Source organism: Babylonia areolata, chromosome 5, assembly GCF_041734735.1.
Source record: "Babylonia areolata isolate BAREFJ2019XMU chromosome 5, ASM4173473v1, whole genome shotgun sequence".
Lineage (NCBI taxonomy): Eukaryota > Metazoa > Mollusca > Gastropoda > Neogastropoda > Buccinidae > Babylonia > Babylonia areolata.
Window position 1 is genome coordinate 55,615,154 of NC_134880.1, and position 72,089 is coordinate 55,687,242.

The 72,089-nt window shown below is 40.6% G+C and overlaps 2 protein-coding genes across 4 annotated transcripts; both read right to left on the reverse strand.

Moving 5' to 3' along the window:
- Positions 1–1,009: 1,009 nt before the first annotated feature.
- LOC143282192 (E3 ubiquitin-protein ligase arih1-like) lies at positions 1,010–33,865 on the reverse strand. The gene is made up of 14 exons (XM_076587776.1): positions 33,460–33,865; positions 30,174–30,241; positions 29,166–29,244; positions 27,843–27,914; positions 26,578–26,726; positions 24,242–24,308; positions 23,609–23,715; positions 22,453–22,567; positions 21,724–21,854; positions 21,052–21,109; positions 19,461–19,544; positions 9,874–10,050; positions 8,447–8,559; positions 1,010–7,623 (listed from the first exon to the last, which is right to left on the reverse strand). Exons 1-14 carry the CDS (start codon positions 33,670–33,672, stop codon positions 7,533–7,535), a joined length of 1,524 nt encoding a protein of 507 aa, XP_076443891.1. The 5' UTR covers positions 33,673–33,865; the 3' UTR covers positions 1,010–7,532.
- Positions 33,866–39,238: 5,373 nt separating this feature from the next.
- On the reverse strand, positions 39,239–59,206 carry LOC143282544 (long-chain fatty acid transport protein 2-like). Of its 3 annotated transcripts, XM_076588223.1 has the most exons (12): positions 59,144–59,206; positions 54,192–54,404; positions 52,580–52,835; positions 52,195–52,305; positions 51,185–51,400; positions 48,950–49,108; positions 48,518–48,642; positions 46,036–46,227; positions 44,623–44,722; positions 42,969–43,179; positions 42,642–42,739; positions 39,239–42,371 (listed from the first exon to the last, which is right to left on the reverse strand). In XM_076588223.1, exons 2-12 carry the CDS (start codon positions 54,309–54,311, stop codon positions 42,061–42,063), a joined length of 1,899 nt encoding a protein of 632 aa, XP_076444338.1. In that variant the 5' UTR covers positions 54,312–54,404; positions 59,144–59,206; the 3' UTR covers positions 39,239–42,060. The 3 variants fall into 3 exon arrangements, with proteins under 3 accessions (XP_076444338.1, XP_076444339.1, XP_076444340.1); XM_076588224.1 differs by lacking the exon at positions 48,950–49,108; XM_076588225.1 differs by lacking the exon at positions 42,642–42,739 and having other exon boundaries at positions 42,174–42,371.
- Between the last annotated feature and the right edge of the window lie 12,883 nt (positions 59,207–72,089).

Below are 72,089 nucleotides of genomic sequence, written 5' to 3' on the forward strand. Positions count from 1 at the left end.
TTTTCAATGTTCAGCAACAAAGTCAGCCCCCTCAAAATCATGAAAGGACATTTCCAATAATTTCAAAAAACCTATGGTGACATGTTCAGTCTTCTATTGAATGTTAATACTTTCTTTGCATATGAAAAAGATTTTGGAACTGACATACTACAAAACTGGACTGAAGAATTGTCTATTCTTTTCCTGCTTTTCTCACTCAGATTCCAGCCTCAGTCAGACCAAGATCATAGAACTAACTCATAGTTCACCAGTCTCATTCGTTAAAGAGCTCCAAGGAACTGAGAGACTCACTGTCAGACAGAAATTTTACTGTATATGGCTGATTTCATTACCGATAATGGATGTTCTCCTTGCCTGTCATACTACCAGAACTGGATGGTGAGCAATGAATGACCAACTGACATTTTTTCAATAAAATTCCCCACCCCCACACAACCTCCCCACCCACCACTCCCACCATTATCCCAGTATGTATGCAGTTACGGTGATGGAGATAGAGATACAGAGAGAATGAGAAACAGGGAAAGACACATAGAAAAGGAGAAAAAGAGAAAGAATGTGAGAAAATGAGTGAGACAGGAAATGGACTCAGAAGAAGACAAACTGAGAAGACACATCAAGAGAAAATGAGAAAAGGCAAAAGAAAAAAGATCAAATGAGCAAGAAACAAAAGGAATGTACCAAATCTTTATCTCTTCCTGCCACAAAACTTCATTTTGATACATCCCTTGATCCATGTTTCTTTAAGTCTACAACAGATCCAACTTGTATATATCACACAACCACCAACCAACACGAATAAAAGGATGCACTCACACTTGTCTGCAGTGACTACACAATTGTTTATTGTAAAGTAACATCAAACATTCAACAACTTCAAGAGAAATCAAGAAAACAAAAAAAGCATGTACAAAAAATTATAAATAAATAAACCAAAGTGTTTGCAAAGCAAAAGGGATTATGCACATGCGCACACTCAAGCACCCCACAATCACATACACACAATAACAAGAGATTATAAGTTCTTTATTCAGAAGTGAAACAATTTGCAAAACCAAGTCAAGCCCATCCCACAGGTAACTAACCAGCACACAAATACACACACAAGCAGTAATATTAACATATACATACAGCACAAACAAGCCCTTCTGTTGCAGACATAAAGAGAATTACTCCGGAAGTACACACAAAAAATATGGATGGGATAAAAAAGAAGGATCCTTGAATAGCGTCCAGACATTTGAGTGGGGGAGAGAGTGGAGGAAAAGTGGGCTTCGGAGAAAACTATTAACTGAAGTATTTTCTAAACAAAACTAAACTGTCCATTTCATTTTCATTATCAGCTGTCAGTTAGAATTGTCTATTTAAGTACTGTGTAAACGAAACGGTCCATTTCATTCTCAGTTTCCAATCAATCAGTTGTCAAAGTACACTTCAACACTTTCTAGAAACACAATTTTTATTATGACTTTCATTCGTTTGTTTGTTCTTTAGTTTCAGGTATTTTCACAATAATTTGTATGTCATATTAGACAAATGTGCATGTCTGTCTCTGTATGTATGTGTATATTTCGTCTTTATACAAGCAATTCATCTATGTGTATGCATGTGCCTGTGTGGGTCTGTGTCTGTGAATGTGTGAGCAAACTCACATTATTGCCATAAAACATGAATCCTGATTTCAGAATAAAGGTACATCTTTACATACAATTTTTAAGTCTTTTTAGTTTACAAATATTTTTCTTTGCTTCTTTTCCTTGGTAATATTGACAGAGATGTAAGCATTTACTTGTGAAAATGTGCAGATAATTCTCCATGCATTTTGCATTTCAATCAATGGACACTGTCTGCCAATAATCTGCAACAATTTGCTGAAAATATTCACATCATCCACATCACTCAGATGGAAGTGATGTTACCTCAGTATCAGTAAGTTTGGTCTGTTTTGAATGCATGACTAAGGATGATAAATCAAAACAAAAATTGTAATTTAACACCAGTATAAATGATCACCAATTCTTCAATTTTGATGACTTCTGATGTAGCATCGACCAAGCACCACTGATTGAGTATACATGTGTGTGTGTGTGTGTGTGTGTGTGTATGTGTGTGTGCGTGCGCGTGCGCCCATGTGTGCATTTGTGTGTGTTTATGTGTAGCGCATGTGTGCATTTGCATGTGTGTGTGTGTGTGTTTCTGTGTGAATGCTCATGCACTTTTGAGCACAAAGACACATGTACATTCACACCTATGGACAGTGGACAGTTATGCCAAATACATATCACAATCCACACATGTGAATACTACACATTCTACAACGTAATGGAGCGAAATATGTATGGATTTTTTTAAAGTTTAATAAATGAAGTTTATTCTTCTTGTGAATTAACCAACTAAAATTTTTAGTTATAAGAGAAATCAAATTAATATAAAAAATTTTGGCAGTGAGGATCCTAACAGTCATCCAGGAACATGAACTCAATTTGGGAGAGACAAGCAAATAAATGTTCTAAAAACATTTCACATTGAATCAATTCCAGCCACATACATGTGACAAATCATTCACTCCAAACTAAAATCTCACACGATTATTTGCCGATGAAGGATGGTACTCATATTCAAGGATTTAACTGCTATCAAGGAAAAAAAAATTAAAAAGAGCTAAATTTACACATCAGAAATGAGCAACGGGGCTACAAAGTTAAAAGAAAATAAAAAGATATAAAAGAAGAGGATGCCCAACAAAAAGTATTCAGTCTCTGTTCCGGTCTCTCTCAAAACAAATGACATCACATTTGTTTACAATCATACTTCTGCTGTACCACTTTTCATTCTTCATCTGAATAGGAACAACACATACAGTAACAAATAAAAGTTATTCCACCCACTCTCCCTACCCCGCTACACCTACTCTCACAACTTTGGCTTTCCATTCACAACAAAGTATTTGATCCTGAACAATTCATCTCCACCTGTGCTGTCTTTCTTTACACACACACACACACACACACACAAAGCACCCTTGCACACACATACACAAGCATGCACACACACAAGCATGCACACACACTAGCACACATGTAAGTGCTTACACTGTAACACACACACACAAACCAATCTCACAGCAATTATCCAACTACAAATGATGCTGGTTCTGTCTGCCATGGCATTACTACATAAAGCACTTCGAACTTGGTATCTGACTGAGGATAGGCGCTATATATAAACTTGTGTCCAGATATCCATTTTCATGCCTGGAAAATAAAGAAAAAAAAAAGAAAGAAAGAAAAGCAGTCTTCCATATCAACACACAAAAAAAGATTGTGATCCTTTTTTTTTCCTTTTTTTTTTTTTTTTTGTGGGGGGAGAGGGACGGGGGATTGGTTTGTTTGCAATGTTGATCATTTGTGTAATTTCCAAGTAACTACATTAAATTGCAAACGACAGGTCATTAAATACCCTAGCTTCTTTTATTTATAAATACATTCAGAATAACAAACTGAAAAAACTCACCCAAAGCAAAATCTTATTCTTATAGTTCAATGAAATGTGGTGACGTCTTTTTTTTTTTTTTTTTTTTTTTTGCAATAAGAAGATACCAGTCGGTCAAGAATTCCTACAGCCTCAGGTAACCACTTTCTAAAATCTTCACAAATTTTCAAATATGAAATTTCTAGGACCCACACAGAAAATTGTTTTCGCAACTTTGGTATGTTATGTTTCAGAAATCTAATCCACAGGTTCAAGTGAATGAAAATGACAAACAATTTCCTAAAAATAGTCAAATGTCTTGAGATTTTATTCTCATAGCAACGAAAGAAAACCCTTGCAGCACTTTTCATAATTACAGGAATGTGTACACATGCATGCGAGATCATGCCGAGACAGTGACACTCAGAAAATAAATTACATACTTATACCATATTTTCAGGACACGAAAGTCAGTCTTCAGTTTCAAATTTTGGTGTTCTGGCAATGATTCTTTTTCATTTGTTGATTTGCCAGGATATTCCATCAAGTCAATATATTACTTAAGTCCAGCACTCCAGTGAAAGGCTTCCCAGATCAGATTATAACATAACAAACTAAAATAATATGAAACAAAGTGTTTAAAAAATCAAATAAAAGTTATTTAAAAAAAAAAAAAAATTTTTAAAAACCTTTTTCAACTTCCAGAACAGTACACAAACTCAGATTATTCTGCCAACTACAAATCAGTGCAACAGATGCTTTGAGGATTGGTTTACATATCAGTCAGTCAGTTTGAAAACTATGTTAAAATTACAGCTTGTTTAATGAGTAACCCAATATTATAAACCACTAAATATATCATTTAAAGTAACTCAGTTCCTTCAGTAGGGATGGGGTTGGTTAAGGAGAAAAGTTATTTGTTTTTTTGTTTACAAGACTATGGTATAAAAAAATTAAAAATTAAAAATTAAAAAAAAAAACCACACACACACAAGCAAATCAACTGAGAAAAAGAGAGAAAAGAAAGAAAGGAATATATCAATGGTGCATCAAGTTTTCACAGAAAAATTACAGCAGACCACTTCTACATTCCCAGACCACAAATTCATTGATGTGCAAATGCACAATCTGCAAGCAAAAGAAAGGTTCTCAAAATCAAAAGCACAGATTATGGTAACCAAAGTTGACACAAGACAAAAAATATAAATATATAACAACAAAAAACAAAGGAAATAACAAAACCAAAATCATCTGTGCAAATCATAAATCCTTAAACCTATTGGCCAAGTATTGCCATCATATGCTTCTGTTAGTTTTTAATAAGTAAAATGCATATCAGCTCATATGCAAACACACATACACACATACTAACACACACACATAACACACTAACACACACACAACACACACATGCAAACAGCAGCAAACACTACCACAAATGATTACATAAATTATCCACACATCTTCTGGAAAGATTTTTTTTCTGAGACTGCATCACTCCCTTTCCCTTTCACTCTCTCAGGACACAAATATAACAAGGAAATGTCTCCCCTAAAATGATACATTTAAAAACCAAACTGTGCCTCAATGGTTTCTTCCTGCAGTTAGAAAATGTACTGCTCGTACTGCTCGGCTGTTGTACCAATGAACCATCGTTTGGTATGCGTCATAAAAATTTCTTTTACCATTTTTCACTGCATGATTCCATAGAGGAAATGTCAGTATGTGCAAACAAATATCTATCACATTTAAAATATGATGCAATACACTTATGCACATCTATCTCCTCACACACTCTCTCTTTCAAACACACATACTCACAAACATGCGTACAAAGCACAAGAATATGTTAATACACATTAAGGAAAATACAAAAAAATCATTTTTCAAGGCATTTTTTTAAGACTGAAAAAAAAAAAATAGGGGTTTGGGGGGCATGGGAGGTGGGGGTGGGGACAGCTGGAAGAGGAATATTTTTCTTGGAAACCGCTGTGAAATCAAAACTTCTAATCAAACATTTTTTCCCCCTTAATCAAGAATGGGTGAAAAAGATAACATTATCAGATGCTGGTCTCTCTCTCTCTCTCTCTCTCTCTCAGATCTCTCTCTCTGTGATTTCCTTCAAAGATCAGCTATCAGCTTAATTTAAAAGTTCATTTTACAATAATTGTTGTAATGTATGCACTATCATTTACTTCAGTCACTTTTGTAGTGACAAATCAATGAAGCCATCAAGTTGATCCCCACGGAATTTGTACCGTGGCTCTGGATAACAGTGGCACTGTTCTACATCCATCCATCCACAATCTACTCTTAACTACCAATAAAACATCCAATACCTTCTGCTCTTTACTTTAACTACCACCTATATATCCAGTGCCTGTGTAACAGGCTGAAATCTTTAAATCTACATTAATCAACATTGTTATGCTATCACCGAATGCTGAATGGGGGTCACTTCTGCCTCACTAAACCACCACCAATCTCAAGACCTGGACTTGAGGCATGGCAAATTTGGGGAGGGGAGGTAGGTGGTACCTCTGATGGACTAATCTGTAATCTTTTTGTGTAGTTATGCTCACAGATCTGCCTGCAGCATAAAAGCAATCTGGAATTCACATCTTCCACTTATTTTCACTTCAAATGCACATCATGGCCTTCAGGAATATTTCTCCCTTTTTTTCAACTGATATTAAATATGAAATACTTAACATTAGAAAACAAAGTATATAAACAAAAGAGTTCACAGAACTCTTGACAAGTAACAAGTTCAGTGCATCTGCTTTCCAAGTTCTATCATCCGCTATCCACAATCCTCTTCTTTTCACACAAAACTTACTGGAGAAGGACAAAGAAATGAAACAAATACAGAAAGAAACAAAAACAAAGAAAACTCATTTTTGACACACATTCCCTGCCTTCACAGTAAGCTCAATGATGACTGAGAGAGGACAGGACTGACAACAGTTCTAATATTTGTAAGGGCACAATCACCTCATATGATACCCATCTCCATCTACTCGACATGGAGCCAAACCAACTGACCAACGCACACCAAATGACAAGCGCAAAGTTGAATTCAAGTGCTGGTTTTCACTTGTGTTTAAAACAACAGATCTAAACTATCACAAAGTAGGTCAGTCCCTCTCTCCACTGCATTAACTTTGCAAAAAAATAATAATAAAAAATCTATTGCTGCACATCTACAAGCTTCCTTCAATTTCTTTGGATGAAATGCAAGAATGATCACTTAATCAACATACTGTAACATTTGTAGAAATTGAATTTATCAGCTAGAGATGCACAACAAATGAGTAGCTCAGACACAAACAAGTGTGTTTTTATCACACAGACCTGAGAGCCATGGATACTTTCATCACTAGGATAATGCACAGGCATTTCCACACACTGTGAACAGATCAAGTTTCTGAAGAAAAAAAAAAGTCTTCTGCTTAACTTCAGTTTGACTTCTGATGAATTCTGAAGGACATCGGATTTGCTTTTCTGATGACACAGTCTGATGAGTGATAATAAAGATCCAGTAATCTGTATTTTCACTCATGTTGGAAGTCACTTTCAAACTGCGAAATTAAAATTTTGTTTAATAAGTCATCAATACTGTTTCCTTACTCATTCCTCGAAAGGGGAAAAAAAAAAAAAAAAGAACATCTGCTTTCCACAAAACAGGAAACAAATGTTTATGTTGGGTTCTAAAAAAATAAAATTAAAAAAACACTTGATTTTTCTTCAGCAAGGAAGGTGAAATAGAGGGTGAATAAATAGTAAAAGCCTCTGTCCCTTCCTCACACTGATGATGGAAGTGATGCAAGGGGGAAAACGTACACAACATGCCGGTGCACTCCAGGACGGGCGGACCGCGACAGAAAAGGAAATCGTTTCTCTCCGAGGTCAATCAAAAGGTTACAGCTTGGTCAGTGATTACTCAAAAAACAGGACAAATGACAGAAGGGGCCAACAGATTCGCTCGCCACGATGGTAACATCTCCAACAGACCGGTTGGCTGACACACACGCGCACACGCACAATCGTCGCCAGCACCACTAGCACAGTAAATCCTGGTATTCCCACAGTTCTTTCTCGTACCCTTCATGGACATGGTCTAGCAAGACCTTGCGACGGCTCTCACAGTACCTGGAACAACAATTCACACTATCAGCAATTTGGGTCATACTCATATCTACCTTTCTCGCCTTTCATGAAGAAAATCTAACATGCAGGGACTCTGCCTTAACTCACTGGCTTATGCACTCGTAACTTGTTAAGAATCACTATCAAACTGTCATAATGAGAGGGTGCTGTGTGCAAGCTTGTGGGCATTTGTGGTACGCATGCACAAGCATGTATGGGAAGAGCACAGACACATGCATGCTTCCATGTGTATGCATGCATGTGTGTGTGGGCACAAACATGTATACATGCATGTTTGTATGCAATCCGTTTTAATTTTGTACTGCTCATGATTTTCTGTGACATGTTTTTGTGTTTCTCGTGTAGTGATATATATATAACATGAATGTCATGAAGAAATAGGAAGATGAAGTAAAGAGAAAGACAAAGAGAACAAATAGATAAGTAAAAAGCATTAAAATCTCTCTCCCCTCATATCTGTCTCACACACACACACACACGCTCAAACACACAGATGCTCAAACACACATACTCTCTCTCTCACTTATTGAAACACAGCATCTACACAAGAACGCACACACACTCACATAATGTGCACACATGAACACACACACACACACACACACACACACACACACGAATCTCCAACTGTGATACAAGACACAGAGGACATAAACTCCACAGTTTCAAACTAAAGCAACAGTACTGAACTGTGAAGTAGCAAATATGAGCAATGAAAGCACCCTGTTTTACATTGGTAACCTGGGGAGGGGCACAATGGTAACCAGGGAAGGGGAAAACGGCAGTAGCGGAAATGAAGACTTACCTGTATTTGTCCTGCACTTTCTGCTTGATGTCCTGGAGCATGTCAGAGGAGATGTCCCTCTCCAAGTACTCCGACAGCTGCTCCGTGGCATTCTCCAAGTCCTTCTGGTTGTCCTGCGCCACAAACATCAACCTCAGGTCAAGCAACAGCAACTGTTTCCTGGTCTATTCAAGTTAACAAGAGAGGCAAAGCCTTCATGGAATTTTCAAAGGCGAGACTATCAGCTGTAGCTTTTCCACCTTCACCTTCATCTGTCCCCTAACCAAGTGGAGGGTTTTGGGGGCAATGCAAATGATCTCTGGACTAGTCCTCTCCATCGGTTCCTGTCTCTCATAGCTCTCTGGACTCTGGTCTGTCCATTCTTTGATGTTGTCCTGCCACATTTTCTTTTGCCTACCTCTGTTCCTACTGCCTGGTACAGTGCCCTGCAGAATGGTCTTTGCAAGCCTGTTTGATCTTGTGACATGTCCATACCATTTAAACTTCTTGCTCATGATGGTGGTAAGGGGGCTCATCATGGGGTCTGATGGTTTGGGTGATCTTCTGGTGGGCCACAGTGTTCATGACGTGCTCAATATAGAGATGCCTAGTAGCCTTCGGAAGCATCTCATTTCCATGGCCTGGATCAGTAGCTGTCCATGTTTCGCAAGCACAGAAAAGCACTGATTAAACCAGTGAGCGCGTAAGTTTAACTTTTGATTTGAGTGTGATGTTTTTCTCTCTCCAAATGGACTTCAGTCAACTGAGCGCTGCTGTAGTCTGCCAGGACATGACAACTGAACCTATGTACTTTAACTAGGATATACAGGTTCTAAAGACTGCTCACTGATGTTGATATTAGTGCTAATGCCATTGGTGTTATTTGTCATGGCCTTTGTCTTTTCTGCACAGATTTCCAAGCTTTTTACCATGTGTCAAAAAGCACACAGACACAGAAAGTATCAGTTTTTAAAACATATGCTTACTGTCAGAATCTCTGTCAACCTGAAATTTGTGTGCTGGGAAGGAAATGTTTCCCACATTTAAAACACACAGACAACGAAAAAAGACCAATTTGATGCATTCTTTCACGTCAATCAATAAAAAAAAAGAAAGACAGGTGGGTTTATCATTTACTCTATCCAAGAAAACCTGTTCAGTTTTTTTTCCACTGCAGGCAAAACAAAACAAAAAATCCAGTTTCTGTTCTTAATTAGCAATGAGGAATGTAAACATCTGGTGTTTGACACCTTATGCTCAACTTGCCTTCTTCTGTCCTGAAAGACTAAGACTACCATGTTAAAAAAAAAAACATTCAGCAAAGCAACCTGAACCAATATCCAATCTATTAAATCAGTGGGTTACTTCCAGAGGTTTTCTATCACCAACACAGAGCGCATATCAAGTAGAATCGTAACACACATGCATAAACACAAACACACACAAACCTCAAAGATGATCGACTGGTTGTTTTTGCAGAGGTAGAAGGCGAAGACATAGGTGTACATCAGGGTCTGGCGGCAAAGACAAAGCACATCCACAGCCTTCTTCAGGAATTGCACCTCAATCCACGACATGTTGTGCTGCTGCATCTCCTCCATCTTGCCACGCACCGCAGTGTACAGCTGGGAACACACACACACACACATACACATACACAATAACATACCAATGCAGATAACCAACACCATCTTACAGTTTCAGTTTTTCAGTTTGTTTCAAGATGGTGTCAGAACATGCAGACAGACCCATATATGCCACACCACATCTGCTGATTAAAGAAGAAGAAAAAAAAGTAGCAGTAGCAAAGTCAGAAGTAGTATGTGCATACAGACATGAAGTGTTATTGCCTTCAGATGTGCGCAATGTTGCTTGGTCTGAATGTTGACAACAACATGAACTTCCAGAACAGCAAGAACACTGCGTACCTGTGTACATATACTAGTTATTACTACATTCCTGCTGCTACTTTTCTTTCTGCTGCTCCTTCTACTACTAGTGACAGGTTTCTCACAGATGTGACCAAACAAAATTCCAAACTTTTTCCAGACCAGACTAAAAGGGCAAACTGATTTTAAAAATGCATCTGCTGCAATGGTGGATACGATAACCTAAAATCCGTGTTGACTTTTGTCCACTTTTTTTTTTTTTTTTTTTTTTAAATGCATTAAACTCTTTGTTGAGCTTCCAGTCAAGAGTTTTATTAATCTATTGTGTGGTGTACATGACTTGATTAAAAATTAGGTAAATCACAAGCACTATTGCTCTAAAAAAATTTTTTTTTAAATAAAAAAGTCTAAGGGCTAAAACCTGCAATGAAAAACCAAAAGCACAAAAGATAATATCTAATGTTTAAAAGTATCAAAGATATAAGATATGTTACTTGAACTATTTCTTATATATTCATAATTTCTTTTGTTAAGCTTGAGCAAAAACTACCATAATTTCTGGCCTACAAGGCACTGCAGTATGTAAGGCTGAATTGAGAGAAAAAAGTTGTTGTGAACATGTTAAAGGCCACTGGTCTAAAAATAGCTGGATAGTGCATGCCTTCTTTGAGCCCCTTTGCTAACTGAAGCCAGCGGAAGTGTTCAATCACCCATTTTGCTACTCGTGTCAGAACAGCGCAAAGCGTTAACCTCATATCTGTAGCCGAGCGCTCAGCTGGCTATGATGACTGCTTTACGGCAAGGTTTGACTTGCTCATGGTGTCAATTAAGCTGACATTCCTGTGTGTGCCTCCACAGCAAGTCTGCACTTTGTGTCACTGCACTGTTTTCCTGTAATAACTTTGGTAAATAAAACATTTGCCAGATATCAATCAAGACACAACACTTGGCATGTCATGGGGGCAAGCATAACATGATTTCATTGAAGATACACGGTTACAGTTCAGAAACTACCACCAGTTTGCAGACGACTACTCAACGGACCGACAGCTGGATACGAGTATCAGTATGGCGTCCAGTTGGCTTCAGCTTTCCTGGCCAATGAGCTATCCATCAATTTTTAGACCAGGCCATACTGAGGACACCAGCCATTCCACTTAATTTATCATCCCCATATTACAAAAAAAAAAATCATAAAAAAGAAAAAAAAAAAATTCTTCAAAGCCAAACAAAAAATACATAAAAAAGACCATTCAGGCAAATAACACTGCAGAATGGACAGCTAGTGCCCATCCCACTGTTAACATCTCACTACCTAATCGCCAGAGCAAAACAGCACAGATAGTACGTCATAGACTGCAGAAAAGAGAAAAAAAGTGTCATGGCTTGCTTGAAAAAAGAAAAAGGAATGGACTGGGAAGGCAGAAAAAGGAGACAACAGTGAAGAAAGAAAAAAGGCAGAAACAAAGAGATAGATAGAAAAGAGGAAATTTCGAGCACAGAATTTCCAGACGGTAGGGGATGCTATCTATACTGACAGACCCCCGGCATCCCCACTGGCAGAACAAATAATTCCAGCACGCAAACTACAGCAAGAAAGTATACAAAACCCATACTTCTCTGGAAGGAAAATGAACAGGCTATCAATTTCTGATAGAAGTTTATTCAACACAATGATTGTAATTATTATTATATATATATATATATATATATATATATATATATATATATCCTTCAATAGCAACTCCTGCCTGTGCCATGCCCACTCACTTTATGACAGTATCAAAGACTTAACAATGACCCAGTTGACCCACAGTGCAGAGTGAAAGGGGGGTGAGCACTTTCAATTACTCTGCCTGCAGATGACAGCTGTTTGAACAATGCGGGCGTGCTTTTCTAAAACCATGCTGTATAGGTCATTCACGACTCACACAAAACTGTTGAACCCCCTTCATCACTCTCTCCCTCCCTACCCTGGATAAGTGGATGGTTTGTATTTTGAGGTCAACTCTAGGTCAGCCACAGAGCTAAAGTCGATCCCCTGCTCCACTTTCTCTCCTTTTCTGGCAACATCTAGCTCTTCAAATACCCCCACCCCTCCTCCTCTCGTCAAATCGTCATTATTACTTTCAGTCAAGTGAATTACCCAACATGATTTTGCTACACCCAGCACTCAATTCATCATTGTCAACAACTAGAAAAGCCTCTGCAATATCTCAGATGGCAAAATCTCAATTGTTTTGCTATAACAAACTGTCACTAAGGTTGTGGTTCATCATCAGCTATTTTGAAAGCATCATGAGAGGGGGCGTGGGAGGAGGGGAATTGACAATAACATCCAGAAATTAACATATTGTGTGACAGGCCGTTGCTTCTCGTGGAAAATTAAAGACATATCAAACTTTCTGACCGGTGGCTATGGGACACATCAACGTTTTAAAAAAATAGAACTGTGAAAAATCCTGAAATAATGCTGACATAAATGTACGTCAAGGGGCACTGAAGAGGTTTAATACTACAGAGTTACTATTTTGTTTTTAACTCACTTGTGTAAAAAATGTGGGTCTAAATAATAACCTGCTGTGTGTGTGTGTGTGTGTGTGTGTGTGTGTGTGTGTGTGTGTGTGTGTGTGTGTGTCCATGGTAAACTTTAACAATATCATTTTCTCTGGAAATGCTTTGTCTGTCAATACCAAAACTGGACTGAAAATAGAGGGGGGAAAAATCTTCACAGTCACAACAGTAATTGATTGTTAGTCTTCCAGATTCAGCTGTATTTCCAGATCAAATAATCAGTAGTCTTACGGATGAAGCTGTATTTCCAGATCATGAAAGGTTTCTTTCGTTGAGGATCCAGAAAATGGTTGGGTTTGAAAACAGCATGACCTCATTTTTTCTTGTTCACAATTAAAAGGAAAAAAAATTCTGGACAGAACACATACAGTGACACGAACTACGTCATCGACATTTATTGGAAATGAATATTTCAAAATGGAAACTGAATGAACTAGAATGAACATAAAAGAGCAATTTAATGAACCATGTCATAGTTTGCAAGTGTAACAAAGCCTGCTAACACGAATCTCCAGATTTAGAGAAATCGGCTACATGTTGCGGTGTGCTCCAGACGATGGCAACATCTCCTTTACCGCAGATTTTAAAGAATTTCTTAAATGCCCAAGATATACCAAAATAACATGATTTTAACAGTGTTATCACCTCAAATACTGTAACTTACGACACACAGAAAAAGAGTTTAAATGTTAATTTTTGAATGTCATTGGTAGATGTGCAATAACGCTGTTAACTTTTGACCCAAACATGTTTGGATCGAATCCCCTTTTATGTCTTTTTTTTTTTTTTTTTTTTTTTTAATAATCTTAACCTTAAAATAAAATACAGAAAACACTTTAACGGATTTTTTTTTCCCTATCTAAAAGGAAATTTTCTATCTAAAATTACATTTAAATAACATACTTACCATGACCCAACTAGTGCAGACTCCGGCAGAGGTCTGACATTCCTGTCCTGTGCAAACTACTATCCGCCTATGCGGAGAAAACGAAAGTACTACGGAAGTAGGTAAACTCCCCTTTGTCCCGCTGGCTAGCACCCTCTTTTGACGGCAATATGCCATCACCAGCGCAGCGAGTAGGGAGAACAGGAAGCTGGGAGGACGGGAGGGTCTTAAATTTTGGTCAAGGTAAGTATGTTATTTAAACGTAATTTTAGATAGAAAATTTCCTTTTAATTACACATATTTAACCGTGACCCAACTAGTGCAGAATAGCGCGACAAGGTGGAGGGCTCGCCTGTTCTACTGTCTATGTGCTGTGATGGCCTGTTGTGCAACTACCACAGAAGCGATGCCTCTTCAGCCATCATCCCGCAGGTGTGCGACGTCTCTCAGGTAGAAGTCGATGAAGGTCGCAGGGTTTTTCCAGTAGGCAGCATCCATGACGTCTTGCCACTGCAGAGGCAACGCCTCTTAAGCCATCGTCCCTAAAGCGTTAGACGTCCCTCAAGTAGAATTCGATGAAAGTAGAGTGTACTGTGTCACCTAAGGAAATTGGTGCGGATAAAGAAGACAGAGGTCCGCAGCTGTATTGTGGGAGAGGTCTGTGGACCACAGCTGTGCTGATAAATGTAGTGCAAAGAAAATCGGGTCGGTGTGTTGAATCCACACATTACTGAGAGCCCTTCGAATCAAAGGAAGGGAAGGAAACAAGTACCCTTATAGGGTTGTCTCATTTGAGCTCGGTTGAGTGTCAATGCAAGGAGGTGCACATGTGGTTTGATCTGAGGATTCCACATCAGTTGTGGGCCGATAGTGGAAGTGACATATGTGTTTGAAGGAAACTGTGGCAAGAGACAGAGGTAGGCCACCATGTTGGGCTTGCCTTTGGTGTGACAGCCAGATCTGTAGAGCTCCTCCATGCGAGCTGACAGGCGATGGGCACTCCCCCCGCCACTTTTTTGTCGTTGCCAAAAAATGACGGCACTGGTATGTTGCCTACGCATAGAATGGCAGACATCTGGCAACAAAAGACTTGAGGTCCCTGGTGTCTCTGGGACAGGGCTGTGTAATTGCCCTGGTAGGTACCATCACGAAGGGGCAAACGGAAGGCTTGGTGGCTTCTCTACCCGAGTGTGGCATGTTGGAGCAACCTGCAGAAAGTTGTCGGCAGTCAATGGCTGGGTTGGATCAGGCTGTGGGAGTGCACTTCATGTGCCCGCGGGTCACTGAGTCTCATTCTGTGGTGGAATTCCTAATGGAAGAGGGTTTCCATGGGGAAAATTTTTGCTGAAGGTTCTTTAGTGAGAAAGGGGACCGGATCCATGACAGGCCTCTGGCTGTGTGTGGTGCGCACTAAGTCTGGTATGGAGCAGGGCGGGGGCAGGGAGGAAAGTGGCTCTTGATGTGTTGTACTGGCCATTCACATCAAATCACTGATCTGACATGCATTTTCAGTATGGCCAACAGTAAAGTGAGAGCTGTATTATCAGTGGTTTCTGAATTGCAAAGGGAAATCATTTGCATCTTAGTCTTTCATGAAGGACTATGTCTCTCAGACTAGAAGTCAAATTGCACTGGGACTTGGTGCGGAAGCCTTGACTATGTCTCCTAGACTAGGGGGCTAACTAGCCTTTGGGATCCATCCTTATGGTGAGTCCTAAGGCCCTCTTGATGTGTGTCCAGCGTGGCACCTCTAAGTCGGACTGCCTCATCCCTCCTTGTACAAGGTTAGGGCATCTCTAGCCCTGTGTATGATTGTTGTAGGCAAATGAGTTGGGCTGCCTTGTCCCTCCATGCACCAAGAGAGGGCATCCTCAGCCCTGTGGGTGGGAAGGGAGTGTGTATGGGTCCCTAAGGACCAGCCACTACTGATATGTGAAGGAGCATACATTCAGGTGTGAATGAGGCAGTTTTGTCTGTGAGTGCAGTCGTCCTCCGAAAGCAAGGTAGGGATGAATTTATGAAAATGAATACATATATGTGCAATGGGATTATAAACTTCCATCAACTCAAGTGATGGTGTCAGGAATATGCCAATGACATGACAAGAGATTTAGTCACGAGAAATAAGCGGCTGTATAAGCAAACGTGTAGCATGCACAGATATACCCAAGTAAATGGGTAAGTGTGCATAATCCGTAATGGGAAGGAATCTGTCTATGCACCTATATATAAGAGATGTACATACGCACATGAATAAAGTGCCAGTGTGTAGACACAGAGAGATCTGGGCACGTGAACAGAATGACGAAATTGCAAGTGTGTCTATATTGCTATGTAGGGAATCTCAATGAATAGATGTCAATGAATAGAGATAGAAATAAAATTGTACATGTTAATATGAAAGTCATATGAACCTATCCCGTAAGCGCACACACATGTGTATACTGAGGGATAAGCATACATCTATAAGTGTAAATAGAAATGTGTATAAATGTAGCAAGATATTGTATATATACATATATATATATATATATATATATACAATTTTTTTGTTTGTTTTTTGGTTTTTGGTTTTTTTGTTGTTGTTTTTTTGTTTTGATAATAAATCAAACAGAATAGAAGGGGAAATATTGTGATTTATTTCCTGTTATTGTGTATAACCAGAAGAGAACGGTAATACGGATGGTTGCCTGCAGAGGATTGTGTGCAAGTGTGAGGGGATGAAGAACCCCAAAGTTCAGTGGCCAATAGCCTGAGGAACAGCAAGAAAGGTGCAGTTGCTATGCAAAGTTGTGTAAAGTCCATGAATGGGCATCAGGACCCAATGAGAAACCGTAAAAACATCGTTGGTGGACAGCACAGGGGGCAGGAGTGACGTGCTGTGTGGGCGAAAGTAACTTCAGCATCAACCGCCTAGGTTACAAATGCGGAGTTGCCTCCCTTGGCGCCGACAATCCTCGAAAAGGTTGGTGTCTTTAGAGCACATATCCCCTGGCGCGACGTGTCCTCGCTGTAGAGGGAGGAGTGTCATGCTGCGTGTGAGAGTCCGTGGTTCGATGCCACTGTAACCGACACAGGTGAAAACGGCCGTAAGGGGAATAATTATAATGTCCCTTAGTGCCGTGGGCATCCCAACCCGAATCGGTCACCATCGGACGCCAGACAGTCGGGGCATGTGGCATGACGGTGCCGTAATCCAGTGTTATGGGCGTCGTGGACAAGGGGGTGACAAGTCCGTCAACTTGCCGTGGGATGTGCATCCCCCTGTAGCTGAACGGTGGTCCAACCTCGCGAATAGCTCCTGTGAGAGGACTGACGTTCAGCTGTTGTGTGTTGATGGATAAAGGGATAGACAAGATCGGCCCGAGCACTGCCCAGAGGCAGGATCGAGTATCAAGAGGCACTCCAGCGTGGAAGTGCCGATATTAGTCTGGGTAACAGCAGAGTTAGGCGATGGGGCAGAAGAATCCAGCACTGCCAAAGTTCAATGGGCCGTGCACGTACATGCTCTGTAGGCAAGGGGTGGTGCAGGCGCAAGGTGTGGCACGGGGAAGCAGAGTGGTGCATAATTGCTGCAACAAGTTAGCGATGAGTTGCTGATCGTTTGGTTGAGCAACTCGCTGAGATGCCATTAGTGGATGGGAAATAGCAGCAATCGGCGGTGTGGCAGATGGGGTCATCACCGCATAGCTTGGTGGGACCGTGCACGCACCTGCACTGTAGGCGAGGAGCCGTGCCGGTGCAAGGGAAATAACTGTGGTGGTCACCGGCAAGGATGCCGAAGCAGGGGTTGCCTCCCTTGGATCGGGCGCCCTGGACGAGGAGGGGGTGCATGCGTATGGGCGAGCGTATCCCCTAGTGGTTCACCTTCCTCCCTACACCAGGGGAGGGCATCCCTACGCGCCTCGGTTGCCGTTGGATCCAAGACGGTCGAGGCAAGCCGCGTGGGGGGTCGCGTGATCCGATGTCACGGCCGCCACCATGGATGCATCGCCCATAGGGCCCAGTCTAGCGTGTGGATCCAAAACGAGCATTTTTTTTTTTTTTAATTTTTATGGTGTCGTTTCCATAAAGGAATTGTGGCACATTCCATTGGTGCAACTGTGGGTATGGGTAAAGAGATAGAGGAGGTCGACTCGTACACTGCCGACTGGCAGGGCCAAGAAAACGCGGATCGCGTCGAGTGCGTTTGCGGATCGATAAAAATGACATTAAAGGCAACACTGACCTGAGTGTGTGGCAACAAACCTCTAGAAGTCACAAGAGGAGGTGTAGGAGGTGGTGGAGGTCTGGAGTAGACCGGAGCTTGCCTCTCTTGTTCTTTCAATTATGAATCAGATTCCCTGCTGGAGTCTGCACTAGTGGGTCAAGGTGAAGTATGTGCAGTTAAAAATTCATTTAATAAATTTGAATATCATTACTACTGAACGTCTGTAAGTCTATCATAATGTAACGTTTGATTTTAAATTGTTTGGAAAAACTGAGTCTTCTTAAAATTCCAAGACATTTCCAGGCCTTGACAGGCAAAACACATTTTTCAAGACTTTTCCAACTCTGAAAATGGTTATTTTCCCCAAAAACTTTCCCAGACTTCCATCATTGTACAAACCCTGTATTACTACTGTTATTACTACTACTTGTACCACCACCAGAATAATATAAAAATATAAGCACACATAAAAAAGCACATGCACGTGCATTAAAACTGGTTAAAAAATATATCAAATTCAAAATATTAAAATCATTGCTGAAACATTTCTCAAAATGCATGACTTTCACCCATAAGCAGCATCTTCACGAAGGTGATAGCTGAACACATTTTATGATATATATACTACCCTGCCCTGTTTGGTTTTTCTACCACTTACGGTGACTGAAAAAATATGTTAAATTTACTACAGATACAGACATACAGACGGACAAAGGACAACAAGAACATGGTTTGTACACAGACTCATGTTATGTACAGATGCAAGTCAAAAATTCAACTATATTCTTCAAAATTATATTCACTGTACCTTCCTGTTACGTAGCTTTTCATTAGCCTGCAGCAAACAAATAGCAAAGCACTAGATAATACACATCAAAGCTTTCTTTGAAGCAAACAAATACCACAGCTGAAAAAAAAAGAGTGTTTTGCAGCAAACAAATTAAGTACCAGGAAACACAACTCAAGCAAGCTTCCAACTTCTCTGCAGTGAGCAAATAGCAAGATACTTTTTGTTTAAATTAACAACCATGGTTTTGCAGCAAACAAAAATCCACTAAATGATACACAACCCAAACCATATCTGCAGCAAATAGCAAAGCAAACAAAATATAAATGAATGAAAGAATTCTTTTTTTAAAGAGTTGGGAACAAACACATGAGAAACCACTATATAACACAAACCCAAGTGTTCTCTCCAGTAAACGAAGTAAGCAAAGCAACAAATTCTGAAGAAGAAAAAAATGATGGGTTTGCAAGCAAATGACAAACCACAAGACAATACACACTTCCACATGAATACAACTTTTGAGAAGAGAACCACAACCCAGAAAACCAGTGTCCATGCTGTTTGCTGTCAAATCACTCCAAAGAAACAACCATTCATCATGGTGGGTTATTTCTTGTGAGGTTGCCCAGTCGCTCATTTTCCTTCCTCCCAAACACAAAATCATCTGTTTCATACTGTCCGAGTCTCACCTTGTGCTCAAACTTGAGACTCTGCATGTGATTCATGTAGCGGTTACAGTAGAACAAGTAGCGCTGCAATGCTGCACGTGATTTCTGAAACAAAATATAACACAATTGTTTAAGGTTAAAGATCCCATAGCCTTTTACGGCCATCAAGGCGTTGGAATTCATATCCACTGTGTCTAGGGCTCTGCACATGAAGGCTGGGCCCCATCTTCTCCATTTGCCGTTTAAACCTTCCCGAACCGATGTCAGGTACCCATCCACACCTTGGTGGAGTGAAGAAAATTGGAGAAAATGCCTTCCCCAAGGATAAAAAAATTGGGGGCAGGAGGTTCATTTGACTGATTTTCCTTAAATTTGGAAAAAATTAAAAAGTGTAGGAACCATATATGAGCCATAGAAGCTTTGTTTCTGTGGTTAAGTTATATCTCATGATGAAATCTAAATATGTCATGATGTTTTGGGGTGAGTTGTTGTTTTTTTCTAGTTATTTTTATATGGGCAGTCTGTATTGAATTCTACAGTACTTTCATGTCTGAAAATCTGTCTCATGAAGAAAGTTTCATGAAAAGTGAGAATATAACTGGCAGCATGAGCAGGCTTCTTGTCTTTATCAAGATCATGAGTTTGCAATTTTCAGATAAGACTGAGAGGGGTGTGGGGTAGAGGAGTGGTGGGGGGGGGAGGGGGGGGGGAGAAGAAGCAAGTAGATAACCTGTCACAAAAACTCTACAATATGGTTGCAAGGTTGGTAATCTCCAGATTTAGAGTTATGTATTGTCATTATTCTGATGTGATATTTTAAGAAAAAAAGAAGATAAAACAAAAGAGACAAGGCCTTCAAGACTTTCTCCAGTAAACAAAAAAACAAACAAAAAAAAAACCCTGTTAAAATGTGTTCTGTATCCAATAGTATTAAGCACCAGAGGGTGTAGGGGGAAGGGGACGGGGGGTATATTAGCTGGTTCAAACCAAGCACATTCAGTCTGAGAATAAGTAGACTTAATTTGCACACACTGACGACTTGTAAACGAATCCAGGAAAGCAAACAAAGTTTGCAACAGATTGAATTCAGAACGTTATATAGCCCCGATAGGGCCTGTTCACCTAATTCTGTTGTCTGCCTTGTGACTAAGAAGAAACTGGGTCAGACACCACTGTTGACATGCACTGTTCACATGAACCAGTCACCCAGAAAACAACTCTTACTTGCCAGCACAGCAACACACTCTGCATGTATTTGTTGCATTGGAGAGTGGAAAGGGCAGTTAAGATACATTCTTAGCTTATAAAGTCATTATGCAAAATGGTCACTGAAACATGTATTGCTTCCTGTGTTCTACCCAGCAGTGCACTGGTCTTCAACCAGACTGTGTAGAAAGAACATCTGTTCTATTTTTAAGCCAAAATTCAATGTGGGTAAAGTACTTCAAGAGAAAACAATATTGTTCAAGTCTGCCACAGAGCACAAACATTCTACACATATACATAGAGAGAGAGATACAAGCATACAGACAACCAAAAACAAGGTTGTGACAGAACTCATTCTTTTAACTCCCATAAGAGTCGATAAGTTTGAAATGTTCATATTACATACCTCTTGGTTGTCTCTGGCCTTCTTGGCATCATCCTCATTGTAACGATTACAATTGTACCTGGAAATGTAAGAGCAAAACATTATGCAATGTAGTCATAAAAAAACAGGTATCATTTTCACCTGATTTGATTCAGTAAATCCTTAAATTTCCCTAACAAATATTGTGAAAGAAAAAAAACAGGATTTTCTACTTTTGGATACAAAGATGACAGGTACCGATGTATGGATGCACACACACACACACACCCACTTGGGTAAGCAATCATTTCCACCATAAAACAAGACAAAAACCATGTTTCCTTCCCAGCCTTCATTTTTCAAGGTAACTCAGGGTTTGAAAATACATGGTGAAAAAAACCCACATGTGTGCTGTTATGTAGAACATAAATGTAAACACTTGCCAATCATCTCTTTCCGTGTTGATGAAAAGTTCATGCTGCATAAAATTGATGAATAAAAAAAACTTTTTGAGAGATCACCAATCACAAAAGGAAACATGACACAAAGCTGAACAGGAAATAAATATATTACTAAAGGAAGAAAACGGCTCTCTTTTCACAGGAACTTGGATATAAGCCATCAAACACAAAGTAAATGATGAGAACTGATACGGTGGTTACACGAACACAGGGTGAACAATCATGACAGGGAAACGCTTTGTGTGACACATACCAGGAGGATCCGTGGGGCTCCCAGGGGCCCAGACACACCCAGCAGAAATCAGCCTTGCAGTTCTGGTTTTTGCACACCATGTGGTTGCAGCCGCCATCCTTCTCTATTGTCACATGACACTTTGGGCACTCCTGTTCAAAACACAAGTTTCAGGCAAAATGCAAGAGAAAACTTCAATGATTATTCAAATCAATATTAGTAAGGCCTAAACTCACGCAGATGTTTACTGGATTTCTGTATCAAGTTTCCCAAACAGTATATGCAGAACACACAGCACAAAAAAAACTGGAGTGTTACCAATGTAGTTACACAAGAAAAGATGCCAACCAAGTTACACAAGAAAAGATGCCAACCAAAGGTAGGTAGGTAGGTAGGTTGGGATGTGTGCATGCGTGTGGGGGGTGGGTGAGTAAGTGTGCATATGTGTGTATGTGTCAGTGTGTATATATGTGTGCGCAGGTTCGCACTCTTGTGTGTGCATGCAGTGTGCTTTTGGAAGTTTTAGAGCAAACCCTATTTCACACTGAAAAGCTGAAGATTTTATCATCTTATTTTGACCTTTTTTTTCCCACTTTTTACTTTGAGTGTTTTCCTCACCCCACGCCTTCCTAGATATGACAAACTATTGCACTACTGTGAGTAAACAAATAAACTGAGACGTGATTACTTGATAACAGACCCTGTATGAACAAATCTCCAAACACAAACAGAAATCTTCCACCGACTCACTTTGGTGTTAGCAGCTATCCAGTTGGAGGTTTCGCTGTCATCATCACACTTCTTGATCCACCTCCTCAGCCAGACACATTTGACAGGGTCATGCCAGTTCTCACTGCAGGCAAAGCTGCAAAAAACGTTTTAATAATATATAACTGCTGTATAAAGGTTGCAACAGAACAAATCCACATATGAATCTAAACTTTTAAAGTTAAAAACTGACGGGCGCAATAGCCGAATGGTTAAAGCATTGGACTTTCAATCTGAGGTCCAAGGTTCGAATCTCGGTAACGGCACCTGGTGGGTAAAGGGTGGAGATTTTTCTGATCTCCCAGGTAAACATATGTGCAGACCTGCTTAGCCTGAACCCCCTTCGTGTGTATATGCAAGCAGAAGATCAAATACGCATGTTAAAGATCCTGTAATCCATGTCAGCGTTCAGTGGGTTATGGAAACAAGAACATACCCTGCATGCATATCCCCAAAAATGGAGTATGGCTGCCTACATGGCCGGGTAAAAACAGCCGTACACGTAAAAGCCCACTCATATACATACACATGAACGTGGGATTTGCAGCCCATTAACAAACAAAAAGAAGAACGATTAAAAACAAAAACATTTTTAGATGAAACGCAAGTGATGCATCCATTGGTCAAAGCCACACTGTCAACACTAATCCATCAATCTGTCCCAGAAAAGTAAATTATTTTCCTAAAATTACTTTTCATTACACATACTGTCCCATGACCCACTGCTGCAGACTACAGCATGGGTCTGATTCCTGTCAGGAGCAAACTACTAGTACGCCCACACTTTAGGCCCCAATCTCACCATCACTTGATTCTCCTCCTCCTCCATCACACACCCAACCAAACTCCCATGTTCACTCATTTCTCAAATGGGCTTTTTTGTGCAATGCCACCATTTCTATCCTGTCATTCAGGCATCCACATTTCCATTTTAAATAGCAGTGCATGATCAGTATTTCCATGGAACACACAAAATTGGACTTGGGCAGTAGCAGGCTCTCACTCTCAGCACATGCTGACACATTTCAGATAATTTTTTTTTTTTAATCTTCACCCATACATGAAAGGAATTACTTTGTTTATGATTTATGCCTGTATTCCAATGAAAATAAAAACAAATGAGAGGATGATGACTAACCAAAAGGTATGACCACAGACACAGGTGACAGGTTTGGCATCGTAGTAGTTCACCTTGACGGCATGCCCACAGTCAGGTGCTGGACACCAACGTAACAACCTGTTACACTGAAAGCAAAGTAAGTCACACTTCAAGTGTCTGAGGATGCACAGCAATAATTTCAGGCACACTGTGATGCAATGTTCCATGAACAAACACAGATGCTTGCCACTGAAACCATCAAGACATACCTATGTACACACACATCATTTCTTAACCATGTACTGGTTCACTCTCATTCAGAGCTTTTTTCGCCTCAACCCAAGTTCCCCATTGTGGTGATTACTTCTCAAGTTAGAAATCCATTTCGAAATTAACAGTTTCATGTTGTGAAGAGTTTTCATTATCACAGTGCAAACCAAAATGTGAGGATACTTGACTGAATGACTGAAGAGGAATGGGAAGAAGGTACGGAAGGGGCAAGAAGCAGACAGAGAGACTCCGAAGACACAGACGCCTCAAATAATACACCATGACAACTGCTCTTCTTCCAACAATAACTTTTAAGATCTAAACAATAATTTAATCAAAAGATGATGTGCCACTGTCACAGTTAAACTTTGAAAACATCAACTCCAAGAAGAATTTTCTCACCTCCACAAAACTGTTGGTAATCAGCTGCTGATACTTCAGCTTCACCTTGGGATCCCTTATTAGAGTCCTGAAACAACACAATACACACATGTATCACTGATAACATCATTTTCATTTCCAGCACATTAACCAATGTATCTGACACTGTCATGAAAAATTGCACATATCATCCCCCATATAATGATGCCAGAAAATAAAATTATATTCTATTTTCATAGAATGCAAATGCAACAATCAGTCAATTGTGATGCAAGTTATTGTTGTAATACTTGTACACACTTGTTTAGGAAGCCATATCTTTTTAGAGATGACACATCCTGGGTACACTCTTGTTCCAATACCTCACCAAATACTCAATATATATAGCCATAATCTCTGACTTCCATCCTGATTTTCCACATGCATGTACACTCAAACAGGGTTACAACACTAGCCAGCAGAATTGCTTGTGATATTTGTGACGTTTATCCAAATTCCTCAGGCTCAAATCACAGCTTAACACTTGTGTACAGATCCTTGAAGCTCCTTTCAAACTTTTCAAAATTTCCACTTCTAGTATAGCAAGCATTTTTCGACAACGCATTGAATTAAAATAAATAGCGCACTCTGAAATATAAATTTTGTTGTGGGTCTGCATTAACCAGTAGAGTGCCTATAAGATGTCAGCTGATGTCCTACAAAAAATATTGCCATAGTGCCTGTAAGAGGTCCACTGACGTCCTGCATATGTTCTGATTTTTCCTTCATTAGAGTTTGGTTCAATTCACATAAACAGACTCTGAACAGTTAGTCTGATGTGTCTGGATTATAAAAATACTATTTAAATGAACTTACATCAGGTAGAAGACCTCTTTCTACTCGATAATAATTTGCTAACTGACTACAAGATATGCACATGGGAAAGGGGGTTAAATACTATTTAAATGAACTTATATCAGGTAGAAGACCTCTTTCTACTCGATAATAATTTGCTAACTGACCACGTGATACGTGCATGGAAAAGGGGGTTGCGTCATGTGCAAACAAATCTATTGAAAACTGTGTGCAGTAAAGCAAATAGTCACAGTCAGCAGATTTACACAATTCTGAAAGCTCTGCTTGTGATTATGGACAGCTTTCATGATGGAGAAGGATCTCTCTTGTCTGATGATTGGTTTGAAAACGAAGGTGATCGACAACGACACATCTGAAACTGACAGCCCATTTTATGGTAATTCAGTCTGTCCATCCAATCAGAGAGCGTTTTTGAACAACTGGGTATGACTGACAGAATTTGTGCAGCCGGTGTTGGAAGAAGGGAAGGAGAGGGAAAGAAGTGATGTAAGACGATAGGTCGAATGCCAGCCAGAGGTCATCAAGGGGGTATGGCTTTTGGGAAGAGTGAACTCACATTTCAAAGCAGACAGAAGGCAACTGACAACCACAAATACCCCACGATTTTCACGAAACGCAGTGCTGAACCTGCACTGGCCGTGAAACACATGCTTTTTGTTTTTAACGCTTTTTTCTTCGCTGAATCAGAGGGATGACTTGTTTGAAGAGGTGGCAAGCCGGATGCACAGCAAACAATTTAATCGGCCCACATGGAACTTGAAAGGAGTGAACATCATCAAAGAACTTCACCCTAGCACTCCCGAATGCTCTTAGCTGTCAAAAAGCTTGCCAGTTCAGTTTCTGGGACTGTGATTGACCTTTTACGCTGACTTACTCTCTTTTGTCATTATTGGGACAGTGATTTACTTACATGTCTGCAAGAGCTGTGATTTGTTTTCATGACCTTATAGCCTGTTTTAATTTCTTCTACAGGTATAATCTGACAATAGGCTTGCTATTTCTAGCTGTATTTTGTTTCTTTTCTTTATGGATGTCATTATGTAGAGGTGGAAATAAGACTTTTTTGTTGCACAAAAATTATTATCTTGACTTTACATGCCTGAACAGTTATCTACTATCAACCTTATTGGGAAAAAAAACACAGAAGCAGAATCTACACTCATTTTCCTTCACAAAAATGTTTGCTTTCTTTCTGTATCGCCCATAGCTTTTGTGCTAGATTTTTTTGTTATTTACTACGCCCAAATCCTCAAAACTCCCTGGCAAGGGGAGAGCACTTTTTAACAAAATTCTCTGGCACTGAATTGGTTAAGCATCTGCCTGCATACAAAATATAATTCACAAGTTGATGTGTATGAACAATGCAAATGAATGTGCATGTACATCTTTTCTCGCAGGACTATAGATGTCAAGATGGTAAAACAATTCCTGAATAATAGTTGTATTTGTTCCCAACAGTGTGCAACTACTGATAAAATGAGGCTAAAATCTGTGCTACTCACATGACAGTGGTGTCATCCACCAGTATATCACAACCGAAAGCGGCACAGGAGATAGTCTGCCCCATGCCTTCATCGATGATTTTGGAAGTCAGGTAGTCTGCCCAGCACTTGGAGCAAAACTTATGGCCACACTCCAAACCTGTCATCTCCTGTTGACACCACAACACAATGCAAAACTTGTTGGGATGATGTCACATAGGAATGCACCCACATGCCCACGCACACGCATGCACATACCCACACACACACACACACACACACACACAGTAAGCATAAACCATGCTTTTCTAAAAGCTGAAAAACTCTCCCACATTCATAAACTGTTTGGACAATCGTACATGAGAGTACACACACACACACACACACACACACACCCAAACCCTCACTCTTTCCTCCCCACAATCTGCACAACTAATCAAACTTCAGTCAGTTTTGAATATAAAAATTATATATACAATCCTTATTTATAACATAAATATTCACCGAATGCCAATCAAAAGGGAAACCAAAACTGTAACAGGACTGAAATGCAACAAGAAAAGACAGATTGCATGGTCTGTCTCACATATTTTTCTTTCTGCTTTTTCTTTTTGAATACTTCCAACAAAAGTTCTTGTGAAGAAGTAAAAAAATAAATAAATAAATAAAAAGTCCCTATCATAAACTCAACGCTTTCTTTATTTCTTACCACTCTACCAAACCCTAAAGAAATCAAGCCTTTCAGAATATACAACAGCGACACCCTGAAGTTAGGCCATGTGACAGCAACAGCTTCTGTCTGCCACTGTACTGAATCTCCTGCCTGTTCCATAGGTCATGTAGACAAGTGGGACCTCCCCAACACAACTCACCTGGCATCATCTTCCGCACATCCATTTAATCTGAATCCGACCTCCAACTTTCTTATTTGTTGAACACTTTCTTGCTGTAGCAGGGGTGAACAGAAAAGAAAGATCTGTTGTATTAATATTTTACACCCTCATGGATTATCAGTCTGCAGATAAAATGTAACAGTGACAGTTTTCAAAAACAATTTCCATCTGTGCTCTGACTTAACTGAAGGTGGTTTTAATTTAGCAATTTGTTTTTGATGGAATAATCATCCTGTTCAATGGAATAATCATCCTTTTAACATTTTTCCCTTCGGAAAAGCTGGTTTAATTTACTAATCAAGTTAAAGACTGCCTTTTAAGCAAGCACAACTTAGCACGGAATCATTTCTGTTTTATCTATCAACATCTTCAGTAAGTGCAAATCATACTCACACTAGCTGGCACTGGATAGCAGCATATCTCACAGTCTTGTCTGTCATCAGGAACTGATCTTGAACGCTGCTGCTGCAAACACAAGGAGAAATCACTGATCATTCCATCAATTTTGTACTGAGTCTCTACCATACATAGAAACACACACACAAAAAAAATAATCAGAATTCTAAAAAAAAACCAAGAGAGGCAAGGCCTTCCAGATTCACTTGTGATATTCACTTTTAAAAAAGGAATCAAAAGAATAAAAAAAGATACAAAAATGTTTTTAAAATATATCCTGTACCAAATATTATGAAGCTGAGGGGGAAAAAGTGTCGGATCGGGATTGAACCATGCAAGTTACACTCTGAAGCAAGAAGCTTTACTACAGGACCAAATTAAATCTGACCACAGTTATCCAAAATTAATATTCAGTCTTTCATTCTTTAATGTGATAAATTCATCACTCTATTGGAAATGAAAACACAATTTAAATCATGCTAATTTGATGAATCTGTTTGAACTGAAGAATTTTAATTTAATGGTAAAGGAGATGTTACCATCACCTCAGGCATGCCTCAACTTGTTGCCATTTTCTCCCATCTGCACAGACTGGCGTACACTAGGCCTACCATAGTTGAGAAAGCTCTGCCTTTGGGGTGCCTTCATTTGCTTTGTTGTTTTTATGTTTATTCTAGTTGATTCAGTATCCACTTAAAATTATTCATATGCAGTAAACATGTTGATGGTGTAGTTAGTTTCATTCTAAGTGTTCTGTCCATGTATAAATTTCTTTCCTTTTCATTGCGAACATGGAAAACAATGTCATGCCACCTTTAATTTTAAACCTAATGTTTAGTCAACTAACTGGGAAGAGCCAAATAAATTTTTTTGGATACAGAGCCCCAACAAAATAAGCTGTTCATTAACTGGAAATAAAACTGAATCTAGAAGACTTACAACTTATCATTGATTCATTGGTATGAGTGAAAAGTTGTTGTCTTTTTATGTATGTATGTTTATTCTAAATAAGATATCACTCACTCACTCACTCACACACACACACACACACACACACACACACACACACACAACCAAACACTGGGTTACTACACACACTCACTTTGTTTTCACAAGTGAGTAAAAAAAAAACAACCGAAAATGACAGACTGTTGGGCTTCTGCTCTATCCACGTCAGATCAGCCTCTTAAAGAAGTGGCAACATCAATATGGTTAAGGTTAAAAAGGTTAATGTAAAGAATGATTAATGCCAGTACTGGCTATTTGTACTTTATATAAATGTGCAGCGTGACAGACTATACAGAAAAAATATTAACTTACCCTAGTTTTCACATCTCTGCGGTGAGGACTTATGACATGAGCTTCTGAAAAGAGACGATCTTGATCTCCATCATAGTATCTGGAAGGGAAAAAAAGTGCATATATTTCATGGAACATTGTGCAAGTTTATACTCAGGACATTCTTACTTTGTTCTGCGCCTTCATGCACACATACAATGACCATCAACAACCAGAAATGGATTTCATTGCACAAAGCATGTATTTGCATACTTGCATGCCAGCATGTATACAAGTTTGTGCATGTAGTAACGTACGCTAGTAAATTTTATATACACATGTACGTATGCATACTACCACACATATGCATGTCACATGCTTGGCTGACCTGTTCACAAATGAATTATTATTTTTACTCTCTGAAACCAGAAAGCCAACATTACCAAATCCTGTTAAAACTGCAATTCCTGACCAATGCATGCTGCTTGTTCTCAGCTCTGGTTTTCATCTCTGGTCACAAACATGTAACAACACTCCTTCAGTAAATGGAAAACACTTCCTGAGTAAATCTGTTAAATAACACTAACTGGGTGAAACAGAAGTATTATAAACCAGCAGTATTACTTTACAATTATCCTTCTAGCTCTTTCAATCACAAAATATTTTTCGCAGAATATGTATGTATGACAGACAGTCATGTCCGACTTTGACCATCTGAACAGCAGAGGAGGCAACGGTTGTCACCATTACCTGGGCTAAATTTTTGATAAAAGTGGAGAGCATCTTGCTCAAGTTACATTTCCATTCTCTCGGCCAAGAGGATTTTAGGGCAGTCAGCACTGGGGATGGTCCCCAAAGGCCAATTAACCCCCAAGGCATAGGCTTTCACAAAACACTAAGCTGTAAATGAATTTCCATTGCAGTGGAAAATATACATACATATAATGAAAATAAATGATTACCTAAATAACAAAAATCTTACAAAGAATATTAAAAGCAATAACCTGTAAAAATTAAACATTCTAATTCATATCAATATCATATCCATACCTCTCCATCAGTTTCTCTTTGTCCCATCTGAAGTGGTTCAACAAAATTCTTGTGATGGTGGTTGGAATCTGCAAAATAAAAATCAATTCCATGTTGATTGTCACGGATGGTGGTCATTCATAAAATTTATGCTAAAAAATGATGATTGACATTTTACTGAAGCATGACAAACAAATTAAACTATTTATGCCAAAACATCCGCATATGGGGGCAGTAAAAACTTGTGACATTTACAAGCAAACAAGGACAGCTAACAAGTCACTGTTTCAGAGTCAAACAGAATTTACATGCATACATAATTCTGCCACAAAAACTGTTTTTCTTTGTACCATCAAACTAGAGGCTGCCATTTGCATTGAGGATTGGACTATCAATTACAAAATGGACCAGAGTAGATGGTAAGGCAATCTCTGTAACTTGTAATAGTCATAGTGTAATCCTTTTGATTAGCCCAACACTCGGCTTATATCACAGATTGACACAAGTTTACATTTGGGCCAACAGCAAAGTGTGAGCTGTATTATCAATGGTTTCTCCAGTCAATGGGAAATCATTTACAGTTTGGTCTTTTGTGAAGGACTATGATTCTGAAACTAGGAGGCAAAATTGCACTGGCTCTTCGTGCTGCAGCCTTGTGGGCTGGTTGGTCTTTGGGAACTATCCCGACTGTCCTAAAACCCTCTTGGCCGAGAGAGTGGGGATGTAACTTGGGCAAGACACTCTCCACTATAATCAAATTCTAGCCCAAATAGTTGGAACAGCAGTTGCCTCCTCTGCTGTTCTGATGGTCATAGTCAGACACGACTATCATATATATAATCCTTTTGATACATCACAGTGAAAATTGCTGAAGGCCTAATTTTAAAATGTGTGCAGGCATTCTTTTTCAAAAAATATTTGTTATCGCATTGCTGAGTGATGTCTGAACATAAGAAAATTAAGATAACTCAACCAGTTGTCATTTCGCATTATAAAGAAACAATAGGAGGCGTAAGCAGAATGGATGACAATGCAGACACAGAGTGGCCGTCTAATCCAAGAAGTGGTGATGGGCAATCATCTGCTACTGTCTAGACGTGCGTCCAGCATGACTGACATCTGCACTGGACAACAAAGGCTGCACAGGAATCTCCACTGGGCCTGTGCTAGTTCAACGTGCCATCTCCCTCACCTACAGCATGAGGTCCCAGAAGCCCAATCCAGGTTTGCCTACAGGTCAAACCCATTGTAACTTAAAAGTAAGAACCACATTGTTTAACAAATCACAACTTAGCACTGCCTCAGAGAGCAAGCAGGATTTTTTTTTTTTTTTAACTGGTAAATATGCTTGAAATGCAAAGTTAGACTGCATGACTGATGCTTTGTGCAGCATAAGCAAAGAAAATGAACAATTGCAGACAGTATGCTAATCATTCAAAGAACAAGATGAAACTAACAGTCACTGAGACTTGCCAAGCATGGTGATCACATACTGACATAGTGATCAAATTATGATATCAATCTTTCTTTGAGGTTTGTTTTGTTTATCAAGTTAATTTCATTATCTACACAGATGTCTTCAAATGTGCAGCACATCTTAATTTGTATTTTGAACATGCATAAAATATCTTACCCAACTAAAAAGAGAGCTTCAAATATTTATTTAATCTTTTTGTTGTTCATGTAAACCTGTGGCCTTTTGCTAATTTTACTCCTAGCATCCCTATAAAGGAGACATCTATATATTTTTGCTTCTGGAACATACAGGATAGCAAAATCCTGTCTACTATTATATACTAACCACGTGAATACACTGAAAATGAATGCTTCTTCAACTGTGTTCAAGTCATCAATTCTAACACCCAAATATGTCAATATCTTTTGGGTCAGAAAGAGTATGCTCCAGCAGTACTAATCTAAATTTTAACTGAACATGTGCACAACCATCTATTTTGACAGTCATCTGTTCACAGGAATTCTGACAAAGAATGAATTAATACTGTAGATTATATACACAGATGAATATAAAAAATATACACATATATATATATTATCTGGATCTCCCTGTGAACAATTACAGTGTGGAATTGCTTTTCAGTCTACACTATATATAATTTGAGTACATACACTCTTCTATTCTAAGATCCCAGTAAAATTCAACCCAACTTTGTCATTCTCAGTTGAATTGATGCAGTGATCAATATTGATAGACATGGGCAGACAGACAATAGCATTATCAAGTAGCTAGTGGCTAATGATCAGCACAACAAGTGGCCATGATTCTGACCTGATTGATGTTTGGGTCATTAAATCAATTATATCTATAACAAACAAGTAGAATTATAATTTATATACACAGCATAAAAATATTACAAACAACTGTCCACAGAATATCACATATGCCTGTACAACTATTATACAGATCTGTGGGGGGAAAATCTTTTCATGTAGTTACGTACTCATCATAATGATGGAATCAAAACACTTTCAAAATGAAAACTCAGAAAAGTAAAACTAACGGTATATTTCATATCAACTACTCTCAAGTCACTTTAAGTTTAACTTAAAGCAAAAAACATAATGTATATACAATAACCAGCATTACCTCTGATGATTAAATGTTTATCAATTGGATAGATCTGGTAAAAACAAGACCATAATTATAATATATTTGATAGGATTATTACCAGCTGATAAGCAGTATGTGACAGAAGACAAGGTACTGGTCAGAACTTCTCTAAATTGTGTAACACCAGAAACGGATGCAATTCTTCTCAGAAACAAAAATATATATTCAAAACATGAAATGATGAATGTCACAATATTATCATTTGATTAAGTGATTAACACAAACAGAAACTAAGTCATGAACATATTTCAACATCAAGGAAACAAAGCACACATCTTATGTCACCAAACTTTCTGTTTAGCAATTACAATAAATGGGTTAATTACTAAAATACTAGTACTTTACTAGTTTAATACTGTGTCATACACATGTTACAGTCATCGTCATACATATTCACTAAGTTACTAAGAATACCAGGTTTGGTTCATTGATGAACATAATCTAAGTTTAAGCATATGGTGTACACTGATGACAATGATGTCAATCCTAAGATGGCAAGCATCAACCATATGATACTGCACAGCAACAATATTGAAAAAGAAAATGTTTTAAAACTAAGGTCAGGTGTACGTTTTTAAGGTTCCATAAATTAGTTCACGGCTGGGGTCAGGTTCACAGCCTGATCTGAGGTAATGATTATTTTCACCGAGATAAACAATGAATTGGAATAATACAAACCTGGACCACCGCGTTGACTTCTTTTATAGAATCGACCATGAACTGTACAATCTGATCAGCAGAAAGCACTTCATATTTGAAGTCTTCATCATCGCGACGTTCTTGCGCTAACGAGGATTCAGCAGGTTCCATTTCCATTGCGAGCTCATCTTCTTCGTCTGTTATTTCTTCCGAGTCATTCCCATCATACATCATGTCCCCGTCACTATCCATAATCTTGATAATGTTTACGACAGCAACTTCACATGAAAGGTTGACGAGCCTGTGGCTGCCTGCTCAGATTTTATTCGAGCTCCTTTCTTTGCCTTTGGCCGAAGATCCAACCATCAACACAGGCTCGATGTCGATGGTTTACGTTAGTGACGTCATCTTCGGAGATCCCGACCTGACTTGCGAAGGAAGTGAAATCATCCACCAAAATGTAATAAGTTTATATCTGGCTTGAAATTGAACTGGTGAGATTAAATAAACAGTGCGTAATCAAGGACAGCAGGGGCGATTCCTTCATTTGACGAAAGGGTATTTTTACGAAGATGATGTCATCTTCGCCATGTTGATCTTTAACATTGTCGAATATGTCTTTATTCAAAAAGATTAGGAAGGGAAACAACCTGTCTTCTTTTCTACCACTTTACATCATCGACGAAGAAGGCCGAAGAAGAGAGCGGGTGTGGGGAAAAGGAGAGGGAGGTGGCGCATGTTTTTCGTTTACACGATTATAAAATTGGTGAGATGAAGATACAGATATAAATATTACACGACAAATAAACAATGTAATTATTGGTGAGTTCAAAACATCTGTGTGCACACGTTCTACCTCACGTGTGCTGTCTTCACTGAGGACGAAAGGCTGGTTTCGAATAGTTCCCCGAGCGTCAGTTTTCGGAAACGCATTACTCACTGTGTCGAACGACAGACCGTTTCCGTCCGTCACCACAAGCACATGTGCACGCCTTTCCCCCCAACCCCTTATAATCACACACAAACACACACACACGTCGGCAAACACGCAGGCCGTGGGACACAATGGCGGATCGCGCGCCCTGGCCCACAGCCTGATCACCGTGGCACGCACGCGCTCGCACGCACGCACACACACATACTCACACACACACACACAAGTTTCAAGTTTTAATTATCCTTTCACTCCTATTGGAGTATGGAGGATTACTGCAAAATAATCTTTTCGTGCCCAGAACAAGCATTTCCAAATACACAACAATGTCACATAAAAGTTGAGAAAACACAACTGTCTTTCAACTCCAAAAGTATAACTTGGCAACATTTGCAAATCTAATCATCTTACTTACAGCTAAAATGACTTTTTTGCCTCCTTTGAGCTTATTACAAAAATTAAAAACCGATTTTGGGGACAAATATTTTTTAGGAATATATATATTTCGTAACTGATCATAATTGGGACATTCCATTATAAAATGAAACTCATCACCAATCACAGATATGTTACAAACCTTACAAAGCCGTAACTCTCGTGGTATGCTTTTGTGTCTCCCTGTTTCTATTTCCAGCTTATGATTACTACTTCGAAATCTGAAGAAGCTGATAACATAATTATCAGGCATTTGACGCGACTTATATATTTTTCTCTACCAAATCCACTTTTGAAATTTCGATAAAACAAACATTTACTACTCGCCTCTAGAGCATGTCTCCTTAGATTTTGAAAACTATCTCTCAAAGCAATGTTGACATTCTTGCAGAAAGATTCCCTCTCCAAGAAGAACTGACCATCCCAAACACAGTCATACCCTGCTTCTATTAAAATTTGTCTGACACAACTCATCCATTTTGAAGAATAAATACCATTTCGATAAAAGTCAAGTAATATCAAATATATTTTCCCAGAATATTTTTTCTGTGTTTGATATCACTAAGCTGGTCCAAAATCGAACTAATCTCATTTTCACTAACACACTAATTGGATAAATACCAGTTTCTCCATAAACAATTTGGGCCATAGTATTTCTGGCACACACACAATTGGGTCAGACACTGACTCACACACACACACACTGACACACACCGCTGACACACTGGCACACACACACACACACACACACACACACACACACCGGCAAACACGCGGCCGCACCGCTGCCGATGTCACCGCACACACACAAACACACACACACACACACCGGGCACACACACACACACTCACACACACACACAGCACGCACACACACTGTCACTATACACACACTGGCACGCACACACACTGGCACGCACACACACGCGCGCGCGCGCACACACACACACACTGACACACACACACACTGACATACACCGCTGGCACACACACACACGCACACACACACAACACCAGGCTCAGTGTGGCACACATAATATATTTGATACGATTGTTGCCAGCTGATGAGCAGTATGTTATCGAAGTCAGAATTTCTCTGCGGTTGGGCCTCTATGAATGCACATGTCAACTGACTGGAACACTTAGTTGTGCCGCACTTTGTTCTGTCAGCTTCGTATAGGTTAGGCAAAATTCGTTCTTTCCTTTCTACTGCTCAGAAAACTTCACTGGCTTCCTGTTAAAGCAAGAATTCAATACAAAGTAGCTTGTCTCCGCTTTCAGTGTTTGTATGACAGCAATACGCCACCGTATCTTTCAGATCTTCTCCATCTTTTCCATCCCAGGAGAAGGTCGCTGTGCTCATTTGACACCTCTCTGCTGACAATTCCTCGGTTCTCCCTTCAGTGAGGCTTTGGGAATCAAAATCTTTCTGTTTTTGTCCCCAGTCTGGAACTCCCAACCCTTGTCTTCAGAAAACCCTCCATTGTTTTTCAACTTTTAAAAAGACGCACCTTTTTCAACTGACTTCACCTACTAGCATGATCCACACAAATGGGTACCTGTTTGATGTATGGTGATGTAAGTGTTTTGGGTAGGGAGTGACTGCTTTTAATTTTTTTTTTTTTTACATTAAAATGTGGATTTTCAATGTTTGTGATGTGTGTGACCGGTGTTAAAGAGTCGGACGTGAATTTTCAGTACTGTGATACGGTTTTGGGTATGTTGTGATGTCGGGAGTAGTTTTCAGTGTCAAGTTGTGATACGTATTTTAAGTATTATGATATGATATTGCATTATTCAGACATATTCATGTGGTATGTGTGGTGAGTGTGTACAGTCTGTAATGTGTGTGTGTGCGCGCGTGCGTGTGTGTGTGTGCGTGCGTGCGCGCGCGCGCGCGTGTGTGTATGTGTGAATAACTGAATTTGTGCTGAGTATTTTGTTGGCTGACTGTAAAGGGTTGTGCAGGAAAGTTTTTCTCACTTCATTGTTTAAAACCATGTTTTTAAACATCGGTTTGTACAGCGCAGTTGGGTCTGTTTTACATGCAAAGGCGCTTTATAATATCAAACTAAGCGTCGATATTTGATGTACTTAACAAGTTGAGTAAAGTGGAAATATGTAATTATTTAATTGAGGGTTTTATTAGCGAACTGCCGTGTACAACTTTTTTTGGCATTTTGATACTCTTTGTACTTCCCTTTGTGTTGGTTAATGGGTGCATGTCTTTGTTCTGTGCGATTACTGATTATTTTATTGGCAATATATGCATTGTATACACATTCTAAATAATATCCATACCACAGATACATGTGTACATGTGCATGTATGCGTAGAAATGTATATGAATGCATTGACTGGACTGTAATGGCAGAAATAATTATATGAATGGAGTGTCTTACGTTTCACGTGCTGCATCACTTACAATTGTTTGGACTGATGCTGAAACAAGTACAGAATAACATCATGATTTGACTGGAATAAAGAGGAAATTTGTGATTACTGAACCGAGTATTTCATTGGCAAAGTGCACATCACGTTTGGCATTTCATTATTTTTGTGCATTCCTTTTTGTTTTGTGTGTGTATAATCATGAGTGCATGTCTCGGCTGTGCCGGTGTGATTATCTAATCAAATATTTCACAGGCAATGTGTGCATCAGTTGTATCTTATTTTTCATCATTTTGAGTATTTACGTTTATTTCCCTGTTTTGTGTTTTGTGCGGTCTGGGTTTCTGGGCAAATGAATGTATATATCACATTACTCTTGAATCTTGAATCTTGCATATACCCATAACAAAAATATACCATTCTATATCATGCCATGTAAAATCATTCCAAGTAATATCCATATCATACCATACCATAAATACATGTATGTACATCAATGCACGTGTGTGTGTGTGTGTGTGTGTGTGTGTGTGTGTGTGTGTGTGTGTGTGTGTGTGTGTGTACACGGCACACGTACATACATTCACTGATGGAAATACATAGTTCTGCGTGTGCATGCGCGCGCGCGTGTTATAGCAGACATTTCCGTGAATGCACTGACTGGACTATATATGGAGTGTCTTACATTTGCATCGCGCATTTTAGCTCTTAGAGGTCTGTGAATATTTGAATGCCTTATTTACATTTTATTTACTTTGTTTTTAATTCAGGGTGCTACATTGTATGATTGAGATGTACACACACACACACACACACACACACACACACACACACACACATTTATATATACACACATTATATATATGTATGATTACTCGTCTCAAGTATATATGTGACTACAAATTTTTACTTTATGTGCTACATTGTATGACTGAGATACATGTGTCTATATTATAACGTCTTAGTACGTATGGCTATTAAACTGTGTACTTTTTGTACTTCCCGTTACGTGTGTGTTTGTATGAAAACCGGTTATGTACTATTAATGAATTGAATATCCTTATTCTTGATGTGTGCATTTCTTCTCTGTGTGTGTGTGTGTGAGAGAGAGAGAGAGAGAGAGAGAGAGAGAGAAAGAGAGAGAGAGAGAGTGTGTGTGTTTGTCTCATGTTTAATCTGTTTTCTCCCCTTTGGTGCAGTCCAAATCACTGGACATAGGATAACAAGTTATATAACCACACACACACACATGCAGGCTCGCACGCAGGCACACACACACACACACGCGCGCGCGCGCGCGTGCACACTGAGGCTCGCACGCAGACACATAAACACTTACTGAGTTTCAGTTTCTCAAAGAGGCATCACTGTGTTTGGACAAATCCATATACTCTACACCACAGCTACTAGGCAAATGCCTGACAGCAGCATAACCCAACACGCTTGTAAGGCCTTCAGTGCATCCATATAAATATGTATATTCTCCACGGTTTTACGAGAGATCAATACTTATGTTACCACAGGTTCTTTTCAGTGCGCCAAGTGTGTGCTGCACACGGGATATCAGTTTATCGTCTCATCCGAATGACTAGACGCTTGGTTCTAGTTAAACCTGGGATAAAGGGCGAGGCGGGGATTCGAACCCTGACCCTGACGGGCAGTGTACTGACAGAAAAGCGTCCAAATAATTCTGCCACCTTCTTCACGCACTGAATTACTGTTTCTCTGTCACATGGTAGAGTTGCAGTGTTCATGTAGTGCGACTTATGACTACAGTGTTTTTGCATCTATTCTCTTTCATATTTTTAACTGATGTTATTATTTACAGGATGCTGACTGCACTGTTCTAATTAATGTGTGTGTCGCCTTTGTCAGCAAATGTGTCAACAGTTTCTGTTTTTAGAGGTAATAAATTAATTTTTTATCCTGTATCTTGATATACAGAAAGTTGAAAATAAAACGTTTCAGTTTGCACGTGTCACACAATGCATCATTATAGGTGATGCTGAGTCTTCCAAACAAACCACACACACGATTAGTTTATTTAAACACAAATCAGATTTATATAGGAGTACAAGAAAAACACAAGCCATCTGGTTAGATAGTGAGATACATAAAATTACAAAATAATTACCGTATCTGTCTAAATCTGATTTATGCGATATCGTTTTCAGCTGACTTGATTTCCAGACTGCAAGGATCCCAATTATAACGAAAAACCTCAAGTTAACAAATGATGATAACATACAAGTTATATATGGACAAAGGGGTTGAAAACTCCTTTGAGAAGAGTCACAATTTTCAAAGTACTGGTATGTTAACAAAAATATTCATTTGTGGATGTTCCTTCCTAATCCACCCGGCAATTTCGTGGAAAAAGTTGCAGGTCTTTGTTTTGAATTCCCATGGAACAGAAAACAGGACAGAATAAGAAAAAAAAAAAACAATAACAGAAACGTTGATAATAGAAGAATAGGTCTGTAAGGCGTAAGAAGATTTATGGAGGAACCAAAAACTGACGTGGGTCCAGAAATAGAACACTTACTCACGTAAGTGGAAGAGTAGTATTACATTCCATGTTAACAGGTAATGATGAACATGAATTATGCGGACCAATGCCCCTAAACCGTACTGTAGGCTAAACAATTACTGGTCATGCGTACTTCTGGCATTAACAGAATTTTTTTTTCGAAGACTTATCCGACAAATAAATTTGGAATCTATTTTAGTGATGAAAAAAATCAAAATCGCAAACAGACTCATAATGTACAAGAAACTGATCACGAAAAAGTGCTCTCTGTAGCTCATCTTTTAATATAGATGGGTTTTTCAAACTTATGGAGATTCTGAAGGAAAGTATGCTATTCAAACACACTTACTGATATACTACGGTTGCGCTGAAACAATGAAAAATTTCATTTAGTAAACTTGAAACTTAATGCGGAACAAAGAAAGGGTGAATGGCAGGAAACCGATTCATCAATTCAGTACAAAAGGGAAAATAATCAGATACACTAAAGTTCTTGTTGAAAATGATATACATTCATACTGAATCCAAAATCCGATATATACACTTTCTCCCCTAAAAGATTCCAAGACAATGTTCAGACTGTTGTTTTATCTAAAACCCTGGTTTTTACTTTCAGTGTTCTGCTCATATTGGTTTATGAGAAACATTTCATTAACAAACAAAAAATGAGGTCCTTCTTCTCCCCCCCCCCTCCCCCCTCCCCCCTAACATTGGGGATGTTCCCTTTGCTTGAGTAAGTGTTTCTCTCTGGTTTGCCGTCAGGTTCCGTGCAGGTAGCAAGTCCGAGGAGCACTACACAGTGCGGAACCGCTGTCGCTTGCTGTGCAAATCAACCTTCCTTTTTGAGGTGCATTACGACCTGGGCACAAATGAGAGCTTATTAAACCAACATCCCACCCCGAACACAAATACGGTTTTAAAGGTTAAAAGTTGAACTGAGACCACTTTGTGATGTTCTCCCCATTACTTGTCTGGAAAAGACATCTGGGTTTGGATTTATTACTTGATCTATATACACATATATATGAAATAGGGTCGTTATAACAAAATCATCTGGTAGATTCACTCGACGATAAATCAGTTCAGTGTTCACGGTTTCGTTACGTTTGTTCCCAAACACTGGGCATATGAACTGATTGTTTCTTCTCTCTCTTTACACAAGGAGCGAGCATGCAGTTGATTGAACTGTGACACTGAGGTATAAAGGTATTTATTTTTGGTATTATGCAGTGCGGTATTCTAAACTAAAACCATGTAAACTCAGCATCAATGGTAGGCTGTCACAAGAGTCTGTTCCATTTTATAACTTTATGGCTGATTTTTAATGTGATTCCTCTCCCATATATATATATAATATATATATATATATATATATATATAGAGAGAGAGAGAGAGAGAGAGAGAGAGAGAGAGAGAGAGAGGCAAAGTGTTACAGAGAAATGTAACATCCTCAGTGACACCAGAGCTCGTAAACCCCAGGAAGTAGGTGTACCAGTATAAGATGAAAGGACACGGCCTCGAACCAACAACATCAGCAAAATATCTGGGAAATATTGTGTGCTGCGGGGACTCCTTTGATGGAACCTGAACACGTCTTCCAGCACCACAAAAAACAAATGTCTACATGAACCGTGGTATGTCCCTACAGTGAGTACTGCTGCTCTGTGTGGAACCCATACCAGCAGGAACAGATTAAGAAACAAGACAAACAAACAAAAAACAGACTGAAATGGTGCAGAGAAGAGCAGCCAGGAGCAACAGATACCACAACACAAGCAATTTCACATCTATGCTTGAATACTTCCAGTGGGACACACTGAAGACCAGATGACAGAATATATAATTAACAATTCTATATAAGGTAAACAGCATAATGAACACAAGTCAGCCGACTACTTGACAGCAGCAAGCAAACGAACAGGGCAAACCATAGGCAGACATTCGGGCAATTTCTTTCCAAGTCAAAATATTTTAAAACAAAGCCTCTTCCCAAGAACAGTTCTTATTCGGAACTCCCAGCCAATCCAGCCACAGTTGCCGATGCTCCTTACTTGGCATGCTTCAAGCAGGAAGCTCCACAAGCTATCATTCTGATTTTCTATGATTTCTCTATAAATAGGGTCTCCAAACGTTTGGGTTGTGCCAGTTGGGACCTGTCCCAAGGAACCACGCTAAGGTAGCCAGATTCAGCTGGCCATCCAACTGGAGACGTGAAGGAATGGGGTTCTCTTCTCTCTTTTTTCCCCTGTGATTCTGCTGATCCAGTTAGATTCATTTTCAGATTAAGCGCGTTTGTAATACTGTATAGTTGTCAAAATTGTTGGCACAGTGTCACTGATTCAGATCCAGTTCAAAGCTTTGACTGCAGAAAGGACACCAGCGCTTCAGCTGTGAGGGGGCTGTAGGTCTTGACCTTGGAGTCCAGGTAATACAAGTCGTCCTTCACCTTGGTGAGGTCGTAACCTTGCTGTATGAACTCCACCTTGTGCTGTTTGAAGGTTGCTGACAGCTGAACTTCTAGCAAGACTCTCAGAAAGAGCGGGCGGGCGTAGGAGGGGAGCTCATCCTGGCACACTTTGTACACATGCTTCAGTCGTTCAGGTGTCATTTTCTCCCCTTCGTTGAGGGTCAAGGCCGCCATCCCTGCTCGTCCGCTGTGACCTTGAGGGAAAACAAAATTGCACAGTTTAGTCCGAGACATTGTCCCCTTTTTTTCTTCTTTTTTTTCATTTTTTTAAGTTGGGGTGTTACAGTGTTAAAGTGTGTACATGCAGGAGTAATCAAATCCCACGTTTTCCTTGATAATACAATTTAAACAATTTCTTTCAATCTAAAAAACATATTCATCATCAACGCTTATGGAAATGCCCAGTACAGTTAAAACAAAAAATAATCAGACCCACTGTCTTTTTCAACGAAAGAAAATCTTACCAGGTATTTGGACACCATACACACAGATGTCTCGAATGAAATCTGGACTGCACATGGTGTTGGCAACTTCTGTTGTTGATACGTTCTCTCCCTTCCATCTGAGAAAACAGCAACTGAGATACACAACCTCCCTGTGTGTGTGTGTGTGTGTGTGTGTGTGTGTGTGTGTGTGTGTGTGTGTGTGTGTGGCAGAAGATACACATAAAAACGAGCATATACATCCATGGCATCCACCTTTCCCTCCCCTTCCACACAGACATAAAAAGGAGTACACATTAATCGGAGCCCAAGAAATGAAAGCTTTGCTTGGCAAAGTGAGGTCTTCACCTGAAGGTGTCACCGATCCTGTCATAGAAATAGATGAAGTACTCTTCGTCCAAATACAGAATGTCCCCGTAGCTGAAATACACGTCTCCCGCTGTGAAGGCGTTGCGGACCAGTTTGCTCTCGTTGGCTTCCCTCGATGCCCTGTACACTGCCAGGGTCCCGTTGGACAACATGTGGTCTGGAACTCTGTTCAGATACAGCCCTGCTTCGCCTGGAATGGAACGGGGGTTTTCTATATAGAATTAGAGTAGAAAGAACAAATGAGTATTTGTAAGTAAACGGATTAACAGCTTTACGGGCATGGTGCGCATTGTCCTTCAAAGCTATGCGTCCTTTTAAAAACAAACATATCAATACATGCATACATACATAAATACATACGTACAGACAGACCGAGAGAATGACAGACATCTATCCATCCATCCATACATGCATACATACATACACACATACAGACAGACATCCATCCATACCTACATACATACATCTATCTAACATGTATGTACAGATGACTCTGCTGAGAATGCTGTTAGTAACGGGGCAGGTGGTGTCTGCATCTGAATCCCAGATGGCAGCTCGGTGAGGCATTCCATTACTACTGGCCTTGCCTCAACGAATTTCAGAGCCGAAGTATCTGCGCTTCTAGCTGCAGACCAACTCCTGAGCTAGAGAGACAGTTTGCCAGACCACACTGTCTTCCTCACCGACTGCCGAGCTGTCCTACAAAGCCTCCAGACCAGAGTAAAGGACACAACCTTGCAAGGCATCCAGTCTGAGATGCAATCCCTTAGTGTCAGAACCACAATCGTCCTGCAGTGGATCCCCTCTCACTGCGGCATTGCAGGAAATGAAGAGGCAGACAAGCTCTCCAAAGCAGGAAGCAGGCTCGCCCAATCTGCCCACACCCTTAGGTTTGGGGAGGCAAAGACCATTCTGCGCAGCCACTTCAGAAACAGATGGCGAGAACGGCTACCTTTGGGACCAGAGGAGGACAGCATCCATCAACTGGCTCGAGCTCAGCAAGTCATTATCCTCAGACTGCGCACAGGCCACTGCCAGCTCCTCTCATGTAGATCTCTACAAACTGAAAATTTCCCACACAGACTATAATGTCCGTGTGACACCGCTCCTCAACTCTAGCCCATGTCCTACAAGACTGCCATCTACACAAAGAGCTGAGATGCCAGATCTGGCCCAGTCCCGCAATGCTCCAGGACAAGTTGTGGGGAACGGCGACAAAGCTACAGCTGACTGCGGACTTCGTAACCTACTCTGGGTTGAGTCTGAACATGGCCTGGGAACGCTGAAGAAGAAGAAGAAGAAGTAGAAGAGCATGCTTTCCCATTTGTCTCTCTCGACAACTATGACTTCAGCGAAGCTGGGTGCAAATGTTAGTAGTACACACACACACACACACACACACACACACACACACACACACACACACACACACACACACACACACACACACACACACACACACACACACACATATATATATATATATATATATATATATTCACATCTAAACACACATACACGAGGCACACACATACACATGCACGCACAGAATGAGAGAAGTGGAGGAGGGGGATCAGACAGACACAGACAAAAATCAGGAGCGCGGTGAACAGAAACATCGTAACACCCCCACCTGGTTTCACTTTGATGCAACGACCATGTTGATCTCTGACAGGCATGGCTGAGGAGTAGTCAAACTTCACCAGCACGTTGGGATTAGGTTCCGTCAGTGTCTACCGAAAACAGATATAAAAAGAAACGATAGCCGAGACCTTTCCTTCTTTCTGATAACACAGGGGATTAGGTTCCGTCAGTGTCTACCGAAAACAGATATAAAAAGAAACGATAGCCGAGACTTTTCCTTCTTTCTGATAACACAGAGAGACACGCAACTCCGTTATGCGTGCCATCAGCAAACACAGATGCTACCGAAAAATTCTGAAAAAGAAAGCCAGAAGCTTCCTCAAATCAAAAACACGCTCTGTGGAAACCGCTAAACATGAGTGGATTAGGTATCTCTATATGCCCTGCGTGTTTATTCAAAAGAATGAAAAGTTACTGTACTTTGGCCTGTTCATTCATCGCCTTAGGACTCGTTTATTATATTTCAAACAACAAAGGATTACATGATTTATAAGGATCGAGGTATGACCACTGACTTATAGTGATGCAGGGCAGTTGTGAAAGAAGTGAAGAAAATAGCTAGCTAAAACAGCATTACTGGACACTTTGATCTCTGGTGGCCACTTTATGTGCCACAGCACATGCCAATGGGATTGATCAAGTATTCAACTAGCAAACGTTGTTTTGTATTTTACTAATATCTAAACTATTTACAGTTTTATGTTCGAACCTGTCAAAAGTTAAACCCATTTCCGCCTTTTCCATACTGCAACCGCTCAGATACTGCATGACAAAAGTTGCTAGCATGTTGAACGAATCCAACAGTGACTGCAAGATGGCTGACGAAGAAGTAATGTGGGCTATTGTTCACCTGACTAGAATTTTCATCATCATCATTCCAGTTAGTCAGTGCCTCTTTATGATAGTGTCATGCTGCAATAAGCACATCGATTGTGCAGTTAGTGTTATCCTGTGTGGTCTGCCCACAACTTCTTCTTCTTCTTTTTTTTTTTTTTTTTTTTTTTTTTTTTTTTTTGTATTGCGAAAAAGAAATAGACTGCCATGCTGTATTAAATTCACAACGTATCCAAACACCAATCCACCAACCGGGAACGACACACGAACATCTTGAGGATTCTGAGGATAAACGAAATAAACACTTCACGACCCGGAAGTATTTTCTAATTCGAAACAATTACACTCCTATAATTGGAATCCAAATTTGGTATTGACAACATATTTTCAGAGATAATGAATGTGAGAAATTTTACCACACACACACACACACACACACACACACACACACACACACACACACACACACACACACACATACATACATACATGCATACATACATACACGCGGACAATGGAAACAGGATTGTCATGTACAATCCCTTCATGAGCCAAAAAATCAACCTACTAAAAATGGTGAGAGGCGACCAACAGCGCCGGGTTTGTTGGCAACATTGTGGTTCTGGGCGTTCCCCTCAGTAGAACCGAAGATCTCACACATCACAGGGATCCGGAACCGACGCAGAACCTCCTCAAAGATGTCCTTGCGCAGTCCGTTTCCATAGGCCGATCGGACTTGGTGGACAGTGTCCAGTGCATGCTGGACAGGAGGTGTATATATAACAGGCAAAGATCATTCTCTCTCTCTCTCTCTCTCTCTCTCTCTCTCTCTTACAAAGAAACATTTTGTTTGAATATGGATATGGGCATGTCTGGATAAATGAAAGAGTAAGAAATATTCAGATGTTTATTCTATTCTATGTTTCTATTCATACTCATGTTTACTCAGCTCATCTACACTCTCATTTCCTGGGAATCTACAGTTAGTTGGGATCCATCCACTGAAGGACTGCTCTTCTAGATCTTCCGACCTATTGCAGAGCTTTTATCGAGTGTGGAAGCATTCTCCTGGGTCTGAACTACAGAGAGGGTGTCTGAAAGGAAGACCACTTGACGGCATTAAAATAATCATGAATCATAGAGGTGGCCTGCGTGAAAGCTTTGGTCCTTACTCTGCAGTTTGTGCAGCTCCTGCTTGTGGCAACACTTGTCTTAATTGTCCTTCATCTAGGGAACTTAACAAGGATCTAACTCTTCCATTTGTCATACCGCGTATATGAATCCATGCTTTTAAAAAGTTCGAAAGATGTCAGGAATGTTCTGACACGTCGAAAACCAGCTTACAACGTTTGTATTCAGTGATCTGAACAAAAGAGAAACAGGCTGGCAGGAAGCAAGAACCGCTGTGCAGCAGAACCACCACCACGGGCCTACGAGTGAAGCACTCCAATTTGCAGGATGCTAATGCTGTATCAGCAGATCCTTGTAACCGCAACGATTTGGTCAAACACCTATCTGACACCCGTCAAAGCCTCTCTTTGATCCGTGGTGGATGACATACAAGGTATGTGGACATGTGGACAAAAGTGCCTATGATTCTGGAACTGATGGAGTGCAATCCGCAAAATATCGTGGATCAGTGTGGGGTAGACCTCTGTGTGTGTGTGTGTGTGTGTGTGTGTGTGTGTGTGTGTGTGTGTGTGTGTGAATAAGAGTTGGGGAGACGGGGTAGTGTGTATGCGGGGGTGTGTGTGCGTCTGTGTGTGTGTGTGTGTGTGTGTGTGTGTGTGTGTGTGTGTGTGTGTGTGTGTTTGTGAGTTTGTGAATAAGAGTTGGGGAGACGGGGTAGTGTGTATGCCGGTGTGTGTGTGCGTCTGTGTGTGTGTGTGTGTGTGTGCGTGCGTGTCTGTGCGTGTCTGTGTGTTTCTCTGAGTAAACACTTTCCTCTCTCCGTATTATGCTACGTTCACACTAGGCTGTAACCACGATCTAACCAAACGGTTACATCGCTCTCTAACTCACTGGAACCACGAATTTTTGGTTGCAGTGGGTTCCCATCGGTTAGACGATTTTTCGGGAAGACCCGATTTTTGGTTAGATAGGTGGTTAGATGGCCCCCAAAATATGACTCGGGAGATAAAAAATTTTCGAGGTTACATCGCCCGATCAAGTTATAAACGGTTACAAAGGCATTCACACTAGTCCCCGTCGGTTCCAGTGAGTTAGAGCAGAAAATAGAGGCGGAGCCGAGTTTGAAAAAAACTCCGACGTCAAAACAAAATAGCATGCCTTGCACGCACGCTGCGTGCGGTATGCAAATTGTCTGGCCCGACACATCTAACCGACTGCAAGTGATTGCAACCTTCTTTGCATGGTTGGGGTCAGTTATAGTGAGTTACATTGACGCGTGTTGTAACTTTATCAGTTACAGTGTGAATGTATTTAAGCTGGCTGACTGTCATTTTTTTCGTTCTCCTTGCTGCGTCTACACGAATCCACGATTCATGATGACAGGTCAAGATGGAATGAAGAGACCCCCCTGAAACAAGGGGGTTTTATACTTTCAAAGGGAGTTACAAGGGAGTTACAAGACCCAAGTTCCAACAGGTTGCAGCAGGTCACAACAGGCTGGTGGAGATGCACAACCTCAAGACCCCCCACCTCATGGAAACCCACGGGAACCACAGAAAACAAAAGTATACCCCAATCTGTACATGACGCCTCAGCCACAGCACCCCTGTAACTTGGCTTGTAACTTGTTCAAGTTAGAACGAAGTTACAACGGTAGTTAGATGCCACCAGTCTAACTTCAGCGCAAAACAAAACCCAGCCAGCGAGCGAGAACTGCTGCTCTCAGTCAAAAAACGCGCGGGAAAAGGGGCGGAGCCTAATAGTTAGACAGTGGTTAGACGCTTTCCGTTCACACATGGTGTATGAAAAATCTAGAGTTTGTCTCATGGTAGTTACATCCCTCAATGTAACCATTTGGTTAGATCGTGGTTACAGCCTAGTGTGAACGTACCCTAACAGTTACCAAGACCAGCACTAACCTTGGGTTGAGCCAGAATGTGCCTGAAGATCTCACCAACGTACAGTAACACCGTCACGTTGTGTCGTCGGCAGTCCGACCAGAAGTGAGAGGCCGAGAACTTCCTCTTCAGGACCATGCTACATCCTGAGAAACAACACCATCATCCATCTGTGTGCCATTCTGTCCCGGCACTCCTTTCATGCCATGTAACGAACTCAACTAAAGCCAGTAACGTTCCGCATCAAATGATGAACAAGAACAGTTGGGCCTACGTAACGCTCCATCGGGGCACAAAACTATGATAATGATAATCATAATGATACATGGCATTTGTGTTGCGCATGTCTCCACTTATAACATCATGCAATTGGAAAATATATACGTAAAATTGAAGACTATACACACACGCACTCGATCGCGAGCACACACACACACACACACACACACACACCTTTGTACATCACACCATATAGACCAATGGCTCCAGCCATGGCATGGTAAAGGGGAAGCACTGCGTAAATGACGTCATCCGGGGAAAGATCCACTGCAGTCAAGCAGCCAGCAAATTGCATCGCCTTCTTCTGACTGACGTAAACAGGCTTGGGGAGACCTAAAAAAAACACACGCACGCACACACACACACACACACACACACACACACACACACACACACACACACAAGAACTCAGTTTGATATACCGTACCGAATTAGAAAAATAGATGAAAATATCAAGGTACTAGCCAGCCAGTTATGTTAAATCTTCTACTCAAAATAATACCCAGATCATACGGAAATGTATATGGGCGAGTCAGTTATTGACAAAAAGGCTGGTTCTGTGTATCAGATACCTGAGATTCATACTGGAAACAACGACAGAACCATCTCTACAGCTGAACTCACTGCTATATTGATGTCCTTAAAATTTCTGGTTCATTTTACACGAAACATTTATTGTAACATTCTTTTCAGCGTTGATTCCAAGTCAGCGCTTCAGTCACTGCAGTCATTGAAGTTATACCCTGAGACTAGGCGTAAAATGATAACTGAAACCAGCCACTTAATCAGTGCTTTATGTTTGTGAGGCATTACAGTCACGTTCTGCTGGATACCATCTCATTCTTCATTTTATCATTTGTATTTGTATTTCTCTGTGTGAAATTCGAGCTGTTCTCCACAGGGAGAGCGCGTCGCTACATTTTTGTATTTTTTTCCTGCGTGCAGTTTAATTTGTTTTTCCTATCGAAGTGGATTTTTCTACAGAATTTTGTCAGGAACAACCCTTTTGTTGCCGTGGGTTCTTTTACGTGCGCTAAGTGCATGCTGCACACAGGACCTCGGTTTATCGTCTCATCCGAATGACTAGCGTCCAGACCACCACTCAAGGTCTAGTGGAGGGGGAGAAAATATCGGCGGCTGAGCTGTGATTCGAACCAGCGCACTCAGATTCTCTCGCTTCCTAGGCGGACGCGTTACCTCTGGGCCATCACTCCACATGTCATTATGATATAGTGTACAGAGCAACGAAACAAGGATGAAAGTGTCGTCTGGAGTCAGTTCATTTGAACCTTCTTTTGTACTTTCAGGAATTCTACAGCCTGTTTAGTAACAATTTCACGTTACCCTTTCGAAATACGACATGAAGTGAATGACATTTACAATTAGCGATGTAAAAATAAGAAACTGACAAAATATATAACGTCCACATAAACAGAAAAAATACATACAACATCCCTTATATGTGGATGGAAAACTAATGCTTTTAAAAACAAATGTACCAGAAATATGACGTGTATTTGCGAACACAGTATCACCACTGAGCATGTCTTCACCTGTGATGTTATGAAGCAATATATCCCATTTCTTTTAAAACACTCTGTTCAAAACATCTTTGAATCACCAACGTTGATAAATGATTTTTGTTTGCTTCGTAACGTCTATGGCTTTGTATTGGTTGACCAAAAAGGAGGATTTCTTACAGAAGGATATTCCCATGTCTGTAGAATGCCCCTCCAGCCTACCCCCTCTTTCTTCTATTGTTCCGCTATCTCTCTTTCCTTCATAAATAATGCAGATGTGAAGTGGCGTACCTTGATCAGCCCACACGCTTTTTTTTTTTTTTTTTTTTTTTTTCCCCCTTGAAACGAAAACTGTACAATGTATATGTATGCACAATGCATGTCATGTAAGAAATATTATTGCAAATAACTGATAACATCGAATCGAAATTCAATGAAGACAGGGTAAACTTGCAACTTGGGATAGTACACACTGTAAATCCATTAGTTTGGATAAATTTGTTGCCTCCTGTTTTACAACATGAAAAATGATTTTGCCCACAAACGATATTATTCTTCCGTTCAAACGGTTTGCGTACGGATAAATTTTGGAAATATTTTGGAAACCTCCGCCTCAGATCGTTGAATAATGGGCAAACAACAGTCACTGTTTAGTAATTGTGAAAAAATGTGGGAACAAGGTAAGTGGAAGAAAAAAAAATGTCTGACCTCTGTATAATCCCATCGCTATGGTGATGCCTTTACTAAAGACCCGCTGAGTGCTAAATGTATGTAAGTACGTTGCATTGAGTTTCGTTGCTGTTTAATTCGTTTATTTCCGGAAAACAATTTCTGCTTCTGCAATGTTTCGACCAGAGCAGAGAATGCTCCAGCAATGGATCCACCTTACCAGTTGTGCCGGAAGTGTAAAAGTAGGCCATGATGGAGTCATAGGTCATCTTCGCTCGAACGCTGGGATCAGGTTGTACAGGCACTGCCCTCCCCATCAGAGAGTCAAAGTCTGTCATGCCCGCAGGAAGCTGGCCGGGTGACTGCCCCTGAACAAACACCGGCAGACCCTGCAGCTCCTCCAGAACGTCGGTGACTGCGTGGAGAAGGTCTTCGCCTGTGTGGTGACAAAGCCTCGGAATAAAGGAAGTAGACGACCCATGGAAGGGAGGAATGTGTTCTGGGAATAATTATGATAATAATGGATTTGAAAAATAACTAATCGTAAGGCCAACATGGATGTACAATGAAAAGCGCTGGTTACTATGCAAAGGAAACTTTTTTTTTTAACCGCATACATACACACATACATTTTTAACAAACACACACACACACACACACACACACACACACACACACACACACACACACACACACACACACACACTGACGCATGCACACACACATGCACACTCACACAAGGAAGAGGCAATGAGAGGCGGAGAGAGTTAAACGGATATGGAGGTATGAAGAGATCGATATGTACACTCACATATAAACTAAAGACTATAAACTAATAATTGGGACATTATTTGTGCCTTGGAAAATAGAATAAAGAGGTATCTTATGTGCGTGTGTATGTAAACATAGGAGTCTAACCACTGGCTTAAAAGATATTATGGCGACGATGTTTTAAACGGAAGGGCCAGTATTCCAGGTGGCTGAATAAAATAAGTTCACCAAAAAATTAATATCTGCACGGGTGGAAGACAGGCAGTATTATTCTCAACTGAAAAGAGCGGTATTTTAGATGCGGTATAGGTAGGGCGAAGAATGGTGAAGAGAAGCTGGTTTTAAAAGCCAGGTACCGGTGACAGATAAGACATAGGTTGAACAGAGTGTACATTCTTACTCATCAATCCATTTATCTGTTGACATATTTACTTATTGACTGATAAAAATCAGCCTCACCTGCTCCAACAATGAAAGCCTTTGGTTCTGTTGCCATCACTTTGTGAACCAGTGACTTCATTCGCAAGTTGAAATTGATCAATGCCACTGCAATCCCCAACTTCTGGAAGCCTAGGAATAGATTGGGAGGGAATCAAAGATAAGTAAAAGAAACTGAAACAAAACACACACAAAAACCAAACTTAATATAATCCACAACAAATGACTCAAAACACAGCAGTGAAAGAAAACTTGATACGGTTTAGTCAAACGAGTATAAAATGTAAAATGAATTAAACTGAACAGAACAAACATAATTTTCTTATTCTTATTCTTCTGTTTTTCGTTTTCTTGTTCGCCATCACCATCATTATCATCTTCTTCTACTTTACACATGCATACATGCCTAGTGTAGTCCACACAAACGCAGGCTCGTTGGTAATCATGACCGCCACTGTGTCTCCAGACTTGAGCCCAAGCTGACGATGCGCCATGTTGGCAACCCTGTTGGCTTGCTCGTTCATGAACCCGAACGTGAAGACGCAGTCCTCAAAAATCAGCATGGTTTTCTGTGGGTGGCTGGCCACGCGTGCCTCAAACTTGTCGATCAGAAACTCGCCCGTCATGAGGTCGGCTTGGGCTTTCTGCAGTTTCTTTCGTAGCTGAAATTCAGAACACCCTCGATCACGTGCACGTCCGTGTTTTCAGACGCAAAATGACAGAATCACGTAGAAGTGTGGGGGGTTATGCACGGTGGTGTTGAAAAGGTGCCAGCAACTTGAATCAGGGATAAATACTTGTAGGCCATAAGTCTTGCACAGAAATGTTCCATCACACACACACACACACACACACACACACACACACACACACACACACACACACACACACACACACACACACACAAGTACGTGGAGTTTTAGCCTATTAAACACGCATATATGTCGAATGCTGACCGAGAGGTAACGCGTCCGCCAAGGTAGCTAGAGAATCTAAGCCCAGTGGTTCGAATCCCACACACGCCAGTATTTTATTCCCCTCAACCAGAAATTGAGTAGTGGCATGGACGCTAGTCACTAGGATGAGACGATAAATCGAGGTCCAGTTTGCAGCATGCAGTTAGCGCACGTAAAAGAACCACGGCAACTAAAGAGTTCAGTGTCCATATGTCTGGCAAAATTCTCAGCGTACAAAAATCCACTTTGATAGGTAAACAAATACACTCGCAGGCAGAAAATATACGAAAAATGGACCGTGCGGTATCACTGTAGCGACGCGCTTTCCCTGAGGAGAGCAGCCTAAATTTCACACAGATGAATTTTGTGTGACAAGACTGAGTAATACAATACAATGGGGTTAACTACGATATGACACAACTGATACACACATCACCATAGGATAACTATAGAGTAAAACACAGACTGATACTCAGCCTACCCAACTGATAACTATACAGCACGGTACAACAGATGCATAGCTTACCATGCAGGGGATACCAATACAGTAAAAGTGACGCAGCTAACCCGGGAATAACTTTGTAGACGGCTCTGTAATACGACTGATACATAACGAACGAAATGATAACTACAGAATAATACAACTGATACATAGCTAACCATGCAGCGATAATAATGCAATATAATGCAACTGATGCATAGTTAACCAGCGTATAACTACAGTATGATACAAGCCTAACAAAAGTAAACATGCGGGTACAAATATACAGTATAATACATCTCATGCATGACTAGACGAGGAAGGCATCTCTTCATAGTTCTGTACAAGTGATGCATACCTATCGAAGATATACGTGTTGAATATAGTTCAACCCATATATTGCTGACAACGAGGTGCTAACTACATTAATGGAGGATACAGCTGACACCACACCTAACCCATCCTGGGACGACTTAACACAGAGAGAGGGGGGAGGGGTGGGAAAGAGGGAGTGAGAGAGAGAGAGAGAGGGGGGGGGGACCCAGACAGACAGATCAACGAACAGACAAACAGACTCTCACCTCCATCAACTGGACGTCATATTTGACCCAAGGAAACTTGGTCTGCCATGCCAGTAGTTCAGCGGGGGTGACTTTCCCTGCAATCCCACTCACAGCTTTGTCCAGCAAGGAAACGGGCATCCTGACGACTTTGACCACTGGCCTCTTTTTCCTCTATGTACAGGTGACTGTTTCAGCAGGTTGCTTCTCACCTTCACACTCAGCACAGGTAGCCTGTTGATGAAAGCGTTGAATGTGATAGTATCAGTATCAGTATCAGTAGCTCAAGAAGGCGTCACTGCGTTCGGAAAATCCATATACACTACACCACATCTGCCAAGCAAATGCCTGACCAGCAGCGTAACCCAACGCGATTAGTCAAGCCTTGAGGGAAAAAAAAGATAATTATTCTGCAGTTTACCTCAGTTTAAATTTTCGTTGCTTACAAGCAAATAGGTTTTGTTAACACTGAAAAGTATATGTCGGTTTTTTGTTTGTTTGTTGTTGGCGTTGACAAAGATAGCATTTCAGACATGTCTGATTTTGATACGTTTAAAAGAAGAAGAAAAAAAATCCTACCTCATCCGATTCATTAGTTATGGACACAAACTCTGTCAGTGGCAGATACTGGGATCTGTCATATGCGGCAAACACAATCTCAGTCACGTTCATTTAATTACTTGTGAACACATACGGCTCATATCAAGTCCCTACAGTAAAGTGCTAGACTTTTTTTTTTTTAATCTTTGCTGTTTGAGGAGGGAAGAGTTAGACCAGATCCTGTTAAATTTATAAACATCAGGTTGGCCCCTTGATACCCTCACAATTACCTTCAAGATGCCAAATCGTGTATCTCCGTGTGGAAAACAATTGTAAAATCATTACAGAACACTCTAAATACGTTTGAAACCAGTCTGCTCCATTCCTGCAGGGGTTTGGGGGAGGAGGCGGAATCTCGGTGGGTAAACGTTATTCCAGCGACTAATATCGCCTGTTTGCACGACAAACACACAATGTGTTTTGAATGGAGATTCAACAGATCAGTAGTTCTATTGTATTCTGAAGCAGGGGGAAATGACATGTAAATGTTAGCCGCAAAAAAAAAACACGATTTTGCGACTCAAAGGTGACTCCTGGCAAAACTGCATTTTGGGGGTAGCGGGAGTGCTTCTCCCCATAGAGTTAAACTTTCATTCAAACATTCTAAATAATTCCCAAAAGACCCTTGCAGGTCTCCGTATAAAACTAATTACAAGTGATGAAATCCAACAACCTGACAGTTTGACATTATTCCGTCAACGATTTCACATAGATGGCCGATACAAGCCTTAATTGTTAAAGAAAGTACATATTTCAATTTTGGATATTTATTCGAACAGAAATGACCCTATTGAAAAGGAAAACATATAATATGTGGTGGTTTCCTTTATATGAATATGATTCATGGGGAGTTGGAGTTGAGCTTCTCTTCCTATCTTGACCGGGGGTACCTTGTGCCAAGGGCTGTAACTCTATTGCCCCCCCCCCCACCCCTTTTTTTTTTTTCCTCACTTGTGTAAACAATGAGTCTATATAATAGCCTGATGTTCAGGTGTGTGTGTGTGTGTGTGTGTGTGTGTGTGTGTGTGTGTGTGTAGTAAACTTAACAAGTTCATTTTCTCTGTTAATACTTTGCCGTCTGCCAATACCAAGTGATTTGGATCAAATATAAGTGGGGAAAACATGTTCACACTCATACCAATAATATGTTGTAAGTCTTCCGGATTAAGCATTATTTCTACATCATGAACGGTTTATTTCACTGAAGATCCAGATCCAGAAAACCGCAGTTGATGTATGGGTTAGAATACGGCATGACCTCGTGTTTCGTGTTCGCAATTAAAAGAAAAGAAATGCAAATTCTGAACAGAACAAATACTGTAACACTAACTACCCCATCGACGTGTTCACTGTATGTGAATATCTAAAAGCGGATACTAAATGAACTAGAATGAACATAAAAGAGAAATTGAATGGATTATTGTAGTTTCTGTAAGTCTGTCGAACGCGGATCTCAGCAGATCTGGAGAAAACAGCTACATGCTGGGGTGTGCCTGAGGTGATGGCAACGTCTCCATCTTTACTGCGGACTTTAAAGAATTTCTTAAATGACTGATACACGCCAAAATAACACAGATATACAGCGTTATCACCTCGAATACCATAACCAATTAATCACGCTTAAAAACAATTGGTTGGTGTGCTCAGACTCCGTGAGAAAGTCCACTTACTCTCGACCCGAATATACTCGATACGCCTGCCATGATGCCGTTTTTTGTTGTTGTTGTTGTTTTTTGTTGTTGTTTTTGGGGGGGTTGTTGTTGTTTTTTTTGTTTTGTTTTTTGTCTTCCTCTTTTTCTTTTTTTTCTTTTTTCTTTTCTTTTTTTTGTGTTTTTTGTTGTTGTTGTTGTTGTTGTTGTTGTTGTTTTTTGTTGTTGTTTTTGTTTGTTGTTGTTGTTGTTGTTGTTGTTGTCTTTCCGAAGCTTTAAAATATTAAATACAGAACATATTTTAAAGATTTTTTTTTTCGTTTTTTGAAGTGTGTATTACAAGTGAGTCTTCCAGGTCTTGCCTCTTTTCTTCTTCTTCTTCTTGGCAACATGTAAAAAATGAGTTTAGCAGACACCGAAGAACATTTTATGACTAGCCAACATCATTCCTTGGAAGGGGGTGGGGAGCGGGGGGCGGGGGCGAAGGGGTGTGTGCATGGTAGGCTCCTTGGCTTTGTGGACTATAAGACAAAGTATCCTTTAAAGGGAAAACATTCTTAGTTTTGACCTTAAGGACCTTACCAGCAATTCTTTAAGCTCAACTCTACAGTGAGTCTTTGGAGAGAGTGGGAATTTCGATTTAAGTGGAGCTGAATGTCACGTCTCCATTTTTAATACTGAAACTGAATATTCTGCTGATAGTAAGGATTATGAACTTGTTACAGTCGATCTCTTCTCTGTCTAGATGTGGCTCGATGTGATATGGGAACCAGCTCGCCTTCATTTCACTTAGCGTTCTGCTTCCACGAGTCTTCAAAGTACAAGTTGTGTGTCTGGTTTTAATTAACATTCCACGAGTCTTCAAAGTACAAGTTGTGTGTCTGGTTTTAATTAACATTCCACGAGTCTTCAAAGTACAAGTTGTGTGCCTGGTTTTAATTAACATTCCACGAGTCTTCAAAGTACAAGTTGTGTGCCTGGTTTTAATTAACATTCCACGAGTCTTCAAAGTACAAGTTGTGTGTCTGGTTTTAATTAACATTCCACGAGTCTTCAAAGTACAAGTTGTGTGTCTGGTTTTAATTAACATTCCACGAGTCTTCAAAGTACAAGTTGTGTGCCTGGTTTTAATTAACATTCCACGAGTCTTCAAAGTACAAGTTGTGTGTCTGGTTTTAATTAACATTCCACGAGTCTTCAAAGTACAAGTTGTGTGTCTGGTTTTAATTAACATTCCACGAGTCTTCAAAGTACAAGTTGTGTGCCTGGTTTTAATTAACATTCCACGAGTCTTCAAAGTACAAGTTGTGTGCCTGGTTTTAATTAACATTCCACGAGTCTTCAAAGTACAAGTTGTGTGTCTGGTTTTAATTAACATTCCACGAGTCTTCAAAGTACAAGTTGTGTGTCTGGTTTTAATTAACATTCCACGAGTCTTCAAAGTACAAGTTGTGTGCCTGGTTTTAATTAACATTCCACGAGTCTTCAAAGTACAAGTTGTGTGTCTGGTTTTAATTAACATTCCACGAGTCTTCAAAGTACAAGTTGTGTGTTTGGTTTTAATTAACATTCTACGAGTCTTCAAAGTACAAGTTGTGTGTTTGGTTTTAATTAACATTCCATGAGTCTTCAAAGTACAAGTTGTGTGTTTGGTTTTAATTAACATTCCACGTGTCTTCAAAGTACAAGTTGTGTGTTTGGTTTTAATTAACATTCCACGAGTCTTCAAAGTACAAGTTGTGTGTTTGGTTTTAATTAACAATCAGACTACAGTTTTCTTTCAGACCAGTTCACCCCCATGTATCAGTACGTGATGTATTGTCTTATTGTCCTTAATTGTGGGACGTACTGAAGCGATTTTTTGTGCTTTTTACAATGCAGGCACGTGATAAATCAGTGACGTGTAGCGTGTAATCCACCGTTCTAATATTGAGTTCGGCTTAAAACCTGTGCGAAAAAAACTGAAATCATGAATACACACCAACACTTGTCAACCCAAGCCGCCATATATATACTTTTTTTTTAAATAGTTTTTTTTTTTTTTTTTTTTTTTTTTGTTTGTTTGTTTGTTTTTTGTTTCTGGTTGGTTGGTTTGTTTGCGGGGCCAAATCAAAAAGGGTGTCTCTCGTGCCACAAACTGAATGAAGATGTAATTGCAGACGATTTTTCGGACTTTGGAAGATGCCTGCACGTTTGTTTAGCAACTGAATCTGTATCAAAACTGAGTACAATAACCCTCAAAATAGGGTTGAAAAACACAGATGATGGAATATAGCATCCAATACAGATATCATCGTTTCATTTGTACTCGAAAATTGCCGTTAAAATGGGATCCAGAATTCAGGATATTAATATAGGACTTAGCCCAGTACCATCATTCTCCCTTTAACTTTGTTTTTCAACTCACCAAGGAGACCCAATCTGAATCATCAAGGGTGGGACCAAAAGACGATGAGAATATTTCGGAGTTTTATATATTTTATCCCGTCTATCTTTTGATAACACTTCAGTGTTCTTCCAAAACGAACATGTGTTTCCTTTCTCGCCTTTCCACGTTCATCCATACGTCCGACCGGGCTGAAAAAAAACAAACCCACAACTACTCTGAGGTGGAATAAAATGTTTGTTTGTTTTCAAAATTGTGTTGAAACACGAAATAAACAACACACTCAACATATTTAGTAAAAAGAAGTGTGATTAAGTTAATAAATTCTAGTACTTTACCTCCAACACACCTCAAAAAGGAACAGTCAATGACAGCGGTCCCCAACAGAAAGTAATCTGCACTGAGGACAGGAACGATATCAGCGCAAAAAGTTTCAGGGGCTGTCAAACATAATGTATTCCTGAGCATGATTGTGGCGCCATAGCCCCTCACCCCCCCCCCCCCCCCAACCCGACCCCCTATCCCTGTTATAGAACCTGATATAGGTTTTGGGACAGGTGAATGACCACGACGATGTACCTTGACAAATGGGCAGAAGAGCATGTACATATGCAGAGGAACGGTCGAATCAGGCGAATGGAAGGTCGACCATACCTCTGCTCTTCTACCCACTTGTCAAGGTATTTCTTTGTGGTTATTGGAAACAAATGTAGTCTATTTAGCGCATTCAAACCTCTAAAAGCACTTTACAATAACACATCACTCAGATACAAACCACAAGCACCGGCACACACACACGCGCGCACACATACACGCGCATGAAAGATGTGGATCCATACAACAAATTTGGAATAGAGTGCCTAAATTATATAGAAACTGACTGAAAAGGGGCATTTTTAGATTTGTTGTAAAAGATGGGAGTGTGGGACTGTGATGCACTGGAAAAGGCATTGAATTCTATAGGACTGAAAAAGGCATTGTATTCTTGTATTTGCTCAACAGGAAAAAGTGTAATTCTTTATAAAAAAAAAAAATTAAATAAAATAAATAAATAAATAAATAAAGAGACAGAGAGAGAGAGAGAGAGAGAGAGAGAGAGAGAGAGAGAGAGAGAGAGAGAGAGAGAGAGAGAGAGAGAGAGAAGAAAACAGAAAAACAAAAGAGAGATGTACAATGGTGAAGTGCTAAAAACTATTTTGGCAGCAGAATTTGAACTTGCTCGGGGGAGGTGGAGGTCTGATGTGCTTTCGTAGATAGCCAACAAGAAGGGAATGCAATAATTTAACAATGATAAATTACATGTACAAACTAATGTTTTGATCGCTTCTTGCGCGAGGTGTTGGTACATGGAGCTGATATGTTTAAGTTCAAGGTAGGCAGTCTGGCATGTTTTTGTGACATGTCAAGACACTGTGTCACGCTCTATATGAGACCGGACAAGAACCCCCCACCCGACCCACCACTAACACCCTGACACCACAAACACAGACTATAACAAGATAAGAGTTCAATATAAATTTATTCAACACATGGAGCAGACAATGCACAGACGGTTTAACAGACGACGGAAAACAACAAAGCACACAAATACGAAGACACGTCATCCAGCAAATTAAAGGGTGAAATGGCACAAACGTGGAAATAATCACAACTGATCCTTCAAGTGAAGGAAACAAGCACAACGACGATGATGAAGTAGTGACGACAACGACGACGAAGAACAGTAAGTGACGACGACGAAGAACAGTAAATGACGACGACGACGAACAGTAAATGACGACGACGAAGAACAGTAAGTGACGACGAAGAAGAACAGTAAGTGACGACGACGAAGAAGAACAGTAAGTGACGACGACGAAGAACAGTAAGTGACGACGACGAAGAAGAACAGTAAGTGACGACGAAGAAGAACAGTAAGTGACGACGACGAAGAACAGTAAATGACGACGACGAAGAACAGTAAGTGACGACGACGACGAAGAACAGTAAGTGACGACGAAGAAGAACAGTAAGTGACGACGACGAAGAACAGTAAATGACGACGACGAAGAACAGTAAGTGACGACGACGACGAAGAACAGTAAGTGACGACGACGAAGAAGAACAGTAAATGACGACGACGACGAAGAACAGTAAGTGACGACGACGACGAAGAACAGTAAGTGACGACGACGAAGAACAGTAAGTGACGACGACGAAGAACAGTAAATGACGACGAAGAAGAACAGTAAGTGACGACGACGAAGAACAGTAAGTGACGACGACGAAGAACAGTAAATGACGACGACGAAGAACAGTAAGTGACGACGACGAAGAACAGTAAATGACGACGAAGAAGAACAGTAAGTGACGACGACGAAGAAGAACAGTAAATGACGACGACGACGAAGAACAGTAAGTGACGACGACGAAGAAGAACAGTAAGTGACGACGACGAAGAACAGTAAATGACGACGACGACGAAGAGTAAGTGACGACGACGACGAACAGTAAGTGACGACGACGACGAAGAACAGTAAATGACGACGACGAAGAACAGTAAATGACGACGACGAAGAACAGTAAGTGACGACGACGAAGAACAGTAAGTGACGACGACGACGAAGAACAGTAAGTGACGACGACGACGAAGAACAGTAAGTGACGACGACGACGAAGAACAGTAAATGACGACGACGACGAAGAACAGTAAGTGACGACGACGAAGAACAGTAAGTGACGACGACGACGAAGAACAGTAAGTGACGAAGAAGAACAGTAAATGACGATGAAGAACAGTAAGTGACGACGACGAAGAACAGTAAGTGACGACGACGAAGAACAGTAAGTGACGACGACGAAGAACAGTGACCACGAAGACGGAGAGCACCCAGACAGCCCAGCACCAGGCCGGAGGACGCTGGCGACGGAAGGCAGCGGCAGGCGGCAGCAGCCAACGGAGGCCTGGACTATGGAATCAGGCAGGCAGTGGGGTTCCAGGGGAGACAGTGGAGGGTCAGTGGAAGGGTAGGGAAGTCAGTGGATGGACACGGAAAGTGGGAACGCTGAAAGCTCTGAATAAAGCCTAGTATCCACTGGCGGTATTCACTTTTGGACCCTCCCAATTAAATATGTGTACTAAGGACAGAATCCACTAAAGAAAAAACAAAATCTTACAAAATTTCCGTTCAACCCCTCTGTTCATCACATAGGCCATAGAACAGTTCAATCTCAACCAGCTGAGCTATTTCGGAAGGAATTGACATATAAAGGTTTTATGCTAAATCAAGTAAGTTTAAAAGGCTGACAACGAAGCCACACCCAAGAGTCAAGATCTACCGGAAAAGGATAAGGGGGTAATTTGGAATATTCTAGCTGTATGTATCACATAAAATGCTACTTTAACACACACATACAAAGATATATAATGCTCATCAATCACTGAGGGGGTTCATAAGGAAAACTGAATACATCGAAATTTTATGGTTGAACCCCTTCAATACGCATGAAAAATAATGTCATAACATTCAAATAAAACTTATGTTTAAAAATGTATACACATTCAACAGATGCACATAAAAGAGCAAAAATATTGTATTTACTTAAATATAATCCCCCCGCCCCCTCTCTCATTCACGGACATGAACATATACCGAACAGACAAAATTTCTCAACACATAAGGACGATACAACATGGCTGAACTGTCTATACAGTCTTGTCTTACTTTTCAGGGGTGTACTGCTACCCAAATCATGATGCTGAAAGGCACAGAACACAGAACACTGAAGAACACCAAACACTCGGAGGAAACTTATCCCCACTCACGAGTGCAGAACCAGGCAAACACCCCTGAAGAGAGCCAAGCAGACACGACTGCCTCCTGTGCCAGTCGCGGGCGAAAAGCCTTGAATCCTGTCACTGACTGGCCAGCTCAGGAAAGGTTGATCTCAGTTCAGTGACAGCCTGAACTGAGACACATGAGATTGCCGTGCAATCCGCGCAACCCACACCGCTCTCCAGCTGAATGGGGTGGGAGAACGAGGAGGGGGTAAGGCACACGCACCTTGGTTTGTCAGGAGATGTGACACACTGATACTTTTTCGTTCATGGGCTGCAAGTCCCACGTTCAGTCGTATGTTGACGGGCGCAATCGCCGAATGGTTAAAGCGTTGGACTTTCAATCTGAAGGTCCCGGGTTCGAATCTCGGTGATGGCGCCTGGTGGGTGAAGGGTGGAGATTTTTACGATCTCCCAGGTCAACGTATGTGCAGACCTGCCAGTGCCTGAAACCCCTTCGTGTGTATATGCACGCAGAAGATCAAATACGCACGTTAAAGATCCTCAGTGTCATCCATGTCAGCGTTGGGTGGGTTATGGAAACAAGAACATGCCGAAAATCGGCGAAATGGACGAGGCCTCTTCAGCACACATCCCCTTTTGTGACGCTTCCGCGCTGTAGGGGCAGGAATGTCATTCCGCGTGTGGGAGTCCCAGGTTCCATGCCACCATTACAGACACGGGTCAAGTGGGCCGCAAGGGAGGTAATAATAACGTCCCTTGGTGCCGTGGTTGCCGTGCTGAGAGGAGGTGCAATATTTGTGTTGTATGTCCCTCTAGCGGACCACCTTCCTCCCTGAGTAGAGGGAGGGCTTCCCCACCCGAATCTGTCCCCATTGGATGCGAGACGGTTGAGGGCAAGCCACATGGCAGAGCCGCAATCTGTCAGTGGCTGCAGACGTCAGTCATTGTGTGACATAGACAGTATGAGATGCTGATTGTCAGTTGGGGCTTGTATCTCGTCATTGTGTGACATAGACAGTATGAGATGCTGATTGTCAGTTGGGGCTTGTATCTCGTCACAGTGTGACATAGACAGTATGAGATGCTGATTGTCAGTTGGGGCTTGTATCTCGTCATTGTGTGACATAGACAGTATGAGATGCTGATTGTCAGTTGGGGCTTGTGTCTCGTCACAGTGTGACATAGACAGTATGAGATGCTGATTGTCAGTTGGGGCTTGTGTCAGAGCCACCACTGGTTGGGTAACAGCAGAGTCTAGCGGTGTGACAGAGGGAACTGCTACCATTGAGGTTGGAGGGATCGTGCGTGCACCCGTGGTGTGGGCGAGGGGCAGTGTGGTTCAAGGGAGGTAACCGCGGCGCTCACTGGCGGGGTTGCCGAAGCGGGGGTTGCCTCCCTTGAATTTGAAAATTGGGAGAGAGGGAGAGGACGCACGTGTGTGGGTGTGCGTGACCCCTAGTGGGTCACCTTCCTCCCTACCTAGAGGAAGGGCTTCCCTACCCGAAACGGTCGCTGTTGGATGCGAGACGGTCGGGGCATGCCGCGTGATCTGTGGCTATGGCCGCCATCACGGACGTATGAGATATAGGAGCCGTGTGTGCGAAATGGAGGACGTTTTAGTCCTTGGATTCCGTGAGAGGGAGCACACTCGTTCGTTGACATTGTTGGCATGGGAATTGGGATAGAGGAGGGTGACTCGCGCACTGCCGACTGGCAGGGCCGAGAAGGGAGGTGGTGGAGGGGCGTAGGAGGTGGTGGAGGTATGGAGTTGACTGTCATATGGCAGTCAGATATATGCTTGTCTGTATGTCGTTCATCATTGTGTTCAGCTTCCTGACTGCAGGACATAAAATACTACACGGTATAATAGTGGCCCAAGTTATCTGCATCATATAGTTTTCTCAGGGGTGATATTGTGCAGTAAATTATTTTGTTTTTTTTACACTTCTCTGTAACTCGCTCACTGCACACTGTATGTCAATCATTTAACTCTCTCCATACGAACGGCGAAAGAGACGACGTTAACAGCGTTTCACCCCAATTACCATCTTCAAAATATTGCAAGTGGAAGGCTCTTATACTGAAGAGGTGAATGTTGACAAAGAATACCACAATTCTGACGACGGAAGCTAAAGGTTGGGTCATTCAGACACCCACTGGACATCCGAGGGGTCTGTATAGAGGAGAAGAGAGGACTGGCCGTACTGAGTGAGTCAACCTTCTCACCTCACACACACCCAAGGGACGCTCACACCTCCACTAAAGCAGGAAATATTTGTTTTTACATCATCCTGAACTTACTACAGACTGTATCAGTGTATTTAAATTCTTTATCCCTCTCACTACATACACACACTGAAGCCTCCCTCTCCACACACAATCACAAGCCGACAAGATTCCTTCTTCTCACATTGCAAGCAAGACAGCAATATCAAAACGGGCATAGGTAACAGCACCCAATCCAAAAAGCAACCAGCCAAGAATACTGCTACAGACAACGCTGTGCGCAAATACTCTCAAATGGAAGACCACTGAATGCACAATTCCAATAAATGTTTTTTCCCTGCAGGACATAGTGCACATGCGTTGTGGCCACCTGGGATCAAACATGGGTCAGTCACATTACATCAAGATTGTTTTTTTGCCTAAGATTCAGAGTGAAGCTTTTCAACAAGCATGTCAAGGATTTCAAAGTGAATGTTTTGGGAGGTAGGGTGAAGGCATGTGTGTGTGTGTGTGTGTGTGTGTGTGTGTGTGTGTGTGTGTGTGTGTGTGTGTGATGTGTGGTGTGTGTGTGTGTGTGTGTGTGTGTGTGTGTGTGTGTGTGTGTGTGTGTGTGTGTGTGTGTGTGTGTGTGTATGCATAAGAGAGAGTGACAGAGAGAGAGAGATTGTGTGTGTGTGTGTGTGTGTGTGTGTGTGTGTGTGTGTGTGTGTGTGTGTGTGTGTGTCACAGATGACTGGACCAAATGAAAGTATGACTGTGGGATAACAAAGGAAAAACAACAACTGAAAGAAACAACCAATAGAAGAGAGGTCAACTGATAAAGTTACCATCATACCCATATGCATGTACTAACAGGAACATGATTTACATCACAAAAATGTCAATTAATCCATTCCATATCTTGGATAAGATGGTTTGGATATTTCCAAGTTCAACTGAAAAAATACCAAAGAAAACATCTGTCATCTGATTATCACAAACTACTATTTCAAGTATTTTGTCATAGAATATGATTTCATGTGGAAGTGTATGAAAACTGACATATTTAAGTTCTGGAACAGCCAAAGAGCATTCAGGTGATACCTCTTTTTTCTTATATAAATAATCCTATAACACGATGACGTAGTGGTCGGCCAGGAAAAATATAGAACATTAAAGGTTCCAAAGCAAGAACTGAACAATACAGAAACTCATTCTTTGTGAGAACAGCAGTACACTGGAACAACTTCAGCGTTGACCAGCTGCTGGCAACTGTGCAGGACCACCATGAGACAGCAGCATGTGCGCTGTGTAGAAACCTATACAGCTCCAACACCCCTGTTGTGTGCACGTATATATAATACGTATATATATATATATATATATATGTGTGTGTGTGTGTGTGTGTGTGTGTGTGTGACTTGGCTCCTACAACATACCCCATCCAAGTAAAAAAGATGAAGTAAGATAGCAAAGCTTACCGTCACGCTTGTTCCCACTGAGATATATATGTATATCAACTTATTCTTTTTTGTTTGTTTGTTTGTTTGTTTCAAAATTTACGTTACTAAACCGCAAAACATTATTTGCGCCCAGAAAGTTCCCTCTCTTCAAAGCGGCCGATTTACAGCCGCCACAGCCCTGTGTCCATTGCGCGCCCAGAGGGACCGTGCGAATCTTCTCTGTGTCGTTCCAAGTTTCTGCCCACTGATCTATTTTTAGATCAGTGGCATCTGTGCCGCGCGGAAAGAAGCGTCAGGAAGTTGGGCTTCAAGTCAGGTTTTCATTCACAACACACCGTGGTGCGTGATGTGTAATCGACCACTGCCATGTAACTGATCACCTTCACCTTCACCTCTCCCGTAGTCTGGGTTCAGACCGTTGGGGCACCGCTGCTGACCTGGCCACCACTCCTCTCCACTCTTCACGGTTTTCTGATTTCCTCAGGGCGTCACCGAGCGTCAAGCCTGTCCACCCCCGGATGTTGTCTTCCCATCTCTTCTTCTGCCGTCCTCTCCTTCTGCCTCCTTGTACGGTGCCTTGCAGGAACGTTTTGGCAAGACCAGATGATCGGGAGATGTGTCCATACCATCTAAGTTTGCGTTTTTTCACTATGGACAGAAGGTCTTCGTAGGGTCCAATACTTTGCTGGATTCTGTTCTTCACTTCCGTGTTAGTGATGTGGTCTCTGTAGGAGATGCCAAGTAGTCTACGAAAGCATCTCATCTCGACAGCTTGGATTCTTCTCTCGATGTCTGCAGTCAGGGTCCAAGTCTCGCAGGCGTAGAGCAATATTGATATAACCAGGGAACGCATCAGTCTGATTTAAGGCAAGGTAGAACTATGTCCAACATCCAGACCAAGGATGGAAAATGTCTAACAGAAGAACAAGACATCCTAAAGCGATGGACAGAATACTGCTCAGAGCTATACAACATACAGACCACAGGTGATCCAGCAATACTGAATGTCCCACCAGCCACTGATAACAGTAATCACCCCATACTCCGTGAAGAAATAGAGTAACTGATATTTAAAGCTAAATCGGTGATGTTATCTAACTTGAATGCTCCAGGAGTTTTGGATGCTAAAGTAGGGCATTACCTTTGACTTGTAATGTCAGACGCATACTCAGTGTTAAAACGTCAAACGTTTGCAACTGACCGTGAGAACCAGGCCGGAGGAATGCAAAAGGAAATAAAGCTGATCAATGTCAAGAAAAAACTATGTCATGCAATGTCATTGGGAAAATATCTGAAATGTTCAAAGCTTTGGCTTAAACTGAAAAACTGAAAACTGTTCAGTTTCAAAACATACATGTAAAATCATAGATTACTGATTAGCGTCAGTACCCTCACAATGAACAAATACGTAGGACTGCAGAAAAACAAAATGTAATAAAAGTAAGACTATGAGAAAAAACCCAAACCAAACAACAACAACAAACAACAACTAAAACTAAGGAACTTTATTATCTATGTAAAGCAGAACTGAAGAACATGTGTTCCGTGTCCGAATGTGACACCTGACTTCATCTCAAGCACTACTAAAAGTGAAATGCTTCAAACTTAATAAATTTTAAGAAATTCATTCACAATCAATATATAGTTTGGTTTTTCAGAACTTGTGTGATGTAAAATGTGGCTGTTCCGATACTGACGTATTTCCGATACAACGAATTTTTTCATTCCACACTTCGTCTGTCTTGTGAACTGATAAACTACATCATTTCGTGATAAAACTTCACCAGACAGCAGAAGCCAGAATCAAGGTAATTAATTTAAGGGGATTGTTTGGAACTTTTGATGCAACAAGTCTTCAACTGAAAGCAGTCTTACCGAACTACATGCGTTGACTTGGTTCGAAATCTTACGCCAGTATCCGAATATTACCGCATCTCGCCATGTGTCAGAAACAGTGATTGTGTCTAAACTTAAATCGGATGAGAGAAAAATGTACAGACAAACCATAACAACGACGAAATTAACACAGTTTATTATTTTGAATATAGCAACCACGGGGTGCCAATAAACATATCGGAGATTTCCGTGTAATATTTGTACATTTCACACGCTGTTGGAAACAACACATTCTCTGAATCTGTGTTCAAACACACACGATTGAGGGGTCAAACTGATTTACGCTTTCCCGTGATGAATCCGCATGATTTATGTGAAAACAGTTCTAATTTTGTTTACATGCACAGAAGTAACACAGAAAAGCGGAACTGAAAATTAATATGCGACGTCGATTGCATTTAAATAGTTGAATAGACTTTTTTTGTTCCCAGAAAATGAGTGTATGTGCTGTAGAAGATAGATGTGTTGACCACCTGTTGCAAGTAAAGAAAGTGTAGTGTATTCATGAATGTGCTTGCCTTTGAATGAATAACAAAAAAAACACGTCAAGAGGAACGGGTTGTTTATGTCTGTCACGTGGGTTTTTTGCGTAATATTTCAAACTTAATGTACCATTTTTACTGATGATCAATGTTTTATTATCACAACGAATGAATATAGATCAGGTCTGTATGTACTGGATTTTAATCAGGTTTGTACTTATTTGTTTCTGACCACTTCATGTTCAGACACATTGCCATGTCACAAAATGGCGCCGAAATTTTGGATGTTTTTAATAATTTTCAACACATTTAAGACACAAGAACAAACCATATTCTCACAAAATTATTGCAGACATTTCTCTTATGAATTGCAGTCCTGTGTCTATCCTGCAATCTATGTGAAACATTTGAATAATCATTGTAAACACATGTTTATACTGAATCAGACTGAGAGACCCACATTTCCACAAAGTTCTGGAGACAGACCCATTTTCATTTTCCAGGCTGTCTTTGCTCTTCATGACTATCTGATGCACTTCATTTTGCCACCTTCATACTCCAGCCAAATACATTTTCTTTCCCACGCTGAACTGACGTGCCTACTGCGCCAGGGTTCGTGAGTTACATTTGCAAATACCGCTTCATTTCCACTGAAAGAAAAATATATATTTCATACCGTTCTTTTTACATCAAGACATGATGTTGGTCGATTTTGCCATCATCTGCCTTCCATGCTTTCTGAATTAATTGTCTGGACAGTGCACCGACAATGTTCATTGAAACAAACCTAGTTAACACGTATTTTGATTTTCCGCACGTACTACACGTTAATAAGCAGAGCTTGAAGTATTTCCAAGTTGTGCATTGCGTAAAATGTCAACATAATTGTTCTTACGAACTAAATGATCCCGTGCTGCCTTCGTAAATTCACCTTTGCAGTCGGTATAATACAGATTTCATTTTTTATGAATTATCATGAGTGGTAAGAAACTGTAAAACATTCATAAAAGCAAATTTGCGTTTTCTACCAATTTAGTATATAATAGATGAAATTAAAAAAGTTTGTTTCCTTTTGACCCCAAAGAGTTCTCTTATTTTCTGTACAGTATCTGTCATCTGCCGCAGTGAGGAGTGCATATGACGCGCTCTTTCTCATTTGCTGTTACTGATGAGGGTTTGGTTCCTTATCCTGCTGAAGCTTCAGCGGAGGAGATTTAAATGTTGAGTACAAGCTTAGTTATGTTGATATTTGGCTTTGATGAAACAGATTACTTGTGCAAGTTATTCACCACTTAATGGTTAAGCCATGATGGTTCTTCCAACCTTTGTGTTGTGCACTGCTGACTCTCAGGGGCCGTATTCAAGAGAACATCGTCCCTGAGGGTAAATGTGTACCTGCGGGTAATACACATTTCAGATATTTTCTGAAATGATTAAGCTGTGGAACTGTGTTACTGACTTTGCATTTGTAGATAAAGAATATAGCATGGACTATAATCATGTCAAGAGTTCCACCAGACCTGAATTCGCTATCGTGTCCAAATATAATGATTCTTTCATTGAATAATAAGAATTTTTCATTTTCAGAATTATCATTGATATGTCTTTCAAGCGCATTCCAGAACACATGTGTAAATTCGCATTCCCAGAATATATGGTATATATGGTATATATTTTCACGATCTTTTCTACAAAAAGTACAACTATCTTCACTAAATATGCCCATATGTTTCAACTCAGTATTAGTTGCTAATATTCCATGTATAATTCTAATCATACCACCTTCATCCGGGCCAGAGATGAAGCCCTGAGGCTGCAGAGAGAGCTGGAAGAGGACCAACAACAGCAACAGGCCAGGGAACAGATGGTACAATTGGGGGACAAACTGTTGTTGTTAGAGGGAAAAGTCAGGTCCATGCAGGGGTTAGTATCAGGTCTAGTTGGTCAGAGAGATGATATTTTAGTTAAGAACAGGGCTGTGAGCAAAAGGAAAAAGACGAAAGTCAGGAGAGAAAAAATCCAGTCATCAATGGGGAATAGGATTTGCCCCAAACACAAAGTGGATAAGGATTTCCCCAAGGAAAGGTACAAAGATTTCCACAATGAAATGGAAAAGAACAGAGACTTTCTCAATGGTCTCAGGAGGCAGCCTGGGGTGCACAGATCTTTGTGCAGGTGCTACGGTAAAGATGCCAGTCCAAATTGACAGGAAGAATAAGGGCAGGAAACTGACAGGGTCAATACTCACTGTCCATTGTGTGAATACTTGGGCTGTTATGAACCATACTGCATTGAGTAGAATGGTGGCTGTTGCTAGCTAATCAATCTGATATTTTGTGTTCAGGGAAACAGTACGTTATGGTTCAAAGTGGAATTCTTATGCTGTTTTTTCATGTTTTATCGTCTGTGTGTGTGTGTGTGTGTGTGTGTGTGTGTGTGTGTGTGTGTGTGTGTGTGTGTGTGTGTGCTGCAGGTACATTACAATATGTCAAGGGTGACATAAACAGAAAATGTATGACAGAGATTCCTGTAAGACTTGGTTGTGTATTGTTTTGTGTGGGGTTTTTTTGTTTGTTTTGTTTTGTTTTTGACATGCTGCAGGATAGTTGCTGTGTGTCAGGGGTGACATACATCAGAGGATGAATGGTGACATGGATTCCTGTAAGACTTATGCAATTGGATGAGTACTGTTTTTGTTTTGTTTTTTTGTTTGTTTGTTGTTGTTGTTTTTGTTGTTGTTATTTGTTGTTGTTGTTTTTGTGGGCTTTTTTTAAGTGATGCAGGTAAGTTGCTGTTTGCCAAGGGTGACATACGTCAAAGTAGGATGACAGAGTTTCCTGTGAGATTCAGATGTATTTGTGCTACTGCTCTTGGATGGGAAACTAGTCTCACCATTTGCATAAAGTAACTGGTCGGTTGGCAATCAGCAGCAATGAGGACATTGCTTTTGAAAAAGCCAGGGGTGAGTGTTAATTCAATTCAATTCAAACGATACTTTATTATCTGCTTCAACCAAAAACAGAAAATTCTCTTTAGGCTCACTTAAAATAAAATGCCCGTCAGCAAAAATCAAAAAGAAAAAAAACAAACAACTGACACACCCTTCACTTATCACCATGCACACCTCAATTACGCTCGTATTATGTAAAAGGAAAAACATGTGCGCACGCGTGTGTGTGCCTGCGTGTTGAGCACGTGTGCGCGCGCACGCGCACGCGCGTATGTGTACGTTTCAATCATTATAAAAAAGGAGAATATTCAGAAGATAATTATAACATTCAAAAAGACAAAGCTCATCAACAAATAAAACTGAAAAACGAATGAGCAACTGGCACACCCTTCCTTGATCACAGTGTGCATTTGAACTGTCATGCAAAAAGAAAACATTCAGGTAAGAAAACAAAAATGACAGTTTAAGGTAAAGTGAAACATTTCAATGATATAAAAGGAAAATATT

What these genes read in the sequence shown, in the direction of transcription:
- LOC143282544 (XM_076588223.1), bottom strand. Translation starts at nt 54,311, where the DNA reads ATGCCCGTTTCCTTGCTGGACAAAGCTGTGAGTGGGATTGCAGGGAAA. An exon ending in TTACACTTCCGGCACAACTG is followed by an intron (nt 49,109 to 51,184) that starts GTAAGGTGGATC and finishes TGTTTTTTTTAG; the next exon opens with GTCTCCCCAAGCCTGTTTAC. An exon ending in ATATGGTGTGATGTACAAAG is followed by an intron (nt 48,643 to 48,949) that starts GTGTGTGTGTGT and finishes GTTGTTTCTCAG; the next exon opens with GATGTAGCATGGTCCTGAAG.
- LOC143282192 (XM_076587776.1), bottom strand. Translation starts at nt 33,672, where the DNA reads ATGGATAGTGACGGGGACATGATGTATGATGGGAATGACTCGGAAGAA. An exon ending in GCAGAGATGTGAAAACTAGG is followed by an intron (nt 27,915 to 29,165) that starts GTAAGTTAATAT and finishes TTGTGTTTGCAG; the next exon opens with CAGCAGCGTTCAAGATCAGT. An exon ending in ACCAGTCGATCATCTTTGAG is followed by an intron (nt 8,560 to 9,873) that starts GTTTGTGTGTGT and finishes TTTGTGGCGCAG; the next exon opens with GACAACCAGAAGGACTTGGA.